General features: G+C 46.8%; 2 protein-coding genes across 4 annotated transcripts in view; both read left to right on the top strand.

The window, feature by feature from the left end:
• The window catches only part of LOC135898842 (cytosolic non-specific dipeptidase-like), a 31220-nt gene extending 5105 nt beyond the window's left edge, over positions 1 to 26115 (top strand). The window contains exons 4-13 of the mRNA XM_065428007.2: positions 570 to 740; positions 3268 to 3423; positions 6712 to 6869; positions 7885 to 7959; positions 15065 to 15209; positions 16910 to 17009; positions 20114 to 20285; positions 22223 to 22308; positions 23738 to 23904; positions 25907 to 26115. Coding sequence (XP_065284079.2) covers positions 570 to 740; positions 3268 to 3423; positions 6712 to 6869; positions 7885 to 7959; positions 15065 to 15209; positions 16910 to 17009; positions 20114 to 20285; positions 22223 to 22308; positions 23738 to 23904; positions 25907 to 25954 — 1278 coding nt within the window. The 3' untranslated portion in view covers positions 25955 to 26115. The remainder of the gene's footprint in view (positions 1 to 569; positions 741 to 3267; positions 3424 to 6711; positions 6870 to 7884; positions 7960 to 15064; positions 15210 to 16909; positions 17010 to 20113; positions 20286 to 22222; positions 22309 to 23737; positions 23905 to 25906) is intronic.
• Positions 26116 to 47630: 21515 nt separating this feature from the next.
• On the top strand, positions 47631 to 71365 carry LOC139046636 (phosphatidylinositol 4-phosphate 3-kinase C2 domain-containing subunit alpha-like). Of its 3 annotated transcripts, none has more exons than XM_070535728.1 (3): positions 47631 to 48808; positions 66139 to 66311; positions 67506 to 71365. In XM_070535728.1, the coding sequence occupies exons 2-3, from the start codon at positions 66180 to 66182 to the stop codon at positions 70890 to 70892; spliced, it is 3519 nt and encodes a 1172-aa protein (XP_070391829.1). In that variant the 5' UTR covers positions 47631 to 48808; positions 66139 to 66179; the 3' UTR covers positions 70893 to 71365. The 3 variants fall into 3 exon arrangements, with proteins under 3 accessions (XP_070391829.1, XP_070391828.1, XP_070391830.1); XM_070535727.1 differs by lacking the exon at positions 47631 to 48808 and adding an exon at positions 57619 to 57831; XM_070535729.1 differs by lacking the exon at positions 47631 to 48808 and adding an exon at positions 57619 to 57836.
• Positions 71366 to 72089: the final 724 nt, after the last annotated feature.

The following is a 72089-nucleotide window of genomic DNA, read 5'->3' as shown; positions in this document are numbered from 1 at the left end:
AGCCGACGTTCAAACAAAAGCCTGCGCGCTCGTAGCAGAGAAGCCGCTCGACCAGCCGTCGAGGTGACGTCACACATAGCGATTCCATGTCACACGCATGACACCTACAGCGCACAAATAGGCCGCAGCAGGGCGAGTAACATAGAGGGTTCCTGCGAAGCCCAAAACGCGCATAACCGCCGTTAGAAATGCGCCGCTATGTTTAATATATGACCTATAACACTAACAGTGCGGATGTGCCGGGCTGCGTGACAAACCGTTTCAAGGAAGTCACTACACAAGAGAGCTATCGATAACTCTTACCTAGTCGCTCTATATTATAAATGCAAATAGTTATTTTGTTTACTTTATCCTCTCTGCATTCCTTTTTCCCTGTCTTTTTATTCGAACGCGACCTTGGTGCCGCTTCATAACTCCTAGAGTTTATAGTCAAACTTTCCGAAGGGACTTATTGAGGGGCCCCTCAGCAGCTGCCCTTCAAATTGTATATTGCGTCCGCAAACAGTGTAAAGTTTGCCCTTCGTCATGTTGTCCTATGTAACGAAACCTTTCTCACGCGCCATCACCAGATGATGGAGGCCGAAGGCGTGCGCGTGGACATGCAGCCCCTGGGCGACCAGGCCCTCCCCGACGGCACGACGCTGCCCTTTCCTCCGTTGTTGCTGGGCAGCCACGGGGATGACGCCAACAAGAAGACGGTGTGCATGTACGCACACCTGGACGTGCAGCCCGCGAAAATGGTTCGTCCTGTTGGCTTGGAACGGTTGTGTCCACGTTGAGTGCTGCTTATAATCAGGCGTGGCACCACGCGGTACGCAGTCAGAGAGAGAGAGAGAGAGAGAGAGAGAGAGAGAAGGAAAACTGGCTGAAAGCGGCCCTTCTTTTTTGAATGTCTTGGCGAGTTCAGATCAATTTGGGGTTTCTGACATCGGGGTATCTAACCAATTTCACATAGTAAATTAAGCAATTTTGGACCTTGTAGTGCACGTAGGACCACGGAAAAGGCTTGAGGATTAAGCTTGGAACAAAGAACAATAAAGCGCCAAGCTGCGGTGGAGCTATGTACGGAACAGTAATGATACATAATCAGCAAAAAAAGAGGACGAAATGAGACCCAAATACGCTCGTTCAAACTGAGCGCGCCTAAAACCGGAACCGGAAGCGTGGATTTACTCACCGAAATATGCGGGCCTATCCAGGAGATAAGTGCAGCCTAGAAATGAGAGCAAAGGGCTCTATGTAAGAGTAAGAGTACTAAAGCAGGGAGAGGGGGTGCAGCTGAAGATAAGGCGACTCAACAGCGGTTGACATCGAATAAAGGCAAGGTCTGCTGGGGGAGTGCACTTTACTCCCGAATATCAAACATGGAAAAAACATGGAACATAAAAGCACATGGTATACGAATAATGGAAGACCTTGTCTTACTCCGATGTCGACCACTGTTGACTCGTCTTCTTCTATGTATAAACAACATATTAGCGATAATTTTTTTCTGTATCGGTTATTGGACGCCAGCGAACAGCGCTGTCAAGCTGGCCGCTTTGCTAGTTGAAGAATGAATTCGCATTTGAATAGTAAATTTGAAGATGTATCTGTAGGAAAGAAAGTGTTAGGTACGGAATAGTGCACAGTGTGCAACGAATGAGTTTTGATAATGCGTCAAATAGTATGCAAAATTTATGCGTCGTTTGCAAAAACCACAATATTTGGGCAACAAACTTGAGATTTACAAGAAAATCAGAAAGGAAGCCAGAGACTGTGGAACCGGTGATGCAAAGGCAAATAATAGGTCTCATGTGAAACGCGCGGGGCAATGAACGAAAATGAGTTAACGATACAAGAACCAAAATTAGTGCGCCTTATCAATAGACGCGATGCGCCGGACAAAGTACTGAGTAAAGTAATAGAGTAGATATCGAGAAAAGAGAAACCACAACTGCTAAATAGCCGGTATATATGACAGGTGCTGTCTGCTTATGCAGGATACAGGAATTCTTTGGGAACGTCCTTTGTATTTAAAACGAGATAACTATGATCGAGTTTCTAAGAATTTAAGGCATGAAAAGTTAGGCGTTGAAGGAGACGGACACGAGAGGAAGACGAGTTGAGCTGCACTTTTCTTTACCTTTGCTTCCTCGTCTTCCACGCCTGACCTTTCAAGACTCAAGTCATGAATCCACGTTTCTGCAGTATACTACCCAATTGCAATGTCGTGAGAAAGATGGTGCTCGTGTCGTGTACACCTCCCTAAATTATCTTTTGTTTAAGATAGCAATATTTAACTATGATACAATGCAGCAGTGTTATTTGGGCGATGTGACGAACGATAAAATGCTGAGCATATATTTCCGGTTCTTCCAGACTGTAGAGGTAATGGTGCTCTCAAAACAAACACTATGGAACACTTGCACTGTGCAAGTGTTCGCTGCACTGTGCAAGTGCAAGCGCTGTGTCTGTGTATCTGTTTCTTTCTACGTCCTCGTCCAGTCGCGCTTATACACTCTACCATGGATTCTAACCAACTAGCCCGCCAACGTGTTTTAACTTGCACTTACTCGCCATATTATAGTACACTGAGCTTGGCCGCATAGGGATATAATTGCAAGAGTCGTGCGAATTCGTCCATGTATTTTCTGCCGTGAGAGAAAAAAATACCAAAAGAAAGACATGAAGGTTAACCAGAAGATATATCCGGTTGGCTACCCTGTACCGGGGAAGGGGGAATAGGATGCGATATACGAGATAAAAAGAAGAAAAGAAATAAGAACAATACACAACTTTCCATGTAGGCGCTGTCACACAATCTGTAAAGGCACCCCATAGTTATACACAGTGTCAATGCCCCACTAATATAATGCATGCGACGTCACGTAATGCATCGCCACGACTTGTCACACAGTACCTTGTCATTCAAATAATACCGCAGCGCCTTCATAGTGGCTCGCGATGATGATCGTGTTGGCCGGTTTCCATGAATTTTATTCATCGAGAGCGGAAGCTTGTCCATTTGGTCCAGCGGGGCTAAGAAGGCTTCTTCTTTGCTGGTTGAAATGAGGGCACTCGCAAAGAAGGTGCCCGATCGCTTTGCTGCACTCGCACAAGTCACAAAGTGGGCTATTGACCCTTCCGATCGTAAAGGAGTACGCATTTCAGAATGCTACTCGAGCCCATAGACGGGCCTCTGTGGGACAGCCTGCAAGCTGTATTATACACATCATCGGACGTTTTTACAAGACAGTAATTTCTTTGTTTCGGCTCGGTGCACAGTCCGACGGCTGGGTGAGCGACCCATTCGTGCTTCAAGAGCGCGACGGCAAGCTGTACGGCCGTGGTAGCTCCGACGACAAGGGACCGGCGCTCGCCATGGTTTGGGCGCTGCACGCTTACAACAAGGCCGGAGTGCCTCTGCCGGTCAACCTCAAGGTACGCTCAATAAGACCCGCTGGGGGGAATGACGGTTCATTGTGCTTAAGGAAAGACGCAGTGCAGCACGGACTAGGGCAGGCAGAGGAACAGACACGAACTGACGCTGACTTAATTGCTCCAGCCACCGCGTTTGTTCCTTCGTTCGTCCTTGTCTATGTGTGTGTAGCTTCGTTTACATGAATCCGATAAAGTCGAGTCGAGTCGGCTTTTCAAGCGGAAATGCAGTCGTTGGATTCACCTAAACGCTAGCGGATCGAGCCGAGCGTCAAGACGATTCTTTCAGCCCGTCCGCATGGGTTGACAAAAACCAACCCGTCTGGCAAGATGCTTGTAAACGTTGTCGGGTAGGGTGGTGTCAGCTCGACTTCTGACTCGATTCGCTCACGTTGAGTTCGTGTAAACTAAGTTTATGGTGCGTTATATCTTTTCTTCAGCTTAAGGTGCGCGATAGGCCTGGGCTACTGTGCGCCAAGGTGACTCAGTGGGTGAGCGGCCACAACATTCTACTTACCTGCGGCGCGAGGTCGCTAGTTCGACGTCCAGTCATGGTTGCCGCTTTCCGATCAGGAGTAAAAAAAAACGCTTATGTTTTCAAGAAGAAGCGTTTGCGCGTGAAGTCAGCTTGGATTTATCTATGTAAATACACGTGAACCATAGGAAGGCTCTCTTACGGCAACCATTTAACCAAGATTTGATTGGAAATTGTTGCATTTGTGCATCTAAACAAAACTAGATTTTACCTATTGCTGGATGCGGAGCTTGAATTAAGATCCTCAACTTTGCGAGGACATAACATTGTCCCAAATTATTTCGTTATTGTCGCCTGAGTAACCAATTTGGGACATTGGGATAGTTAGCTCTGATGTAGCTTATATTCTCATGTTTCTACACCCAAATAAAAACAAATTAATAAACAATATAAAGGCTGAAGCACAAGAAGCATTTCTTTATGCGTATGAAGCGGACCAGTATAAAATATTAGCTCGCAGCTTACTTGAAATCATTGCACATTATTTACGGGAATTACGCGAAGGAGCTTTTCACCAACTGTTGGTGATTGTTAAGAGCGGGGCATAGCATATTAGCTTTATCCGCTATAGTAGCCCCGAAGTCATTATAGTCATCATCATTACTCTAAACATGTAGTTTAGAGAAGCGCCTTCTTTTTAATTGCTGATTTACCAAACTGTTTACGTTACACTCCTGAGCTCGTATTCATAAAAAAAAATCTTACGCTACATTTGTTCCTAAGAAAAAAATTCGCCCAATCCTGTTCCCGGGCATATCATTAGCGAAAACGGCCGAACAATGGCAAATAAAGGTTTGTAAATTCTGCCTCCATTTTTTTTATTTTCAGCAGTTTTTGTGTAAAATTTATGCCATATAAAGAAAATCTGCTACCTATAGTCCGTGACAACGTAACAATTAGAATCAAGCTCCGCCTAGAAAAACTTAGTGCATTTTATTTTAACCTCTGAAAGAGAGCCGAGCATGCTGGATTTCGCTTACAGCTTAATGACTTCGTTATGCCAATATATATGCTAGACTAATTGTAATATAAAAGCTAGTTGTTTCAAGCTAAAATGCTTGCTATGGCTGAGAGTGATACCAAGATCACCTATTAAATTTGTATCAGACTTTGAGGTTTCATCCTGAGACCAGAGACACAGAGAATGATCTGTACGAAAAAGAAAAGCAACAGTAGTTGTAAACACGCCAAACCACTTGACGTCAGGCAAATACGCGAACCTAATTGGCTGGCGCGTCTGCGCAAATTGTGCTCGAGTTGGTCAAGGCTCACATAATTGCAATTCTTAGGCTGTCACCGACTATACATTCAATAGGCATCCCTTGGCAGTTGACCTCATCGAGTTGGCTCAAGTGGATGCCGACCAAGGCGATTGTTGCGTTCACCTGTGTTTCGACAGGAACTACCAAGGTACGGCTTCCTCCTTAAAGCCGCAGGTGTGTGGAACATACTTCTGACGAACTTACAGCTCGACGTTGTCCGGCGCCGGAGCGTTCACATCGCACGGTTCGGTGAACGCACAGTTATTGCGGACGAAATGTGCATCACGTGGTTACTGATAAACGCGTATACCTCAAGGTACACTTCCAGGGCCGCGACCAGAGCCCGTGCGCAGCGACGCACCGACGGCAGGCGATGCCGCGGCGTGCTGCAAATACGCTACAAACGCGTCTCGCGCGGTTTACCGGTTTATGCGAACCTTAAACCACTTTCACCACCAAGCTCTCTCTGCAAAAAACGATCCAAATAAGGCGATTGTGTTTACTTGTTCAGAAAATATAAATGATAAGAAAAAGCGAAACCAAATACTACGAAAAACCTTAATTTCAGAGCAATACTCCTAAAATATTTTGAAAAAAGAAATAATAAACTGAAAGCTTGCTTAGCCCCAGTACGAGTAAAACACTGTGGAACTTCAAAACTACAAGGTTAGCTGAAAAGGTGTGTTCTTTGCACTATAATAGAGCGATACTACGGCTTTGATAAACGCCCGTGGCTTCGGTAGTTCTAAAAGCTGGCCCCTGTGTGGTATAATTCAAAACAAGAAGTAACTAGCGCCACGCAGCGTTCTTCCTACCAGGTCCTGGTTTCCTTCCGAGCGCTTCTCTTCCGATGACTTGACGATCCTTATGACCACACGGAGCAACTGCTTGATAGCTTTTGCCATTTAGCAGTTGGCGGAATGTACTTGGCGATGTGGCAAGCAACACGCCGTAACGTAAGAGCAGTTGAGGATTTGCATCTTTTTTTGTGAGAAAACTCAGAACCCCTACAAGACGATGTCAACATTTTAGAAAGCTAGTTGCCAGTACAAAAGCGTGCTGCTCTTTCGTGACACCTGTCGTGCAATATTGAAAAAAGAAACGTAGGTAGTGAAGCTTAAGCTTAGCGCGGTGAAGCTGGACCTGTGCTTGCACGTTTTAGTTCGAACGGGCCCAGCTCGGTCCTCGGCAGGAGCGATGCAAATTTAAATGATGACTATCGCTTATCCTTGGTAGGGATGGGGCTAAAGAACCCCTGTAGGTCGAAAATAATCATAGAGGTCAGGATCTCAAGAGAGTGAGAACCGTTTTGCTTCCAGACTTTCGAGCCCCGCATGGTTCACAGGGACACCACTTCGCGTTCTGGCGACAACGCTGTTCACGTGACCCATCACTTCGTAACTATATGCACTGACGAACGTTGCGCGAGTTTACTGTGCCGTGCTGCGTTTTCGAGATTCTCCGATGACGATTACTGTCCTCTTGCCCTCGAAGTTCCTGTACGAAGGCATGGAGGAGGTCGGTTCTCAGGGCATCGTGCCCTACCTACGGTCCGACGGCAAGAGCAAGTTCTTCGATGGCATCGACTTCGCCTGCATCTCGGACAACTTCTGGCTCGGCACCGAGAAGCCATGCCTCACGTACGGACTCAGGTCAGTGCTGCGTGTGGCAGGGCGCTTTGCTCGGGCGATCCTGTGGAAATATGCTATGGCGCGAACTGAAAGAAAAATAGAGTAATATACGACTACTACATCCTTCAGTCGAGCGTGCATGTGGGTTGGTGAGCTCACGCAAACGAATAGTAGCGAGGGCTTTACGAATCTGTAGGAACAGTTTGACCACTATATCTAAGTCAATCTCAAGCATGACATTCTTGTAAGTGGCATTTATCAGGTTTCAGCCAAAGCCTCATGGTCCTTATCGGATCCCACCTGTTTAACCTCGCCGGTCCCGCGTCATCTTACTCATCTGGTATACATTTGCGGTACGTCGCGGTTCACCATGTAATAAAGCGCTGTAATCTCTGCACCTACCGGTATGGAAACTATTACGCTTATTATGTGACCATGCAACAGAGCAAACCATAGAGCAAGAGCATAGAGAGACAGGCGGCTGTGTTAGAGATCAAAAGAAGGGGAAGGAATGAAAATGCTATACAGAAAAGAAGGGTATTAAATATAAGCATCCAATACCTACTTTTATTTGAGGTGCAAGATGAGCTCCTTATCTTTCGTGCTTTCTGTTTATAGGGAGGCCCATTACCAGACTAAAATCGAGTCGTTTTCCGATCGATTTTAGGGCTTAGTATAAGAGAGGGGGAAAGAGGGAAGTGGTATTCTATGGGAATTACGCGAATTTCAGCTCGAGGAAATCCACGTTGAATATGAGTTAATCACATAAGCCTTCCGGCAAAGTAACTTAAGATAATTAATTCATATTAGCTGAATTGAACAGTGATGAATAACTATGAAGTATACTCGACTGTAAGTAGGATGACTGGCTTGCAGTATCGGAAGTGGCGCGTCCATAATTAATACTTTGTTAAAATGGAGAAGTGCGCCAAAAAAAAAAAGAAAAAGAAAGAGAGAGAGAAGGTGCCGGTCGACTGAATTGTTTCGTTGTTAATCGACGCGGTTTGCTGAGTGCCTTGTGTCCATTTTCGTGCAGAGGGATAACATATTTCGACATCGAAGTGGTCGCCGGGACACACGATTTTCATTCCGGCCAACATGGCGGAATAACGTGAGTTACGAAATGCCTTTATTATTTCTGTTTCCAATTTTGCAGCGTGGCTGTTTGTGCGACTACATGTGGTGGGGGATCCTGCGCAAGAAGCCCGCTCCATATGTCGATGACTTTTTTTTAGAGAACCGTCAGAGCCAGCACAATAAAATTTGGAGACAATATTGGATATGTCAAGGGTTCTGATGTGCAGGGACAATTAAAAGTGCGTGGACGCGTTAGTAAGGTTCGTACGTGTACTGTGTTCTTTGAGAGGAACATGCTGCGGAAACTTAAAAGTTGTAATTGTTTTGGGAGAACCGTAGGAAATGATCGAATTCATGATAATTTGGTTTCTCTTCTAGGCATTTGCGAATATTCGAATATAGCACTATAGCACCACTAATATTCGAAAATAGCAATCTGATAGTATTGTCCTATAAATACGATCATTTTTCAAACATAGGTTTCGAATATTTCAAATCACCAAGTGTGCATGATCAAGCATAAAATTGGAGCAAAACTACAATAGATTTAATCCCAGCGTGGCCATAGTAGACTTAAAACACGAGGGTCTACATTGTGGAGCGCGCTAGATCGCAGAGGTAGCCAGTCTATTCCGGCTAAAGCGATGTCATCCGTAATCACCAATGATGGCTGATTGCAAAGTGATTTGCTTGTAATGCTACATTTGTGCTTTTAAGAAACAACGCGCTTCGTAGGGTGCAATGTAATGAGTGAGACTCGCCAACCGTTTTGAATATACTGGGATGTGAAAATCGTTTAATATTTAAACTGAGAATGCATGCTTATTCGAAAACTATTCGATATTCGATTGGAGTTGATTCCGGCATTGTTCTATTCCTAGTTGATTCGCTCTCGAAAATTGCTGTCCACGCACTCCTATAATTTTCAGTGCTTACTCGAGCTTTGAAGCGATTTCGGCTTGTGAGCTACTCATCACATTAAAATGAAACTTCTCAAGAATAAAGTATTAATTGAGATAAACGTACAGAAGAAACTTCAAAGTTGTGGGTGTATTACCGGCAGGGTAAATAATTTAGAAGTTACGCTCTTCAAAACACTCTTTCAAGCAGTGAGATAAATTGCATAGTTGTTCGCGTGAGCAAATTCGTCGACATTTCTGCCTAATGCTTAACACTTACATGGGAGACCCAGTGCGCTTAGAATTCAGCGTCAATCTGTAAGCGGTCTTGCCTGCAACGCTTCGGGCGCGGGCACTTTGTCGCCGGCGGTAAGTACTCCATGGCTTCGAAAAAGTTGCTCAGGAACTGGCAAAGCTCGTTGCTGGCAGTGGCGTACCAACTATTTCTCGGGTAGGGGGGGCCCGGGGCGGCAAACCGCAAACCATGTGACCGCACTCCCCCCCCCCCCCCCCTCTCTCTCTCTCTCTCTCTCTCTCTCTCTCTCTCTCTCTATATATATATATATATATATATATATATATATATATATATATATATATATATATATATATATATATATAGTTTTGTGACCTTCAACAGCGCGTGCTTGGAGCTCGAAAGATGTTGACTATCGGAGAGGGTTCGGCAGGGAAGATGAGTTATGTAAAAACAATTAACAGAAGTTTAATACATTATGACGGATGAGCGGTGCGCTCCAAGACAAAAAAATTGAAAATAAATAATAAATTATGGGGTTTTACGTGCCAAAACCACTTTCTGCTTATGAGGCACGCCGTAGTGGGGGACTCCGGAAATTTCGACCACCTGGGGTTCTTTAACGTGCACTTAAATCTAAGCACACGGGTGTTTTCGCATTTCGCCCCCATCGAAATGCGGCCGCCGTGGCCGGGATTCGATCCCGCGACCTCGTGCTCAGCAGCCCAACACCATAGCCACTGAACAACCACGGCGGGTACAAAAGAAAAAAAATAGAGGAACGTTCAGCGTGCGTGCGCCTGCACGCAAGGGCAGAGAAAATAAGACTACGTGGCGGCTCGCTCCACCATACGGCCAACCTCATTCTCTCTCTCTCTCTCTCTCTCTCTCTCTCTCTCTATATATATATATATATATATATATATATATATATATATATAGAGAGAGAGAGAGAGAGAGAGAGAGAGAGAGAGAGAGAGAGAGAGAGAGTAGCACGGAAGGAAACGGGAACGTAGGCCACGTCGGATCAAACCGTTCTTCTCTCTTTTTCAGAAGTTCAAAGCCCAGTTCAATTTCTTCCTCACTGGCCTGTTCGGAAATGATATGCAATAATTCCGATTTGAGCATTTCCTTGCGTACATCTAGGCCCAGTTCCTCACCAACAATCAACAACTCGTCTCTCAGCAGTGTCCTTAACTCCATGACTGCTGCTTTACTGCCTTGATTCTGCTCTCTAAATCTAGTTAGGAAAACACAACCTAGCTAACACACAACAATCTAGCTTCCCTACAGTTCTAAACAGAACAAACCCACGTGCGCGCTCTGCCAAAAGCACCATGTGCATGCATTCCTTGTGGTTTTGCAGAAAACAACGTCCGCGTCTACCAAAAGATGCATGTGCATGCTTAAAAAGTGATTTGGCACAAATCCCTGTACCTGTAAACTCTATATACCGACAGTTGGAGCGAAATAACGGAAAAGGAATAGGAGGAGGGCCGGGAACACCTTGGTCGCCATTTTGAAGCGATGCCTTGCGCTCGTTTTCATGTCACTCTACATCCACCGTTTACAACGGGCGAGAGAAAATCCTGTCTTTGGTCGCTAAATACATTCCCTCGAGAGTGATATCATCTAGACGTTGAATGGATAAACCTTGGATTAACAAAGCATGTCATAATGAAGCACAAAGAGGCAGATAGGACATCAGGAAGCGCGGAGTTGAGACGGTCGACAATCTATGTTGTACCGGGTCACTGCATTGTTCAGCAGCAAAGTTCAAGAGTTCGGAAACGCCAAGCACACAGGGCTGTAGTCGCTCGGTTCAGGCTCCATTTGGTGGACGGGGTACTGGTCAATATATAAATAAAATTGGCTGCATTTGACAAGGAATGCTCAGTTCCTCTCACTGTAAAAAGCTGAATTTTCATTCAAGCCATAGTTGTTTATATATTCTTCCCAAATATTTGTAAGTTTAAAGAAAAATAAAGCACGATGTTGATAAATGTGTACTTGCGCACCAACAACAGATATAGCAGTTCTGGGCTTCTTTTTAATTCAGGTACGACCAGAGGAAATTTTGTTTTGAAGAATGACTAAGGAACATTGCTGGATATAAATGACCGGCCGGCGCTTAGAGAGGACAGACGACGAGGGCTGCCTGTGAGCACGCCTTTTTCAATGTCTCGCTTATCGGAGAGGGTTTATCTGCCGCGCAACGCTGCTCTCTTGGGGAGACCGATCAGCTTACTGTCAGTTGCCTACAAACTAGTTACTAAGGTAATCGCAAATAGAATCAGGAACACCTTAGACTTCTGTCAACCAAAGGACCAGGAAGGATTCCGTAAAGGCTACTCAACAATCTGCCAAGTCAAATCCTAGCCACGATCCTCGCAAAGTGCCCGTGTTCGAACATGCGCAGGACTATTCATAGCGTTGTTCCTTTAATTTGCTCCCGAAAAACATTAACAGATGATTGCGATACTCGGAATTGCGAAATTTAAGCGTGCCTGATATAAATAAAATTGGCTGCATTTGACAAGGAAAGCTCAGTTACTCTCACTGTAAAAAGCTGAATTTTCATTCAAGCCATAGTTGTTTATATATTCTTCCCAAATATTTGCAAGTTTAAAGAAAAATAAAGCACGATGTTGATAAATGTGTACCTGCGCACCAACAACAGATATAGCAGTTCTGGGCTTCTTTTTAATTCAGGTACGACCAGAGGAAATTTCGTTTTGAAGAATGACTAAGGAACATTGCTGGATATAAATGACCGATATATATATATATATATATATATATATATATATATATATATATATATATATATATATATATAGAGAGAGAGAGAGAGAGAGAGAGAGAGAGAGAGAGAGAGAGAGAGAGAGTAGCGCGGAAGGAAACGTGAACGTAGGCCACGTCGGATCAAACCACACGGACGGCCATGGCAGGGAATCCACTCCTTACCGTAGAGGGAGTGAACACAGGACTGAGGGGAGTAGGATTTGCACATTACGCTCATAATCCCGTCGCACACACCCGACGGACAAATCTTTTTCATGTTGACGAGCGTGACAATTAGGCACAGCCGTGCTCCAGGCGCTTGGCATCTGTTCCATTCATTGCCGCACAAAGTGAACCGTAACCGTGTGCTACTCCAACTGTCGGCCCCCTTCTTGCTTTGAATTACATTAAGAGAAAGAGTCTGAAAATTCGTCGGTTAGTTGTCTTTATAATTAACAAACATAGGCTTTATTATCAATTATACATCGGGGACCACGGGAGATCGAAAGATTATTTGAATTTGATCTTTTAGGATATATAAAATCTGAAGATGATGCAAGGACAAAGGCAATCAGTGCGTTACATAGGTCCCTGACCCCGAAGTACCAGCAGTACAGCGCATACGAAAAATACATAATTGCTATAAACAATTTTAATAGTTGAACAAAGACTAGCACTTCAGGTTTACGTATACAGCACGAGCTCATCGCTAGTTAAATCAATGGTTTTGTCAATGTTATACATAACAAAATACAATCAATATGAAGGACTTGCAACATTCACAAGAAAAAAAAAGATACTGCATATGTGTGGAACCTCGCAGAATTACAGCCCAAATGCTAGCAAGGCTCTTTCTTTCAACCGGCTGCAATAAATATCTCAGTTTCCTTCTGTAATTATATCGGATACATTAAAAAGTTGCCCGCATATGACTGTTCTGTTTGAAGCATTGCCCGTGTGTAACACTTTCGAGCACTTCCTGTAGGGAATTTTTAAAAAAGCCAGTATTTCATCAACGCATATTACTTCCATAGAACAATAACCATAGTGTCCCCCCTTCTCTCCCCCAATTCTCGCTAGATTTAATCTCGATTGCGGTTCTCGCAAGAGAGCGGGATAAATTCAACTCTGTTCTTAAAGCAACTTTCATAAATCGCATGTATGCCTAATTTACAGCAAAAGTCATAGTTAGTCTCCTCACTTTGAACTTTACCTACAGATTACCCATAACACGCCCTTTATTTTCTCCAAATATAAACAAAGTGCCTTCTTTAGTTCAGGAGGACGTCAAAGAAATCAACTACAAATGTCTTATGACGCGTGAAAATAGAAGAAAAAAAAGCGACGGCTGAGTAATTATTGGCGAGGCTTCTAACAGGACCAAGACCGTAAAGGTTTTGTCACACACTGCACTTTTCATGACTCCCCCCACCCCAACCCCAACCTCCGCCTTTTTTCTGTATCCCTACCTTTCGTAAAGCCATGTAGGGACACTTGGGTAAATAATTGATAATGGCCATAACGGGATAACTCCGGATTAAATTTGACCACCAGTGGATCTTTAACTTGCCCCAATGCACGGGACACGGGCATTTTTGCATTTCGCCCTCATCGAAATGCGGCCTCCTTGCCGGGCTTTGATCCCGCGACCACGTGATAGCCTGTATGGATTCGCTGATAGCCTGATTCGCTATGATAGCCTGTATGGGCTCTCGATACTTTTCGAAAGCGACGTCCGGTTTACGAGTCTTGTCAGTGAAATATATAAGCGACGACATGTTGCGCGTTTAGAATTGGTGTCCGGATTCTTTTTTATTCTCTGCCCCACAACCATTTGATGAAGGGCGTAAAAAAGTCGCAATTAATTTGCCCGAACGGTGAAGAACGGATAGCGATAACAGAGTGTTACAAACTAAACCAAGCATGGTTCGTAGTTTACCGTACGCATAAATTGCAGTAAACATTCGGCAATTAAATAAAAAGCATGGCACGTGCAAACATGAACAGATCTCACTCGATGACCGCCAGCACTGGCTGTCAAATCTCTGGCGGGATCAGAATTGCCGGCAGCAGTGGCGAGCGAATCGCCCGCCGTGCTGCCTCTAGCTTCAACGCGAACTAGTCGCACACGAAGCCGCGCCTAATATTCGCACCCACCGCAGATTATCTATACAAGCGCGCGGCCACGCTCAGCTTCCGAACTAGAAGACGAGACGATGTGCTAATTGAGCACCAAGCGCGATGTCGTGTGTTTGAGCTTACAATCAGCATTGGATATCAATTGCGTATTTCTAAAAAAATTGTTTCACGAATGTGACCGTACTGCAACCTTCACATTGTAGTTTTGTCTGTGTTCGCAGCAATGAGTATTAAGAAACAAAAGCGAGAATCAAAACAGCGTGGGTATACCGTTCTGTTCTGTTCTGTGAGTTCTGTTGTTTACTCTGGCAAGCGTTGAAATTGTTATCTGTAGATACATTGCACGACTACCTCGTTTATTGGACGTTTGTTGTTCGCGAATGACGGTGACCAAATTGGACAATTGGCCAAGAGAAAACCAATATTTATTGTTTTTGTTCGGTCTTGTTCGTCCCGTCCTCTGCGACGCACTCACCGGTTTTGCGGAAATTGTGTCCTTACATATAGGAGCCGCATTTTTTTATGCGATCCCCTTTGTATATTACTGTTTTACAGGGGGTAAAAAAAGGCAATGCCGAAGCACAAAGCTTATGCATGTATCATGCTGGCTTACCATGCGCAGTGATCGCTGTGCTGAGCCACGCCGTCGGCCTAATACAGGATGCTGATGTAGGCATAGCATAGTGAGTTCATGTCTGCTAGACTAGAAATGCTTGACAACGATCGATATCTTCGACACATTGATACCAACGATCAATCGATATCAACGATCGATCGATATCTTCGAGATTTTTTTGTCATCATTCTTTCGGCCGGATGGATGGATGGATGGATGGATCATATGAGCGTCCCTTTTGGAACGGGGCGGTGGGTTGCGCCACCAAGCTCTTGCTATTATACTGCCAATGTCCTACCTAGGTTAAACAATAAAAAAAAGACACTATGAACTTCCACAACCAAATTTTCTGATCCCCTATTGCGAACTGTGCTTTTGTACGTCTCCGTTTTTTGTCGTTTGCCGGCTAGCACTCGTTAGCTGCCGGCGACCTCCTTCCTCTCAGGCACGAGGCCATGTCCGACCTCATGGACCTGTTCGACAGTCTATTGGACGCTACGGGGAAAATAGCGGTGCCTGGCATCTACGACGACGTGCGCCCCGTGACGGACCAAGAACGCGAGCTCTACCGCCGCATCGACTTCAATCTCGTAAGACGCAGGCCGTTGCATTCACGCACGCACCTCCGCGACGCGAATACCATTGTACATGTCGCAATACAAAAATGCTTGGCAGGTTCGTCAGAAGTTTGTGACGTTTATTAACGATACACGTTAATAAATGGCCCACATGAAAGAAAAAAAAAGTAACCTCAAGGCTCTTCGCATAGATGTGCGACCGAAAGGACAACGGACAGCAAGTCCTCTTTCGGACATGGTGCCGCTGACGTATACGAGGCCGTGCTCGACAATCGCCGCTTAAGTTGCGCGATGACGAACTTGCCCTGGGAAGGCGTAGATGCGGCTTGGCCATCCACCATGTGCTCGGAGAATGTCGCCTGCGGCATTTGTGATTTATGTGCATACGTACATTTGCGCCTTTTACCGCTTTTACCGATTTGTATCAGTGTGTGTCTCGGCGCCTGTGTGTGTGCATGCGTGTATTTGTGTGCGTGTGTTTGCGTGCGTGTGTTTGTGTCCATGCGTGTCTGTGTTTGTGTTTGCGTGCGTGTGTGTTTTGGGTGCGTGTGCACGTGCGTGTGTGTGTGTTTATCCGCGTTAATGTGCGCGTGTGTGCGTTTCAATGCGCGTGCGCGTATTTGCGTACGTGCGTGCATATGTGCATGCGTTTGCGAGCGTGTGTGTTTGTGCTTGTGTGCGCGCGTACGCGTGTCACCTTTGCGTGATTAGATATGTGACACATGAGGGACGTCAGACAAGGCGGCACGAACCAGTCTAAATACAGAGTACAACTTGCTATCCCGTTTCAAAGTTTGCGTGGTTACACACTTCGGAGTCACGTATCACAAGCAAAAGGCTCGCCACAAGAGGCTTAACGAGCCAGTCAAACACTAAGTATAAATTAATATTGCAAGTAAATGTAGTTCACATAGGTGCAATAATGCAGCGAAAGCTCGCCTCTTCTATATAGGCCCGGCGGAACGCTCACCGACGGAATCTGTTGCGGCATAAAAATTAACAGGAGGAGGTCATTTTTATGTTTCAAATGGCGTAACATATGCCGCATCAGGCTAGGTTTTGTTGAGCTGCGTTAGGTTGGATTATGTTAAGTTTATCTTATCTTAAGTTTTCGGTAGGTTAGGTTAAATTTGGTTGGGTTGGTGACTGCTTGAAGTCTCCCGAAAACTGCCATCATTTGCAGCGGTCCTTCTGAGTAAAACTGCATACCATATATTCAGTGCTACATTACTCTATGTACTCAATAAAATGTGGGCATTTGAATTTTCTGATTATAGAATTCTGCATTGAAAGCTGACTGAAATGACCAAAGACGCTAGAAACGCGTACAGTTTCTTTTTCTTTCTATTTGTACTTCTCTGTGTATGAACTTTCATAGGATGACACAGCAAGAATACGTGAACCCCAACTTGACTAAACATTTGTCTATAGTGAGCTTCTGCCTAGCTAAGAAAGAAAAGATAAACGAATATTTTCGTCTCAGATAATAAGTAGCGATATTTTATTTGCGGAGCCTTTAATCGGTGAGGTTATGTTCGGAGAGCTGTACGGGGGGAAGGGGGGGGGGGGGTGAACTGTCATAGGAGTGGTAAGCGTGTATGTCTTGGGTATTTTGCCCAAGAAACTCCACTTCCGTAACTTTTATCCTGGAGTCGCTTTTTTGAAGTTATTTCGCATTTGGTTACAGCGTCACTGCCTTCTCTCTCTAACAGAATGAGTACCGTTGGGAAATGGGTGCCTCGAGACTCGCCCACGAGGAGAAGGTCGAAACGCTGGTGAATCGTTGGCGTCAGCCGTGCCTCTCTCTGCACGGTAAGTGCCGAGGGGCGATGAGGACTCGACCGTCACTAGCGACGCAGTTGAGTTGTCTGCCTTTCGCGCACCCGCCGTCGCTTATACAATCAGACACTGCGAGAAGCTTTGACTTGGCATACGCCTGCTGTTCTTTACTTTGGGCCGAACAGGTTCGTTAACGATAACCTGTTGCAGATAGAGCGTTTAAACGATATGCAATACATGAAAGTACGCTTCTTCACATGCCTCCTTTTGCCTAACCAAGTTGGTGGACCTCGGGCTAGAATCGTGCTAGAAAGTGTCAACATGCCGGCTGCCGATATCCTTCCTGCCACCCTCCGTTCCGCGTGCTGTCAAGGCTTTCAAAACACGCTTCTTATCTATAGCGGCAGTGCGGCCATTTTGGTTATGACAAGTTATGTATGTGGGAAGGCATGCTTACGAAATTTTGCATATTGACCCGAAGAGGCGGGCGCTAGGTGCATACGAAAAATGGCAATATTAGTTTATCTAGTCAATAAGGTTTCATTAATAGCTTCCTAATTGTTCACTTTATCGCATAGGTTGTAATTTTTGTGTGATTGAATCCCGTCATCAGTAAAGGCATATACCTACCAAAGAAGGGGGCATGCGCTCTATCATGCTCTATCGCGCTTAGCATGATTCCCTTTTCAATAACGCATTTGCAGTACAAAAGAATATACCTTGCTTCCCAGTTAGCGTTAGCCAAGCTTGTCAGCTACAACACCAACTACAAAAGATTTGGAAGACATGGTACAACAAGTTACGACCTACGATGTTGCGTCGTCATACTTTTGACGATCAAATACCGTAGTTGTCATAGGGGTATAACTGCAGTTCTTGCGCGCGCACTAAGTCTTCTCTGGATCGCACCGCGCCAGTGGAGCGGCAGTCGCTCGCTAACACTTTCGCAGCAGCCCTAGCATGTCAGAGCTGTGATCCCCAACCCGCGGTTCACTTCGAGCATGGCGGGTTCATGCCAGGGGAATAGGGCGAGTCTTTAACTTAAGGTGTTTATTCACCGTGGGTTCGTGTACCAACAAAAGCAGCAACATACAATACAAACACAAACAAAACAGAACCACAGCGGTAGAGAGTTCCGCAGGGCTGAAGCGAAAAGACGCTCAATGGTAGAACTACGCAGGAAGGTAATAATTGTGCAGCTCGCCTTGCGGGATACGCGCTCGGGCCCTGGGGCAGTCAGTCGCTCGCGAAGGCCGGGTGCTGTAGGGGGACGGGGTGCGGCGATCTGCGCGGCTGGTTTGACTTGCGGCCAGTCGCACGCTCGTCAGCTCAAAGACAAAAGCGCATCGGGGGAATAGCGCTTCTTTTCGAGCGGCGGAGAGGGAGTCTCCCCGGTTCCATGAAAGGAGAAAGGAGGGAAGCCTTGACTGTGGCGTCGCGGCCAGGCTTGAAGAGCAGCGGCAGCGGCGAAACGTGCCCTCTTCCCTTCCAGGGAAGAGATCATCGCGTGATAACTGAGCGACCGCACCGAAGGTATCGGAATGCGAGTGCATTCGCACAATCTTAAGATCGTATCTTGCACCATATCTTAGAAATTTTATTTCGTTGAACAGCTCGGCTAACTTTATCTGAGACACCCTACATACGGTAAGACAATGCAAAGTGTTTATTTGATGTCATGGTTTCGGTCTAGAGAGTTGGTTTTTTATTCGAAATGGTTTATGACTGCACGTGAACGTATATATGCATACCTGCGCAACATATTCTTGGAATAGCTGTTATATGGACACGCCAGGCGCACTTTTGCCGTCGCCGTCGCCGTGATGTTCCGTGTAAAGTCCGTCGCCGCGCGCCGTGTGCTGTACGTGCGAGTGTAAGCGTGAAGCGATGATCACTCTCGCACCGGAGGGTGATCGAGGGCAATACCCCTCCGATGCTTACTCTCGTGGCTCAATCTCGCGTGCGCAGGGAAGCGGGGGCTAGGGGGGCGGCCGTTGTACTTCGGCAGCAATTGCGCATGACGTGGGCATTTATCTTCAAAGCGATCCGGTTCGGGGACAGAGTCTATAGGTGGGTCGACGGCTCGTAGCTTTGCGTGTGCTGTGTTCGCGCCGTTCTGTTTGCGGTGAAGCGATAGACAGCACGAAGGTCATTTCCCTCGCTGCTTCTGCCGGGTTTTCTCACACCAGCGTTTTGACAGCGAGTGTCCGCGGTCATCGAGAGTGATGTGCATGTTTGTCTGTGTGCGCCTGAAACCATGCTTGTTAATTTATTTACAAAAAAAATCGAGTGTTTACAAGTTTGTACGGCCGATCAAACTAGTCTTACAATATGGCTGTCTACTAATTTACTATCGCAATCGATGCTTCGCCTTTAGGGCGAAACTGCGACTTTTTTAGTTAGTCCAGCATACACGAGAGAACGATAGAAGCTGGTCTCCTTAATTGCACGTCGATCAGTACACTATCTGACGACCTTGTTTTATGTGCTTGGCCTAACGCACACAGCATAGCCTTGATTATAACGGCGGCTGTAGCCTATTTACAAGCCACTCCCGGAAAATCACATATGCCCTGTTCCAATATTCCCTGTTTATTCCTTTATAAATCATAGAGGAACAAGCAAAACTGTTCAGGGCATATAGGACTTTCCGATAGGTCTGGCCTTGACTCACGGTCACCTCCTTCTCTTCATCATCACCGCTATCCGCAGCTGGCTATACTATTGAGCTGCTGTTCTCGAGGTCGAGGGTTCGATCCTGGCCGCGACGGCCGCATTTTGAAACAAAATACAAGAACGCCACTCTGCTTAGATATAGGTGCATTTCAAACACTCTGAACAGGCCAAAATTATTACGGGAGCTCCCCCCAACACGACGTGCCTCATAATCAGAACGTGGTTTTTGCACACGAAACCATAGAATTGATTTTGTTTCCTAATCGTTCCCTTTCTTTCCCATCCATCTTTGCCAGTGCAGCCAACTCAGACCGGTCTCTCTGCTTATTTGCGAATATATTAATCTCCATTTTTCTCTCTATCCGAGATCTTAGGAACTCGGGAGTCACCCAAGCATTAACTTTGTCCGGAAGTGCTGATGTATTATATGAAGGTGTATTTCGTAAACGTGCCGCACGCAGGTATCTCGGGCGCTTACTCTGATCCCGGCGAGCCGCAGTTGGTACCGACCCACGTGCACGGCAAGTTCTCCATCCGCACGGTTCCCAACCAACAGCCGGACAAGGTGAAGGAGTGCGTCACGAAACACCTGGAGCAACGCTTCGCCCAACGAAACAGCCCGAACCGCCTCAAGTGAGAGAAATCTGAGCGCCTCACGCTGACCGTATCGTGATCACGACGCTATGTTGCCGTAGCTGGCCACACGCTCCACGCTCTTCCCTGTATGTACAATTTGTTCCACGTAACTTGCGCCGAAATTTAAATATATGGAAGTGCCTCTTAGCTGGACGGATCCGAGGTAATGTTGTTTGCCGTCGCACGGAGCAAGTCAGACCATTCTTTATATTTCGCGTAATTACATAATTAGTTATAGAGTGTGTGTGTGTGCGTGAGAGAGAGAAATTTATTAGAGAGCACTAACAGTTTCTTCGTAAGTTTTGTAAGGGTGGTCAACAATTTTCTCGTTGACACTTTTGCTATAGATACAATATTTGAAAAGTTGATCAATAAATAATGACTAATTATGTAATTAGGCGAAATACAAAAAAAACAGTGACTTTTTCCAAGGGACGGCAAACAACATTATCTTAGTTCTCACCTCCCACGTTGCACTTGCATATTTTCAAATATTAAGACAAGTGACCTGGAACACTTGATATATTATATATGGTAGTGGTATCATATAGTATATAAGGTAAGGCAACCTAATTAGGAAAGCCCGCTAAGCTTCAACAAAGCACTCCCTCACCAGAACAGGAATTAACCTCCCTGGTGCAATGTTTGACCACTAGCTCCCTCATGACTCCTGCAATTAACCCATGGCCCTCAGTCCTCAGATGCTGCGGAGCACCTGACCAAGACGGCAGTCAGGCCTGTAACTCCGTGTGTAACTAATTGACTCTAGGAAGGATCATCGACACTAGGAAGGCGCTAACATTAACATCCAGTCTTCTTGTGAAGTACAGAACTATGTTGTGAAATACAGAGCTGTTATCGCAGTGGCTACCCATAATCTATTTGTCTACTTTCGTAAGCGTATCGCCAGTAGCATGTTGCTCCCGAAGGCATGTTTAATGTTATTATTATTATTTGTTGGTTTTCCAGAGAGAACGATTTTCAAGCGCAAGTTAAATTGTTCTTCCCTTCTTCCCTTTCATGAAACGTATGGCTCGCGGACTTCTGCAGAAACGATTTGTCGTGCAAGTGTTAAAGCTTGGGCAAGTTGCTAACAGTTCCTTTCAATGACGTTCACACCGCACACAGACCTAAGGAAATAAGAGACCTGCAGAAAGTCTCATATTTTCATGGTATGCGTGCGCTATAAATACCATCGAAATTATTTGTCCTATTCAGTGCCCCCCGCTTCGAGTTGCTGGCTTCACCTTGTGACCTTGCTGGCCTTCTTGTTAGCATAGATTGACAGTGTGACCGCCCCGAAAATGTGTGGTCCCGGGTTTGGTTCTCTGCCCAGGACAAAATTTTCATGAGCTGTGGTGGGTTTCTTTTTTAATGGGTGATCCCTGTGGGTTTTTTCTGTGGCTTCGTGCTAATGTTGGATGCATTACATTCCTTTCTTTTTTAACTTTCATGAAACTTCCCCTACCTTGCATATTGCCACAGAACTGATTTGCCAAGCACGAGTATACACGTACCTTTAAATTTTAGCCCATTATGATTCATCATAGTGCCACGAGATTTCGCCACGAGGGCTGCTATCTTTTGGGGCGTGTTCCATTACTTGTGGCATAAGACAACGTCAGCATAAGTCTATTATAAATCATTCTATTAGAAGCACCAACTTCTTTGTTATTTGGTTCTCTAGCGTGAGAGCTTAGGGGAACATCTTGGTCGTCGTATATGTCGTCAGACGGCTGATGCCGTACCTGGAGTATACCACTTCAAGCCTTTAACTACTGGCTCACCCGTCCAGATAGTATTGAACCTTCTCCCTCGTCTAGCAGAAAATAATTCGAGCGAGTAATGGGCCCACCGTGCTCTCAAAAGTGTGACGTGCACAGGAGTAGTGGAGGGATAGATAGATGCTCGAACTGATGCGCGCACTCACGCAGGGTGACGATGACTCACAGTACTTCCACATGGTTCACGGACCCAAGGACGCCGCACTTCAAGGCTGCTGCGGCTGCAGTTAAACACGGTGAGACCGCACGACGATCCCAGAAGACTGGCACAAATATCGCCTGAATGGCCAGATTACATTGCGAGTAAGAGATTTAGAGTAACTCTCTATCACACTTGCTCAACCATTTGTTGCAACTTCGACTGCAACCCGGATGCTGGCGTTGTGGAGCGTTGCTTGCGGTTGCGTGTCGCTTTAGATGATGTTCACCTGTACTTTATCAATATGACAGATAGTGCAGCGTTTAACACTTACTGCTGCAACGAAACTATAAGGTGCATCCACTGATCCGCGAATGAACGTCCATCTACGCTGAAAGACTTTGTCTTTGTGATAGCTTGAAGCAGGTTAGAAGACCAACAGGTAAGAAGACAAATAATCTCGAGAAGTCGGTACCGGGCGGTATTTTTGCCCACTGCTTTAAGACAGCAGCTGCGATTTTTAGTGTCAACTGAACTGTTTGTAAATGCATGATATGTATCACGTGTGCGCATTCACGAACTTATTCTCGTTTTCTTTCCTAGTATCATCTTTGCAACGATGGTTTTACCCTCTCCGATCGCAGGGTGCCATGTCTATAGAAAGGTAGCAAACTGAGGGCAATCCTGGTGAACCTCTCTGACTTTTATTCTTTTTCTCTTTGTATTTTCTACATGGGCCTACGAACTGTTATCGCGCCTGCTCGTCAAATACACCGCATAAAAAGACAGCGCATGGAAGCTGCTATAATCATAGCCATGTTTGAGTACTTAGGTTGTGCGAGTGAAAATAATTTCACGAAGGGAGCCCCTGCAAAATCTTCCACGCGATCGCGTTGATGCGTCGAAATTTTTGATCACAGCGTGCCTTACACAAGCTGAAATCTTGTTGGTCATTCAGTTAATAAGAAAATCTCTACTTCCTCGCGACAAAGAAACTAGAGCAATTTATTTTCATTGTCAACCCTGCGCCATTAAAAAAAAACAGAAGGGATTAATTGTTATGCTAAATAAAATGTTGAAATAATAGCGTAAAGGAAGATTAAAGCGCACGAGAAGGTTATTTGCCTCAAGTGGGAACCGTGCACACAACTTAAGAACTACGCGCACGGTTGTTTATCAATTATGCCGCCGTCGCGCCCATTATATTGTTGCACATGAAACGTATATTTACAAATATTTACAAGTGGGGCGAGCAGCACAGGAGTCACAGCAGCCAATATGGCGAGGACCCACCTCTACGTCTTCTTCATCGATGCTGGCCTAATGCGACAGACTTCTGTCTCGCGGCAATACCGCCCAATTTCTCTGGACGTTTGCGCACGTGTACAAGATTAGCGCTAGGAGCGTTAGCTAGCGCCACTTACGGTCAAAGAAGCGAAAGCGAAACATCCTTTTTTAACCGTAGGCGTCACGTATAGTACATCTGACGCAGTAATCTTCAACTAGTGCGTTATCGCGACACGCAGTGCACGGTGTGGAGCCCGACCTGACCTGCGAAGGAGGCACCATCGGTACTGTTTCGGCGTTGCAGGACCACGTGTGCCGCAACACGCTGTTGATGCCCATCAACTGCTCGGGCAGCGCGGCGCATGCGCAGAACGAGAACACTCGTCTCCGGAACTACGTCAACGGAGTAAGTCCATCCTCTCTCCTGTAACTTGCGCAGGTTTTATCTTAGGGCTGCGTATGATAGAATTTTCGGCAAACGTTTTTCGACAAGAGAATCTATTGTGTGACCATGTCCCAGCGTGTAAAACAATAGGTCGCAAAAAGTGTGGAACAGGCATGTCACGTCCCTCGTTTCACGATGCGTTATTCGATGATCAAGAATAACCAACATGCCCGAATTTCCGTATAGTGTGGTGCTCACAAATTCAAGAGCGTGCAAAACAGTGACCTCTATTTTCGTGGCTTAAAGAAACGATTTGTACTGAGGCCCCAGTACGCGGCTCGTCATCAGGTTTGGTCGTGTGCAGGGGTTTTGAAACATTTGGCATGCATTATACTGGCGACACTCTCCAGAAGTTTCTCTCTTTGTGTGGCTCTTTGAAATTGCCTTCCGAATTTGGCTTCTCCGCAAGAAAAAACGTGGTGAGGAGAAGCCGCCTCCCTCTAACTTTTTTTTTTTTTTTTGCGGGCGATAGCGACGGACGAGTTAAGTGTGTGCGTGCCGAAGAACCTGTCTAAACGTCAAACGCGCTTATATATACATGTAACGAAATAAAGCAAGAAGCGTATGCTGAAGTAACTACACGTAGTATTTCTCCCTCTTGAGACCGCTGTACGATACAACACTACACGGAGGCATTAGTTTGGGTACATTCATGTGCTGAAGATTTTAAATGCTTCCCGGCTATGCATGTAGTGTTCCGTCGATGTTCTGCAGGCATCCACGCGATGACAGTCACTGGGGAATACATCAACGTTTTTTTTCTTTGGAAGAGACAGTGCGCACTTGTCAGGTTTACATATTAATGCTCGGAAGTCTGTTTAGAATAGCGTAGTTCTGACGATGAAATTATAGTTAACTTCCTGTTAGTAACGCTAGCAGTGTTCAGCGTGCGCTCAAGGTTAAATCGGATATATTTAGCACGTGACGCAATGGGGGAGAACAGTGACATAAGAAACTTATAGTCGACTGCGGCATTTCTTTGGGAGCCCCTTTCGCATTTGCAGCCTGTATACAGACACTGTAGACACTAGTATAGTGTGCGTGATTGATCTGGACTCATGTCTTGTCTATCTCTTTCACTCCCCCACGTGTAGGGTAGCAAACCAGACAAAGTCTAGTTAACTTCCCTGCCCTTCCTTTCATCTCTCTCGCTCTCTGCCTTTGGATTTTCTGTGTGGGAGACAATTTAACAACGACGAATGTTCCTTGCATAGTGTATAATTTATTCACTGCTGGTATAAGAGTCATAATTAAGATATCAATACACATTCACCCAGAACATTAACACTGCTTCCTAAAGTGCGTATGCATTCTGCGTAGCAAGCCTTAGTGACGCCAGCAACGTTCAGCGTGCGCTCGAAGCACTTAACCCATTAAAGAGACGCCAGAGCTAAGTCAGCCTCGAGTGGTGCATACTTTCGGGAACGATCTTTGCGTCTATTGCGTGGGAGAGAATTAACAGCAACGGAAGTGTCTTATAGCCTGCACAATTTATGCGCTGCTGGCAAGAGTCCTTGTTAAGAAACATCCACATATTTGTGGGCGTTGCTAAGAATTCCTTTTTGTTAAAGCACAGTACATGAATCAGAACAAGGCTACAGTGAGCTGCGGAACCAGATGACGCGTGTCACCTGTGCCGTCTAGCTATTATTTTTTGTTCGCAATGTGACACATTCGCCAAGCCTCTGCATATTCAGAATGTCTCCATGGAAAGCGAAAAGTATGCACTGAAAGACATCGAACTTGTACATGTGCGGAGCACAATTCTAGCGCGGGCGTTGAGTGAGAAGCAGACGAGGCTTATATCTTACGGACTTATTTCACCGTGTCGAGGCTGATGACGGAGCTGATGAAAGCCATGTCGGTTATTGACAGGGCCTTCGCGTTAAACTTGGCTATGTAAGTAAATATAATTTCACAAGCACTCGTTTATTCGTTTTCGTTTTCGCTCCCTTTGTTGCAGGCAAAGCAATTCGCTGCTTATTGGTACGAGGTCGCAAAGCTCCATTGACCGGACCGGACGACATGGCCCAGAAATCCGCCGTATCTCCAAGGGTTTTATTGCCGACAAAATGTTTCTGCGCCTGCGGGCCGGTAGCACACTTTAAACACTCACCTCACACTTCCAGCGTTCAATAAAACAGCGCAATCGGAATAAATTTACAGGTAATACTTTTCTTGTTGTTTTCTGATTAAATATATTGCTAAGTGTCAGGAAAGTCTGAAGCTACATAACCACATGGAGTTGTGCAAAAGGTAACGCATTTTTTTTTAAATATATAACTAGTGAAGTGTAGGAGTGATGAAGTTGAAATGGGAAATGCTAATTAGCAACTATTATGTTTCTTCGCCACAGCGTCCGCATTTCGATGGAGGCGAAATGCGAAAGCACCCGCGTATTTAGACTTAGGTGCACGTTGAAGAAATCCATGTGGTACAAATTTCCGGAGTCCCCCGCTACGCCGCGCCTCATAATCAAATCGCGGTTTTGGCACGTAAAGCTCCAAAATTTAATTTTAATTCAATAAGTTTCTTCACAAGAAAATAAATTGTCCAACGATCAAAGTAGGATAACGTGAGGTGATATGAAATAGACTTCCAGGTAGTAAAGCACATTTCGTTTTTTTCTTATTGAAATGAATATTAGGAGAGGTTGGCGCTTTCATGATGACACCGGCTACTCCTTGTCACTTGGCAAAGGAAAGAAATTTGCGTAAAAAGGGAGAATAACGACACAAAATATGGCACTATGTAGAACACTGGACGAACAAAAAAATATACAGTCCAACAGTACATGAATCGCAAAGTTTTGTGCATGAGTTCAGTACACGCACGCATATATAAAGCCAGATATTTCGAACAGCCATAACACACAACACATGTAATACAGTGCACATACAGAACAGAATTATACATAATGCGTAAAAGTTGCGATCACCACATAAACCAGCCATGAACCACGAACAACATTTATGTTACTCATTTAGCGTATTCGGATCATCTGAAACTTAATATTTTCGCAGAATGTTGGTGTCCTCTAAAAACTTTTTCAGAGCAAGAAGTGCTCTCTTCTGAAGGCCTGCAGTTGGCCATGGGCCAAGTACCTTTCTTAGAGTTAATGGTCTTCTGTCTAATATAAACAAATTCGCTTGCAGAACCCGTCTTTGTGGATCGTATTTCGAGCACTCGAGGAGAATATGATGCACATCTTCGTCTGGATGGCCACAAGAACGCTGCGGACTAGAGACACGTTTTATCCTGTACAAGAAGTGTTTCGTAAATGCAGTACCAAGACGCAAGCGGTGTACCAATGTTTCAAATTTTCCGTCTCTTAGATTTTCCGGCATTGATAAGTTTAATACATGTGTCTATAAAGTAAAACTCCGATTTTTTCGTTTTCTGATCAAACCAGGTAGTTTTGCTGAGGCGACAGGAAATCTGTCTCAGGATCAGACGGACTTCACTACGCAATAGGGGAAGATTGCTTGTCTCCGCGTTATTGTGCGCCCGATTCGCAGCTGCGTCCGCTGCAGTATTGCCAGGAATATTGCAATGCCAAATGCTATTACGTGGTTCATTGCGCTTGCTTTTGTAAGTTCTTTGAGCGTCTCATACAATAGCAAAGTGTTCAAAGAATTTTTATTATTGCTCTGTAGTAACGTGAGAGCGGCTTGCGAATCGCTAAAGATAACCCATTTTTCCGAACTCTTTTCTGATGTTATGAAACGCAAAGCACACAGGATTGCAAACAATTCTGCCATGGTGGAAAATGTCTCTCGGGATAATTTAAATGTTTGCTCTAGCACCAAATGTGGAATGACGAATGCTGAAGTCGAGAAATTTTTATGACACGAACCGTCATTATACACGTGGATGTACTGGAGATATAATGAGTAAATTTGGAAGAGCGCCCAGTTGCTGTGCGGCTACCATGAACATGTATCTCTCAGATATTATCCCGTCAACCAATAATTATATTTTAGGAATTTTTAACATCCAAGGAGGGTAACTAACATCTACTTTGCATAATTCAAATCTTGGTAATAATGCTTTGTGTTCTTGAACAACATCATGAATTTTGCTTTTGTTTCTTTCGGTAAGCCCGAGGTTTAATGGATGCTTCTCGTGTTGGGTTAAGATGCGATAAATATGTCGGCATGTTTCAACAGTTCGTATGACTGGAAATGGTGGGTGACGAGCTTCAGCAATTACTAAAGAACTCGAGGTAGCCTGCAGAACCCCAAGACACAATCGTAGCCCCCTTGCTAGTAAACGTTGAAGACGTTCCTCAGAAGTTTGCAATAAACCATGGAGAATAGGTGCCGAGTAAGCAATTTTTTGTTTCGTAGGATAGGAATAACTTTAATAAAGTGCCGGCAAACGACGATTTAACGAGTCGTGACGCTGGCCAAGCGTCGACCCGGGGTTATACTCTACTCTGCACTAGCCCCGTTGGGCCCGTTTGTAGGGGGTCACGAGGCTTGTGCTTTTCGAGCGCACCCTGGGCCTGCTGGACGGCCCATAGTAGTGAGTCCTTGTCTGTAGACTGCAGCGCACTTTGAAGTTCTGGCATGAGTGCGTTATGAACTTGTAGTACCGAAGAGACTGATCCCCCCTACGTTGTGCCTGCGAGTCGCCGAAGTACGTTTATTACTGCATTGGTCTGCTTTTCAATTGCGCAGATGTGTGATGCCCATGTTAGCTGGCGGTCAAGAATAACTCCAAGAAATTTATGCTCTTTCACAAACATCAATGTTTGCCCATTAAGCATAACTTGGAAATTATTCAGGTGTCGTCTAGTGAAAGGAAGTACGGCTGTCTTTGCGTATGAAAGACTCATGCCTCTTTCTTTTAAAAGGTATCGATACTATCAAGGCCCTCTTGCAGCGTTGTTCTAAAGTCTTGTATATGAGATCCAGAGGCCCATATGCAGATGTCATCTGCGTACAGAGTATACTGTAGACCAGACGGGAGTTTTTGTGGCAAGGCTGCCATGACACAGTTGAATAAGAACGGACTGAGAACACTGCCCTGCGGAACGCCCTGCGTGATGCTGTGATAATTACTCACTCCTTCGATTGTTTCCATAAATGTTTTTCTTTCTTTCAAGAAATTCGACACCCATCGCAACGCTCGACCATGTAGGCCAAGCTCTAACATACCAGCAAGGACTTGTATGTGACTTACAGTGTCGAATGCTCTTTGAATGTCTAAGAATACAGCTACGGTCACATTTCCACAAATTCGTTCATGCTCGACGCATGTGGCAATGTCTAATACTGCATCAATTGTACACTGATATTGTCGAAAACCGGTCATGTAGTTGGAAAACACATTTGTGTGTTCACACTACCATTGCATTCGACTGTCTATCATCTTCTCCATTAGTTTGGAAAAACATCTTGTGAGTCTGATGGTTCGGTAGAAGTCAAGACAAAGGGGAGTTTTTTCTGGTTTTAGTACTGGAATTATCCGAGCTAATTTCCATGAATCTGGAAGAATCTTTCTTATTCAGATATCATGAAACATCTCCAAAAGAGCCATTCTTCCTACTGGACCTAGGTTCTTTAACATCACATACGTAACATCATCTGGACCTGCGGTTGTTCTTGTACGGCATGACGAAAGAGCACATTTCAATTCATTTAAACTAAACTCACAGTCAAGTTGAGGATGTTGTGAAATAAAGCACGCACGAACCTTCTGTTCTGCTAGTGTTGCCGAACTTGCAAATTGTAGGCAAGTAAACGGAATTCCTGGTCTGGATATAAGTTGACAGAATTCGTCAGCAAAAGATGTTTCCGGAGTGCTTCGAGCTACAGCAAGGGCTCGGAAGGGATGGCTCTGGGTAACTGGACCACTAAAAGATCGGGCAACTGACCATATTCTGAGAACTGGAGTAAACGGAGACAACGATGCGCATTATTCTCGCCATCTTCTCGTACCTAATTTTTGTAAGCGTCTGCGCGAATTTGACTTAACTTTCTGTGCCATCTTGTAGTCATCTAGCTTTCCACTGCGGTGGTAAGCCCGTTCTGCGCGTCTTCTAATTGATCTTAGACATTCATATTCCCCGTGGACTGCAGCGTATTCATTTGGAACAATAACTTGCTTTGTGCAGATCTTGTAAGTCTCAGACTCACACAATATATTTGCAAAATTTGAAAGTTCGGATTTTCGCCCAATGTGTTACTTAAATTGTGACAAAAACTTTGTCAGTTAGTATATTTTGATTAGCATCGGGTCCCTTCACTCCGTACGAGACGATGTTTTACCAGGATCGGAAAATGATCACCACCGTACGTTTCTATGTCCGCTGACCATTCAACGCCATCAACAAGGTCTTGTGAACAGAGCGTAAAATCTATACAGCTTGAGTAACGAAGCCCCCGCAAGAACGTTGGAGAGCTGTCATTTAACACAATCAGATTACTTTTTTCTGCAGCAGACTCTAGAATGCTTCCGCGGGAATCGTTATATTCATTGCCCCAGATGACGTTATGTGCGTTGAAGTCCCCACAAAGCAGCACATGTGAGTTTGCGATACCATACACATTCACCAAGCTGTCTACGTATATTTTGCTAGAACATTGCAGATAAAGACTGATTACTGTGACGCTTGTATTTCTTAAAGATATCTTGCAATCTGTGGTTGGTAAAATGGATCCTGGCCTATGTATTGCATGTGGCAAATGCCGCACTCGAGCAACTACACTACGTGACATGAATCACAGTTAAAACTGCCTTTAAATTTGAACATGAATTGGCTGGCTGTGCTCGTGGCAGTATATGAGGGCAGACTTTGCAACGTGGTTTATCGCAGCGGCATCAACGGGTTAGAAGTGGCGATTTTTGAAGACGTTAGTATGTCACCTATGCTTTCGGAACGCCTATGCACGATACGAGGTGACACACACACACACACACAAACACACACACACACACACACACACACACACACACACACACACACACACACACACACACACACACACACACACACACACACACACACACACACACACACACGCGCACGCACGCGCACGCACGCGCACACACGCGCACACACGCGCACACACGCGCACACACGCACACACACGCACACACACACACACACACACACACACACACACACACATGGGCGTGGCGCCGCTCAGGTAACTGACCAATCGCGAAACGCGAATGATTTCGATTTAAGTCACGCCATAGGCATAGGCGCGTACTTGTGCGCGTACTGTAAGGAAATATAGTCGTTGCTTGAATCAAGGACTGTTTTGTAGTGTCTTATGCGGTAACGACTTGCGAAGACATATTTCCACACGTAGACAGAAGCAGTCTGATTTGCAACGATGGACAAACCCATGATATATAGGCGGCGATAATTGGCTTCAGTTTCTGCAAGGACAGGAAATGTTTGAAGTTCAAGGATTCGCGCTTGGCGTTGCCGTAATATAAAGAGCGTGAATGCATGCCTTTGTGATCTTCCAAGAGCCAGCGCACTGCGAAGTGCAAAAAACTCGACAAGCATAAAACTGCCTGCAGTCAGTTATTACTGCAGCATCAGGTAGACGATAGTGCTTGTATGCAGTGAACACTTCGTGGGTCCCACCTATAGAGCACTGGCGTGAGGGGCACTACGGAATGTGTTTACAGAACTTATCTTCTACCGGACTAGGGGCGCTATAACGTAAAACTATTCCAATTCTGCAATCAGCCCTCCGCGATTGGCCAGAAACTTTTTGGACCCCTCCTCCCCCCCCCCCCCTTCACCTGTCTCTGTGAAGCGACGTCACGAAAACCATGATAGCTGCTCATCTGATATGACGTGTGCACACTGATTATGCATGCTTTGACCGAACAAAAGAAAAATAGTTATTTTTGATACGACGCCTTTTCGCCATTAGCCCTCGGATATTGGTCAAGAGCTTTCGGGCTGCACCCACTTTACCTGCCTGTCATGCGACGTCACAAAACCGCAAAAACTCACCGCGTCAAAGACGCATTAATATGCCGAACAAAACTGAATTTTCTTCTGAATAGCCGCAGGCTGCCCCACTCCGAAAGGAATAAAAGATGGCTGCCGCCGATCGCTCAGGCACTGGCTACTCGCACGTGCCGGAGAGCATGGTTTATTTGCGTGTAATACAACTTTCTGCGTGGCAGCGTAACGTTTTCGAGCACTTTCGGCACGTTCATGACCTCGTTATGTCAACTCTTCCTCGCTGAAGATCCGTTTTAGCGTCATTATGAAGCTTCCGTTGCGTACCCCCGCGATTGTCGACGAGCCACCGCAAGCTAGGTAAGAGAAAGCGGACCAATCGCAGACGCCGGCACCACCCTCTTCATCCGGTTATCGAGTTTCAGTGCAGTAGCTCGGCCCCATCAAATCCCTCTCCACTTGAGCGTGTTCCTCGCCTCTTGTGCGCCAATTAGGTAAGAGAAGCTGCTCAGTGTAGGCAACGTTATTCGTTTTTCAAGCTACGAAAAGTGACCTCCTATGAACGAGGAGAGCGTTTGATTGGTCTGTTGAGACAACCCTGCGGGTGACCGCCCGATGCTTGCGTCGGTTGTTCCGCAAATTTGACGTCAGACGATTGGAATAAAAACATATTGGAATAGTTTTACGTTATAGGGCCCTAGGCTCGTTAATGACAACTTGCTTCAGTACTTGCGTTACCAAACAAGCAGCGCGCTACTGCTTGTGCATATTGTTTTACAGCGATCCAGAATGGCTTATATTTATTATTGCGATAGCAATTATACGGACGTTAGAGGCGCATTAAAGCTGAATTCTGAGTTTTACGTGTCACAACCACGATCCGATTACGAGGCACGCCGTAGTGGGGCACTCTGGATTAATTTTGACCCCGTGTGGTTCTTTAATGTGCACACAATGCACGGTACACGGGCGTTTTCTTTTCCTTTGTTTTATTTCGCCTGCATCGAAATGTGCTTAGCGCGCAGCTAAAGCCGAATCCCTTTAGGATGCGCTTTCCCGCCGCCGCCACCATTATCATGTTGTCCCCGTTATCGACGGCGCATGCGCGGCTCCCGCGCGGTAGGCTGTAGGGTTTTCAGATACGCGGAGTTTTGCTCGACTGCAAAAAAAAAAAGAAAAAGGAAAAAGGAAAGAAAACGACGAAACGAAGTGGACCGCCACCACATCCGGCGCTCCCGCTCATTCGGCTCGGTGGCGGGGCCAGGGCAGTGTTGTGCCTCCCGCAGCTGGCTTGAGCACTAGTAGTAGTAGTAGTAGTAGTAGTAGTAGTAGTAGTAGTAGTAGTAGTAGTAGTAGTAGTAGTAGTAGTGGCTTTGGCGTTGCGCTGGTAAGTCCGAGGGTGCGGGATCAAAACCCGGTCATGGCGGACGCATACCGGTAGGGGCTAAATACGAAAACGCTCGTGTACCTGGCAATAGGTGCACGTTAAAGAAAATCCCAGGTGGTCAAAATTAATCCAGAAGCCCCTACTACGGCGTGCGTCATAATTATATCGTGGTTGTGAGACGTAAAACATCACATAATTTTCTGGATTTAGTATTAGTGGAAGGAGCAGTAGGAGCACCCATCCTAAAGGCACTTGTGCCGTTGGTCAAGTATCGCGCGGCGCCATGTGAAATGCGTCATTGGTATGAAATTAAAAAGAAAAGCAAGAAAAGAAATGTGATTGAACAGTCAGACGCGAATCAAATAATATGTGTGTACGAAATAAAAGGGATGAAGTGAAGTGAGATAGAGAAAGAAACTAATAAAATATCAATAAGTAGAACAGGATCGGTGAGGAGACAATAATTATACCAACGGAAGTTTGATCAATTACCAAGCGATGATCTGAACTCCAGCGAGTACCCCTACCCAACCGTCTTCCAGGCAGGTGATAGCCACAAATAAATCTTTTGCATAGCAATCATACATTCATCTGGGTATTCCGAAAGGAAAGCGGGACAGCAACGTTCAAAGGTAGGCCAAGCTTACCTCCCAGAGGGATTTACAAAACCTTTCTCCACAGGAGGAAGCGACGACGACAAGCGAGTAAAAAAAAATCGATTCATCTTCATCGCACTACAAACGTAGTGGAGAGAGTGCCCCACTGGATCTGTGAGCGTCAAAGGTTAGAGATCGGGCACGACAGCGCAATCTCGCGAACGCCACTACAAGCTGACGCATTTCACAGATTTTTCTGCTGCAAGGAAATGGCAACTATGAGTGCCTAGGGGAAGATGTCACGTCCGGATTATTCCGTTGAAAGATTGTACCCTACGCGACCTGGCCGCGGTAATAGAAGCCTGTGGTAGGATGAACAGAAAACTCGGGGCCGACAAGGGAGAGGGCTCAAGTGGGGAAAGAGCCATTCCATTTAGAAATAGAACCTTGTGCGTAATGAACAGAACAGTCGTAAAAAATGCAGATGAAGGAGAGCCATAGTGAGTAGAAAGTCATTAAGACGCGTGATTCAGCGAGCATAATCAGCCAGAAGCGCTAAAATAATGAATATTTTACGGTTACTGCCGTCAATAGGGTGGTGCAAATTTTGCGCGGAGATAAAACTACCGCTGAGATTTTCGCCATAAATATCGCGGTGAAGTTGAGCATTCCACAGAGAAATTTCTTCCATGCCAGTCACTCATAACACCAGACACCGCATTTGAAGCAGCAAAATCATTTCTAGGATACCCACTAGAGTATTCCACGCCAGAAAGTAACAAGTATATTGAAGCCTACAGATTGTACCAAGTTCTATGCGCGGTTAATACTTTGTTTGATAACCGATTTCTATTGGAAACGCACAGCAATGTTACATACGTGAGCCCAACGCAGAAGCCGCGTTTCTTGTATATGAACACATCAAGCACGCGTACCTGTAGTCAATCAAGGATGATAATTCCTTTCCTTTTTTGCGTAAATCGGGATTCCAAGAAAGATCCTTCGCAGATTTACGCTAGTGATTTATGCTAGATTTATGCTATTTGAGCAAGTGATACATCAAAGACAGCGAAGCTGCATAAATAGGTGACTTCTCACAACCTTCGGCGGAAGTACTAAGCTTTTGTTTGTTTACGGTTCCTATGGCGATTCATCAACGACGCCCTGATCATACGGCATCAACGCAGGCGGCGTTGCTGAACAGCGGCCTCAGCCTTAACCAGCGCGACAAGGACCTATATAGCTGGCCTCCAACATAGAGGCGGTAAAATGCCACTTGAGAAGCATCAGTTACCAATTACTGATTAACAAAGAAAAAAGCTGGCGGAGAGACTGTATACTTTACGAAGGTATACGCAAGCCGAGCTTCGTTTCATAATCATTAATTACAATCTCCCTGCGGGCCTCCATACTGGAGCTGGTATAACGCAAGATGAGAAATAAAAGTAACGAATTACTGGTTAAAAAAAAAGAAGTAACGCGCATATAAGTGGCTGTCTATTCGAATGAGACATACGCAAGTATAACTCTTATATTATTATTATTATTTAATATTAGATATCAAAGCAAATTCAGGGCTCCGCCGCGCAGGTCGCGATGAGCATTTACATTCAATATCGACTGTTCCGTTAGGACGCTGCGTTCTTCACCGCCACGTGAAAAAAATTACAGCAGACTTTTGCGAACTTACAAAATTACAACCCTATTTCCAGCTAAGCTGTTTCTTTCGAGCAGTTGCAATACGAAGTTCAGTTGCCCGTGTAATCTCATACTTTAAAACATTGCCCGTACCTGAATAGTAGCTTGAAACCTTCCCCGCATGTAACGCTTTCTAGCAGTTGTTAACAGGATTTTTACAGATGGCAGTAATTCATCCACACAAATTTTACTTTACCAGAACATTGGCCCTTGAATTCGGCGCACTCTCAAAGCACTCATAACGTTCCCGTATGCTTGAATGCGTAGCTTATTTAAAAGGCTGCCATTAACCCACGGACCTTATGCTTTGACTACACATTACTTTTTATCTGAGCTTTCTTTCACCTAGCATTAAGAAGGCGCCTCGTTTAGTTCACTAAGGCCACCGGGAGAATCACCTATAGCGCACGAAAAAAAAAAGGAAAGGAGGGCTGGAGGCCAATAATTACTTGTAACGCTCCTAATTAAGTGAGAAACCTTAAATTCGTGTGACACAGAGCCCATAAGATTGCTCTCACTTCTACTAAATATCAAATTTGAGTAACGGAATGTTATGTCGGGGCAGTGGGAAACATAGCTGGCAGCGTGACGTACACTTTCAGACACTTGCTTAAACAATGTTTTCTAAAAAGCTGTATTTGCTCCGCAGGTATATAACTTCGCGCACAGATTTGTCATAGTGGTCCGCCCATTTCTTCAAAAGAGCATCTTGGTGCCGTCTGCACTGATTTGAGATTGCGTACTAAATTTTGCGCCGCCGATAAAGTTCAATCACGCGCTCTGAAGTGCTTGAATACGTAAGTTAATGCGCAGGCTATAAATAACACAAACAATTTGAATCTTGCCTACACATAACCAATAACGCGCACCTTCTTTTCACCAAAATAAAAATTTTCATTGATGTACAGGGCTCTCTCTCTCTCTCTCTCTCTCTCTCTCTCTCTCTCTCTCTCTCTCAGAACACTGGGAAACATAGCGCATGAACTGGCCACATAACGCCTTTCGCGCACTTGTCAAATTCTTTTTTTTTTTCTTTCGGAAAGGCTGTATTCAATCCACACGCATTTACCTCCGCAGGCGAACTTGTCGTACCATTTCACCCATGTTCGCTAAATTTCATTTTGGTGGCGTTTGTAGTTATGCTATAGGAAACGTGGCTAACGTTTGTGCCGCTCGCAAATCGCATTCATAACTTTCCTGATCACTTCCATGCGGAACTTTCTGCGCAAGCAGGAATTAACCCAAACAATTTGAATTATTTCTTACACAGTAAATAACGTGCTCCTCATTTTCGCTGAATATAAGACTGTGTAACGTATACAGCCCCCTCGGGACACTGCTAATCATGACGTGAAATGTCCCTATAATGCATCTTCTTCAAGAACACAAAGCATTATTACCAAAACTTGAATTATGCAAAGTAGATGTTAGTTATCCTCCTTGGATGCTAAAAAGTCTTAAAATAGAATTATCTGTCAACGGTATAATATCTGAGAGATACATGTTCACGGTAGCCGCACAGCAACTGGGTGCTCTTCCAAATGTACTCATTACATCCCCAGTACATCCACGTGTATACAGACTGCCCGTGTCATAAAAATTTCTCGACTTCAGCATTCGTCGTTCCACATTTGGTGATAGTGCAAACATTTAAATTATTCCGAGAGACATTTTCGACCGTGGCAGAACTGTTTGCAATCCTGTGTGCTTTGCGTTTCATAACAAAAAGAATTCGCAAAGATGGGTTATTTTTAGCGATTCACAAGCCGCTCTCACATTGCTACAAAGCAATAAGAAAAATTCTTTTAACACTTTGCTATTGTATGAGACGCTCAAAGAACATACAAAATCAAGCGCAATGAATCACGTAATTGCATTTCAGTGGATACCCGGGCACAGCAATATTCCTGGTATTACTGCAGCGGACGCAGCTGCGAATCGGGCGCCCAATAACGCAGAAACAATCAATCTTCCCCTTTTGCGTATGAAGTCTGTCTACTCCTGAGATAGATTTCCTGCCGTCTCAGCAAAACTACCTGGTTTGATCAGCAATCTAAGAACTCGGAGTTGTATTTTACAGACCCATGTATAGACCTATCAATTACGGTAAATCTAAGAGGAAACAGAAAATTTCAAACATTGGTGCATCGTCTGCCGCTTTGCACTGCCTTTACGAGACACCTTTTATGCAGGTTTACGATGAAGGTGCCAAATAATACGACGGACGAAGAAATATGACACGGAACACCCACGTAGGCGCTCCCGTGTCGTCTTCCTTCGTCCGTCGTTTTATTCGGCACCTTCGTCGTACACATGTATAACCGACTAGCCCACCAGCACGTGCTCTTATAACAGGATAAAACGGGCCTGTAGTCCGCAGTGTTCTTGTGGCCATCCAGACGAAGATGTGTATCATCTCCTTCTCGAGTGCACTAAATACAATTCACAACGAAGGGTGTTGCAAGCAAATTTGTTGCTTTTAGACAGAAGACCATTCACTCTAAATAAGGTGCTTGGTCCATTGCCATCTGTGGGCCTTCAGAAAAGAGACCTTCTTGCTTTGAAGAAGTTTTTTGAGGACACCAACATTCTTGGGAAATATTAAGGTTCAGTTGATCCTAATAAGCTAAATGAGGGATATATATGTTGTTCTGGGTTATAATTTTATTTATGTGGTGATCGTAATTTTTACGTTATGTGTAGTTGTGTTCATTGCTTGCAGTGTAAATACATGTGTTGTGTTTGGCTATTCAAAATATCCCTTTATATATGCGAATGTGTACTGAACTCGAGGCGTAATATTAGTAATATAGTAATATTACTATTACTAACCGTAATATGTTATGTAATGTTAGGCACATATGTAATGCCTGTAAAAGGGCCTTAAGTGTACATGAAGAAAAAATATTAAAGGAATTGAAAGTGGATGACAAAACAACTTGCCGAAGGTGGGGAAAGATCCCACGTCTTCGCATTATGCATGCGATGCTCTACCATTTGAGATACCACGGTTCCGTTTTCCCATCCACTTTCTGTTTATATATATATATATATATATATATATATATATATATATATATATATGGTCGTCCGAACACTAGCTTTAATCTTTCTCTTCCTTGCCTTCCTTCCACTGTCTAACTGTCCACCTTTATATATACATCCATCCGCAACCTTCTGCTCGCCTCACACAAGCCGACAAGATATAGACCTGGCAGCCACCTCATCGACCTCACATCATCATGCAAGTGCTCAACACCACGTTGTGAATGAAGCCCAACGCACAGATCCACTACCTATACAGCGACCAGCGTCATGACCACGTCATCGAAAGCCTTGCAGTTATCCAAGTACACCGGATCAGCGGAATATAGACCCGTGGAAGAATGGTTCCCCCTCTTCGAGTTCCACGCATCCGCTGCGTCATGGTCGGAAAGGGTTATGGTCGCCAATTTCAATGCATACGTCAGCGGTGTGGCATTTCGTTTCTACCCCACGCACACCTTTGAAAACGGCGAATCGTGGGAGAAAATCAAGGAAGTGCTGATCAGTTGATTTAATGTATACGGGGGTATGCGCTGACGTCATCAAGGTCGAAATATTGTAGTACAGCGAGCACGGTGAAAGCGCGGGCGTTATCTAAATCCGCCTGTTTCCAGTAGCACAGTGGAAGCTGCGTGGTTAGGACTACAAAATTCTCTCGTGCTGACATATCTTCGCGCGAGTTTTAAGCCCCAGGGGGCCAAAGTTAGTGCCCAGCCTTTCGACACCGTGTACGCGAGGCTTTCATGCATGCGCCGCAAGCACTGCTAACTTTAAACAAAGAAAAAAAAAAGAAGAAGCAGTTCGAGCGATTCTCCGAATTTTGTCGCAGGGACGTTCGGAGTTTGTTTTTTTGTGTGATGTAACAACGTTCTCGTGATTTTTCTGGCTCCGTTACAGCTCCAAAAGTTTCTGGAAACGTTACATATACAAAGACAGCAGCATAAGCCAAGCGTCGACCGCGTGGAGAACGCCACACGTTTCTCGTCGCCAGGATGACGCACCGCTAGCTGCGCCAGACCGAAAAAATAAATAAGCAAAAAAACAGAGAAACAGAAAATGATGAGTCGACGCGCGATAGCGGCGGCTGAACTTAGCTCTCAGCTCATCGGCGGTAAATAAACAGCGCGTGCGCGCGGACACCCGAAACGAGAGCGAGGCGCTGCGCGAGCCTTCGGCGCCACATACGCCGGCCCCTGGAGTCCGCGGTCTTTATATATACGCGCACGCTTGAAGCGGAGACGGCTCGCGGCCTTGGGAAGAGCAATTTGGTTTCGTCGCCAGGCTGTCCTCATTACGCCCTGGCCGATACACACATGCTCGAGGCCAAGAGCATTTGCAAGGCGCGGGAGGCCAAATCGTTCGTTGGGGCGGCTTAACAAAGTGAAATTTCGCTCAGTTAACCGCCTTTTCTTTTATTTTCAGGACAAGAGCTGATCGTTCTGCAGACTTCGTTCCGATTGGACGGATGAGAGGACAATAAAGACGCAGTGGAGAGACGGTTGGTCACTCCAGTATGTAGAGGGCTTCTACGACGTTCGCCGCGAAACTGCTCTGCCTGTGTCGTTAAATTTGCTGTGATCTGGCACTTTTACCTTACGTGATGCTTTCTTGTCAAGCCTTACCGGACTTTGCTGACCGCGGCTGCTGCTGGATGCTGCTATGCTGTCGGATAGCTCATACGCAGGACATCACTCGTATGAGGAATCGGCTTATGTGTGTAGCCCTATCCCTACTAAATGGCCCAACATGTACGCCGGTGACCGGTTCTGTTCTCTATGCAATTACGAAGTGAAACAAAAAACGGTACCCAAATATGCCCAGCGCAGTGTGCGCCTTTAAGCGGATAATTCCTTTGTTACAGCGAAGCTTTCTGTGCCTTCTACCACGGAGTTCGGCGCGTTGGCTCGGTCTGTTTCGCTCTGAATAAAGTGGGCCGATCTTGGAGGCAGCGGAATAGTGAAGTGTGCCGATCCCCGAAAAAGGGTGTAATTAAAACTCGATCGATCCGGTGTAATGCGCGGTCACGTGGGTTTTATGGTGGGGATCTGCGCGTTTTTCGGTCTTTTCGTGTAGAGGCACGTGATCGCTATAAGCTGCAAAAATGCGTCGCAGAAGATCAAGAGTTTTATAGCTATAAATTGAACCACGTCATTAAGGTTTCCCGTCCCATAGTTTCCAACACGTGCTCTGGATCTGCATAAATTTTAAGATTGAATATACCCTTCTTATTGTGGTTCACTTTCAATTCTCATTTGGTTTTGAGTAGACGTCATGACTCACCAGTGTATGTATGTTGCTCTTGTCTACAAAACGAGTTAACATGGAAAGGCTTGTCTTCTGTCGTATTCGTAATTTCCATAATGATTTTGGAACGACTGCATTTATCGTGAGCTCTCAACAACGCTGCCGCCACGTTTCACTAACTTTACCCTAGTTTTTCAGGCTCGCTCATTGAGGAGTGATTAGGAACCGAGACATGCTGTCTCTTTTCGAATCACATGGGCACCAGCAGCTCTCAAGGAAATCGACAAATTAAACTTCACTTTGTAGGCAAACGCCTCTTTCAAAACAGCTTCAGCTAAGCGATAGTTAATTGCGTTTAACCGAACTGTCTATTGAAAACGCTATTTCTTATGGGATGGAAATTTATGTGCATAGTCGCCTGAACTAATGATGTTATCTCAAGATGCCGAAAGCATTAAATTTATTTTACTTTTATTGTCCTTCTCGCGACATGCTAAAATGAACGCGCAAGCTGGCTGGAAGGCAAGTCTGATGCTCACAATAAAGCAAAGACGCACCACATTGTTTGTAAATAAAGGGGGCAGGGTGTTGCCCCCTGCATGTGTTTCATTCCCCCCCCCCCAAAAAAAAATAAAAACGGCAGGCGATCTCGGTAACACTCCGCTTGGCTTTCTTTACGTTCGCGGACAACTTTATGCGGAAGTGAAGAAAAGGCTACGGAGGCAAATCTCGCAGAAGCGAGATCACTTCTGAAAAAAGTCTTGCATTTTCATCCGCATTAGTTTAGGCTGGAGAAGAGAGACCATCAGCTCCTAACTCAAAAGAACAAACTTAGACAAGATACACCCCCGAGCTTTAAATGTGACCGTTATTTTCCTGATTTTTGATGCCACCTTTGTGCAAATGAGCCTTTGGCCGAATCAGCCTTTGGCCAAAGGAGTCCAGGACGTTTACGTCGGCACAACGACTCAAACAAGGGAAAATTAACTGAAATCCATGACCTCACATTGACGTACAGGCGTGGAGGTTTCAGCGCGAAATTCAAAGATTTGAAGTTTGGCCTTTATTCTGCTTAACAACAACAACAAAAAAAAAGATCTCACCGTGAAATTGACGTACGTATATAGGGTTTTTGAAGAACTCTGCCTTATATATTGAAACAGATTTGTCACCTTTCTTTGGTGTCCCTTTAATAAAGGCAGAGACAGAAGCCAATGAAATGCAGAGAGGCGATGGCTTGAGGTGACGAACAGTTACCCTCCTCGCCAGCACCACGAGTGACATTCTTCCTGTTCCTCCCCAGCTTTCTGTTCGTCCCCAGGACACGTGCAGAAAGGATGCTCCGCCTACTTGCACGCCAATGCACTACGTCAGAGTGCAACCACATTTTATGCACGCCCATTTATACACCCTGGCCCTAACCTTTAAGCCCTCAATTTCCACCAAGTCTTCCCCGAAGAGAAGCGACGCTTTTGTGTAAGCTATGGTTGGGCGTCGCATCTGCCAATGCCTACGCGTTGCGCATAGGGATGGGCGACACCGCAGCATGTGGTGACTGCGGCGACGCAGAAAGAATTCAGCATGTTCTTTGCAAGTTCCCACATGTACAGTGCGCATAAACAATCACTTTCCGTAGTACTGAACCAGTTGGACGACCAGCCTCTGTCGGAAGAAAGATATTTACAACATCGACGTGACTTAACATCGCATCAGAAGGTTGTGCAAGCGCTATACCGCACTTCTTGAAACCGACCGGCCTGTGTTAACGCCTGTGATTGGAACCTTTATTGTATTACGTGTTCACGGTTTTTCTTTCTCTCTCTCTTTGCCCTCTTTTCAGCCCCTATACCCCCCCAGTGCAGAGTCGCAAACCAGAAAACCGCCTCTGGTTAACCACCCTGCCTTTCCTCTCTTTCTCTCGCTTTCTCTCTATCAAAATTCACTTATTTGGCATTGCAGTCCACTTTGAAATTTATAATTTTCATGTTACACTCAGCTTTACATTTCAGTAAAAATACAATGTCTATTTTTATGGGAATCCCATATGAAATCAACGCAAGAACGGGTAAATGAAATTGCAATGGTTTCTCGGTAGCCACTGTTCAATAACGATAAATGAGTGTTCAATGATATTTCAACTAAGGTTTTGTCGATTGAGTGACAAGACGTCAACTGAATGTCTACTAGAATTCGACAACCACTTTCTTAAAGCGCACTCGTTCTTTAAAAACAGTGAGAATTCAATTTAAGCGAAGCATTCGTTCATTTACGTTCGCAAATAACGCGGCTATTGAATTTGCTTAGCGATTACTTGCAAGCGTAGAGCGCACGACCAAGTTGGACACATTTTTCACCGGGGAACGCTTTGCTCAATGTGAACTTGTGTCGCTCGATCATGCGCATCCCATGCATGACAGCGATGGGTTGAACGACCTCGGCGGCAAGTTGTCGTCGGTATTACGACGAAGGAATGACGAACGACGGCAAGACGATAACGGGATGACGATGGCATGACTACAATGAGACGACGACGCTAGAATGACGAAGGCCGTATGACGGCGACGCCACGTCGATCACGAAACGACTCCGACAGAGTATGACGACGATGGCTTAAGGATGACGACATCATGCTGCGGCTGGCGATGATGATGATGCAACGACGACTGTGGTGTTGACCGAAGGTGGAAGTCAGACTCCAGCCGTCCCGAAGTAAAAAAAGCCGTTTATTTAGCATATACAACCAATATATATAATGAAGAACAGAATCGCCCCCTGGGGAATAAGGAACTGAAATGAATAACGAAACTGAATATAACAACAACCTCATAATTGCAACGGCGTGATGACCATAGAACACGGAGGAAGGAAACTAAGGAGAGGCCCTGACGTCACTCTTTGTGAAGCAAAGGTGAAGCCGGAATTTGGCGTTGCTCATGGCGATGCTCCGCCTTTTGGGCCACCTTCCTCTCTTGTGTACATCTTTCGCGAAACCACGCTGCGCTGCACGTGGTTTCGCGCGCTCGCGCAACATCCGGCAAAGCACGGTGCAGGTAACACAGCGCAACAAGACACGGTGACTAACGCAAACCGGCCCACACAGCGCCTTTGCCACGGCACGAAACCCTACCAGAGCAACACGTGTAAGCGCTCAAAACCATAACAACGCCGCCATTGTGGCCCAAAAAGCGTGGCCATACAACAAAAAAATAAAAAAGCAGCAAAAAAATGAGAACCTTCTACGTCATTTCCGCTACAGTTTTCTCCTAGTGCGCGGAGGGGGTAGGGCCTCTCCTTAGTTTCCTTCCTCCGTGCCATAGAATGACGACGACGGTGCGATGGCGACGAACTGACAACGCAGTGACGACGACAGAGTGAAGACGGGAAACGATGACTACGACATACTACGATGTAGCTACGACGTGTTTTAGACAACATGGCAACGAAGGAAGATCACGATGGAATCAAGGCAATAAAACGACGACGAATGAATGATTGAAGACGAAGGTTTTGTGTTGAAGCTCGTGTCCGGTCTCACGTACATCAATGGCCGCCCCGGCCGGCTCGGTTTGAAATATAGCCAGTGCTTGTGTGCACTATGACCGATACCGGCGATTCGTGCAAGACAGCGGCCAGCAAATAGGTAGCATCTAGCACCAGAAAAGTGGGGGAAGAGATTAAAGAAGGTTCGCTTTAAAATTGTTACAAGTTTACATTGCATTGACATTTTATGTGCATCACGTGGAGGCGAATCCAAGTGCGCGCTTCGCACACACGCGTCATCGTTGGGAAAGGGATTTCGGAGAGGAGAAACTCCGAAGAGCCCCGCTCTGCTCCGCACATGGCCAGGGCGGCACACGCGCCTTGCGCCCCGATTAGTCCGAGAGTGGCCTCGGTTTGAGAAACGACTCGTAAATAAGTTTCAAAAGTAGCCCAATCAAAAATACACGACGCGGCACGCGCGCGCGGAGCGCGCCCCCGACCGCAAACAAGGGCTCCCTCGCGTCCCATCTATAGCTAACAAAATGCATAAGCGCAGCAACTGACGAGGACCAGGCTGGCGAAGAAATAAAAGAAAACAAACACAAGGAGGAAGGAAATATAAAGAAAGAAGAGCGAGAAGGAAGGCTGCGATGAGTCTCCATAAACATCATTCGAGCCACGGCCGCGCCACACAACGAGCGGATCTTCTTTCAAGCGGCTCCAATCGCCGCGGCAGCAGCAACAGCAGCAGCGGCATTGTGGCGGGCATCCAGACAGCTCGTAGAATGAAGTATACACGGGGTGGTGGTGGCAGCGGGCGGCGATGCGGTGCGGTGGCGGCGGGCGGCGGTCGAGGAGCGGCGGGGCACGGTGGATGCCGCGCGGCCGTCTCGAATGCCTCCGAATGAATGCAATTTCCTGTGCCCAGTGGCGCAACAAGTCAAGCGCGAAGGCGCCCTGTCCGCCGTGCCTCCTCCTCAGGAGTGCGTGGAAGGAAAGCGTTTGCAGCCACCGGACCTCGGCGTTAGCATCGCGAGCATCGGTTCGCTTGGCCGAGGTTGGCGTCCGGCTTGGCTGAGTCCGCGGCAGCCGGACGCGCGGGTTCCGTCACTCTTGCACGTGCGAGCGCGCGCGGCGCCGAGCGTGCAACTTTGAGAGCCAACTTTTTTAGGGTGCCGAGCGTCGTCGCGGTCGCCTCCGGTGTACAGTATACCGCGGTCCCCGCACCACGCAGCGTCTCTGTCGACCGGTGCGTAACCGTCCAGTGCGGAAGCACGCTGTCCGCGCAGGGACAACAGCATCGTCGACCTGCGACGAAGAACTGCGTGGAAGGAGGAGCAGTTCCGGTGAATGGCGGTCTGTTGCTGCCAGCCGTTCGTGACGACTGGCTTCCCTTCCTCGCTTGGCTGTCGTGGGCCCGTTTAGCCGAAAGCACGAAGTTGTCGAGACAAGGAGCTCACGCTCCCCTTTGGCAGAGAGGTGCCAGTGCAAAGACAGCCAAGGGTGTCTTTCCTGCGCGCGGAACTGGTAAATACGGATCGGAACTAAACCTTGCCAACCGTGGTTCACAGCGCATTTGCGCTAACTGGAAATTGAAGAAATAACATTTTTTTTTTTTTGCTAGAGAACCTGAGGCCGAATTTACAAAGCTTTTCGTTAGTAAACGCTGTTTGCCATTGGCCGACCGCCTTCGTTGATTTGGCTCTATATTGGCTTGCGTCTGCTCTTACGAACTCTGTTCTAGTGTAAAATCTTTGTGTGTGTATACTCCTTTCTTGTGTCAGATGACTGCTTGCCATAGGTACAGGCATCTAGCTAATTTCATCACACTAACCAGTTCTCTGCCGTCCTGGACTGCTCTTCCCTTCTCTTGGCATCCTTTCTGTAACATTAATAGACCATCGGCTACTTTCTCTGCGCATTACATGACCTATCCAACTGCATTTCTTCGTTTTAATCCCAATTAGAGCATCGGTAACCTTCGTTCGGCTCCCTAATAAACACCACTGCCTTCCTGTCTTTTAACGTCATTCCTATCATTTTTCGTTTTATCGTTCGTTGAGAGGTCCTTATTTTGTTCTCAAGCCTCTTTGTTGACCTCCATGTTTCTGCCCCATGTGTTACTACCGGTAGAATGCGTTTGCACTAAAAGCTATTAAAATATTTAAGGACTGGTTTCACACACGCTCTATATTTCGCAAGCGCGTGGCCTTTTTCCTCGTTGTGATGAACGAATGAATTTTAATGTTAGAGGAAGGCGTATTGAGGGAAAACAAAAGAGCCCCACTTACCACCAGGCATGCGACCTCCCAATAGAGATGTAAAATTTAATGAAGTTATGAGGGGCGTGAAAAAAACTGATATATTTCATGTTTTTTTTAGAAAAATACGAAAAATAGAAAAAAAAGACGATAGTGCTCAGGGCTATCAAAAGCCCGACACATTTATTTCTCTAACACAGAAAATAGTATATTTCTTACATTACTGCATCACAGAAGTCCTAGCAGAGCTTCCGGGTTCGAAAACCTAGGCACGACTTCACGTCAAGGCATTTACTTCACATCAAAGCGTCAAGACCGACATTTGTTTCAATCTGTGACCGATTCAATCGTGCTTGACGCGTCACCACTTCGCTGTGCAGCAGACGGAGCCTTCCAGACATTAAGGTTCGAGTACACGCACACAAGTTTTAGCCTGCAATCCCCTGTGAGCCTGTTGCGTAGCTTGGTGTGCACATTTCCAAACTCGGACCAGTTTCTTTCACATGCCACAGAAAATAAAGGGGGAATCTGCAGTGCGCAACAGGCGTGGCCGGAGGCTCAAGGGCGTGTTGAACCAAAGTCCTTGCCACCACGTGGATAGACCCATATGTTTCGCAGACCTCCAAACTCCTTCTTTTGACCAAACATTTACATACGTCGGAACGAGTCCCATGGCAACAGAAAAGTTATGCGGGGAAGCTGTTTCCTTTTTTTTTGCAATTTTATCTCAGTTAGAAAAAAAACAGAAAGAAAGGTTTTTTTTTTCAGAATTTTCGACGTTTTTTTTCAACCGCCTACATCTCTACATCCCAACCCCTGTTTCCTTCTGTCTCAGGCAGGCACACAGACGTTCAGCGGCCTATCTGCGAAGACGTCGCTTTCGCTCCACATATGGGCCCCTTACCGTTGCTTGCTCCTCTCCACCGCTCACCTCTCCCTGTTTTCTTGGTGTGCCCGCCCTCCGAGTCTCCGCGTCGCTGCTTCCGTTTCCGTTTCCTCCGATTCGCGCTGGAGGAGCGGGCGCGCGCGTGACGGCGTGCGTGGCCGCCGCTCAGACGCGGATAAGCTCCGGGGCCGTGCGGGGCGCCGTCGTGTGGCCCGCTGTTGCAAGTCGGCGTGTTTACCTTGCGCGCGGCCTGCGCCCACCGCGTTGTGCTCCGCAAGAGCGCGCTTTCCGGCGCCGCTGCACCACGTTACGCAAATTCGGTGCCGGCTGTGCGCTTCCAGGAGAAGTTTGCATCACTCCCGGGAAACCGAGTGCGTCCGTTGCGCGTTGGATGACAGAAGAGCTCTTGGACGCGGACTGACCGCATGCACTGGATGTGATACGGGCGCCGCAGGTGGAGGTCTGTCGTGTTGGTTGCCGCAATTTTGATTGCCAAGATACGGGATATACCAACGGATATATATACAGATATACCAGGATATAGGTACGTCGCTCCTCTTAACGTCGACGACCGGAGATCTCGACTGCCGGATCGGTGTCTCGTCTGCATGAATGAACCAGCCGTTCGAGGAGATATGTAGGATAGACGTACTATATTTGGATTGCCAGAGTGTCGACGCAGCCATTCTCGACGAGATAATTTTGAACGTGTAAATGTGCGGCCGACGTCTTCGACATCAACTTTTCTAAAGAGCGCGACGTCTTAGCTGCCGGATAGCTTTGTCGACGACGGATTGAGTGCGCACGGTTGCACGCACCTGCACGGTATTTCTCCTGTTTTTCTTAGTCACCCTTGACGAAGCGCTTGTGTTTATCCTCGCCTGGTGTTTACCCACTGTTTAGCCCACTGCGAGCTTCTGGATACGTGCTACCAAGAACGTATACGGCCCTACCGCCGGCTTTCAGCCACGCCATCCGATACACAAACATTGCGCTCCGGAGGAAACATCAGCCGCAAAGTTCCGTTATAAACGTTCTTTCTTTCTATTTTTTTTTTTTGGGGGGGGGGGTAGATACTGTTTGCTGCGCACGTGACCATGACGTTCACTCGCTCCGAGAGAACTTCAATGGGCTGCATCTCCGTTACGCGCCTTCCGAGATAGGATTACGCTGACGTGCCATTCCTCTGCAAGCACGTTGCCCGCACTGACCGCAAGGCCTCCCAGCGTGGTGGTGACCGCAATGTGAGAGGACGAAAGGCGCGACCATTCCTGTACACGGCTTCACGCTCTGCCCCACCGGAAACGGCGGCGAGACACCCTGAGCGAGGTAAGCATCTTTTCCCCGCTGATAGCGCTCATCGCGCTCTCCGCGTGTGGCAGTTAGCGGCAGGCCGCCGACGCAGGAAGAGGGCCATAAATGAGCGCCAAGGAAAAATAATGTGCCCAACTGGAGGCTACGACAAAGACCGGCGGCTTCCTTTCAAAATCCGCTTCACTCTGTCTTGTAGCGCTTTCGAAAGAAATCCGTCACCGGTATAACGCAGCGATTCCTTTCGCTTGATCCTATTCCATGCTGATCATCCGCCGCTCACGGTAGGCGGAGCGCCGCTAAAACCACTGACGAAGCGTGGAAAGGAAAATAATTGCAACAGAATCAATACATTATCTCGATTCATATATGTGGTTGCCTTATTTATTATTATCTTCATGATATTTGGCGTTTTACTTTTGGTCAAGAGAGCGCTGTTTCGCATTCTACGGTAGGGAGGAGGCGCTTGGGTGGTCAATTTTCTTGCGTTGTTATGTCTTGCATCTTTGCCGTGCGAAAGTATATGGTTGACATCTTTAGCATGTGTGCTAATCAACGTGCATTTCTCTAGCGCTTTCGCCTACGACAGGTCCATTAGGGGTCTACTCTGAGCGCAGCTCCTGCGCACTTAAATATTATGGAAGACCACATTCGTCTGCGGTTCGCGGTGGGTGCCTGCGCTAAAGTCGGAAACGTACACGCTGTTCGATTCGAAACGGCTCCGTCCACATCGCCAGCGGCACCCTTCACGGGCCGTGCAATTTCTCCAGCGTCGTCGACAGCGCTGTCTGCATGAGGCTTCGACACCCGAAGGCCCATGTACGAAGAGTCTTTAGGTCACCATTCACCTGACGCATTCATATAAAGTGAAACAGGTAATTTTGCAGGCTTTAGGTGGGGATTATAGATATCGATTTCACGCTTTGTGCCATAAGATGCTCTAGTAAATCATTGCACCCCCGTACGCCCGCGTATATCCAGCAAGCCCGCACGAACAAAACCGCGTGCAGCGATTTACCCATTGTATATGCCGCAGTTGTAAACGCTTTCGCTATAGACTATAAGTTGCACTTACCCTCAAAACAACGTTTGAGAGCGTCGACAAGGAGTACGATCAGCGGTATCTTCCCCCTTTTTCGAAATCAGGTAATGGGGTCTATTTAGTTATTTCGGCTTCTCAACTATGGCTATGGCAACAACGTTCGCCGAGGTGTTCCTATGTGCGCTGTGCGTTGTCCCACACGGAGAACATGCGGAGGCGAATAAGAGTCACACTTTTTCGCCGCAGACTTTGCTCCGTTACGCGTTTAACTTATCGCTTGCTTCATATCACGGTTGCCTTTGACAGCCTATAGAGCTGGTGGCAGTACAGAATCTCTGCACGCAGTTTGCACAACGCAGGATGACCGGCCACACAAGGTTTCAACTTTGAAACAGGGTCAATCATTCCTTCTCCTCCGCTACCCTCCGCAAACTAATGAATGTGCAAACCCTCAGAACTTTCACTGCGCCTTCTTGATATGCGCGTCGTGCAGTGGTTAATCCGCTCCAAAAGCCGCGATTTATTTGTATCGAACTGCCCCGGCAGGCTGAGGGTTGTAAGCGGATGGCCCTCCGAGGACTTGTTGCAAAATGTACTAAATCAGGAAAAAAAAAATGTACGTAATAGGCGCGATTTCGTTTCAAGCGGGCTTGTTATAATCTGGCTAAAGAGAACGAGAGGAAGAGAGAGAGAGGGAGACACGAGTGACAAGGAAAAGCCAAGGAGGTTAAACAGGCTAAGCCCGGTTGGCCATTCTGTATTGGGGAAGGGGGAAAGGGGACGGCAAAATTAGAAGGGGGATACACGTTCACGGCATACACTCAGATACATGCAGAAAGGTTCATTTTTCAATTTGTCACAGACGATCGTATAAGTTGGTGGACCTCTGAAAGCGAAGCAGCGCAAGCTGTACACAAGAGGCAGAGTGAGCGAAGCGCATCGTGGTTTACGTGAGCACCGCGCTGAAACATTAAGCGTGAAACTATCGATAACGAGACGGCGGCGTGGCATTACACGTAACTCTGCCTGTTCACACGTTACGTTCGCGGGAAACGGAATCACGTTTCGCGCATACACCCTCAACGCGTAGAGCGCGGTACAGAAGCGAGGCAGGATGCAAAGTTGTTTGCGTGCGCAGCTTGGCGAGGCAAACGAAAACGGACACGGCCGTCGTCTCTAAAGGGTGTGTCGTTCTGCGCGTCACATATATATACATGGAAGCAACAGACGGCACGTACGTAGTGCTTACAAACAAAAGGAAAAACACACAGTCACATCTGTGCGACCTAGAAAACAGTAACTCACGCACAAGTCGAGGCATACGCGCGGTAAATCTATCTAAATGCAAATTTTTAAAGGCACGTCACATGCTCGTTCAGAAATATTTTTTTTTCCTATTGAAAACCTTATTGAAATAGCGGCCGGGTACTCGGAGCCCGCAGACAAATCGCAGAAAGAAAATTGAATACACGCGCTTCGTTTTAAACACTCGGCATCCATAAATAAGTGCTAGCTCCTTTCTCAAAGCACCGCCGAGACTCCCTGACGTTAAACTCGCAAGACGAAAGCCTGTTTACAAACGCAGCAGAGGAACTGTCGACACCGTGCCAACAAGCCGTGTATTTCTGACGGCGCAGTTTCTTGCGCGTGAGCGAGGGGCTCTTAATTTATGCGCCCCTCTCCTACTGTCCGTCCCGTTCAACTTTGCTTGTTCGCTTGTCTTTTCGCGCAACTCCGCATGTGTGTGACGGTGTATTCCCCATTGTATGCTACTTCCTCGACAGCGCCGGGCACAACACAGTTCGCGCAGATTAAACTGATGCGCGCTACCGACGTCTCGGGCGACCCAACGGCAGTCTTGAAGCTTTATGATTCTCAAAAGGGGGCTCAACTTTCCTCAGGCGAGCTTTCGCAGATTTGCTTGTGTTCTTTGATGTCTCAAGAGAGAAAGAGGGAAAAAGAGAGAGAGAGAAGGGAAAGAAGGAAAGGCACGGAGGTTAACCAGACTGAGCCCAGTTGTCTCAAACTTGTATGCGCGGCTATAAGCCCTGTTTTACTTATACTTCTTACCGGCCCTCCCGCTCTGCTCCCCCCTTCTCTGCTATTTGTCTCATTCCCCAATCCCCCGTGCAGTGCCATTAAGGTCATCGCCCAGTGAAGGGGCAGTAACTGCGCTGCGCTTATATCTTCAAACTTCTCCCCTTTTAAAGGTCACCTGGTGATAGAATTTGGTGAATCTTTTCGTGATCTTCGTATACGAGGGACGTTACAGGTTTAACATGTCGCGACTACCTCTGACGGCCGAGAGCTGGTGGGCGTACGTTAACTCCGCATGCTACAGCATATTTTAATGCTACAGCACTAAAATCAACCTCGACGACGCCATACACTCTTCTCCTTATAGGCTGACCTTTCCAATTTCAACATTAAACTTTACTACCTTTTCGCCCATGCAGCGTGCTCGTCATTTGTTACGGCGTGGCCGAAGTACATAACAGACTTCCCTCCTGTATAAAGGTCTGATATCGTTCAAGGTGGCACATAAATCTCATTTTAATATGTTTGAAATGAAATTCGATTTAGCTTTTTCTAGAACGTAAAAATGGGTCTCCTATGTCTCCTGGCAACCTGTTAAAAGCAACGAAACAGGAACTAAATGAGGTAGAAGTTAGTACCCTTCCAGTGGTGACGTTTACTATATTAAATAGTCACGTGGCAATTAAAAAAAAGATATTAAGGAAACGATTAGAACAAATGTCACAAGGTGGCTAAATCATGCCATAGGAGAGCTTTGTACGACCGAAGACCGCAGGTCTTATAATCATACCTGACACCGTACTTTATCTTGTTTTTTTCTTTCTCAACAGCTTGGCTAACGTTAGCTGGGACACATGGTATGTGCTACATATAGAGTTCTTTGTGGTCAGTGAAGTCCAGCAAGGATCTATGGTATATATGTACCATAGATACACAGGTATACTACTTCGCAAGTTTCAGTATACCATATCGACGCTGATACATGACCACGGCATTAATTGAGCTGCTCACTTGGAATTGAAGCTGCATAAGGGTCCACATTTCGTACGTTTTAAAAAAAAAGGAATTATGGGGTTTTACGTGTCCAAACCACTTTCTGATTTATGAGGCACGCCGTAGTGGGGGACTCCGGAAATTTCGACAACCTGGGGTTCCTTTAACGTGCACCTATATCTAAATACACGGATGTTTTCGTTCGCACGTTTTTCACCTGTATGCCGTTTGTGCGCTTCATATACCTAAAGCTACTTTTAGTCATTCTCGTTGCGCTCACTGATAGCAGGAGTTGCCTATGTTATTCGTTGATCTTTTTATGTCTTGATTCTCTTTTCTGTACGCACTCCTGCAACATCTAAAGTTTGAAGCCGCAGTATTTATAAAAAGGGAAAAGAAACTAGGGTACTTCAGGGGTGAAATCGTGACCACTACTTGCTTCCTTCTTTCTGTTCCGTGCGTGGACTTCCTGCAAGCCTCCTTCTGCTTCTTCTATACGGAGTCACAGTCCGCGTGTTGAGCGCCAACGGGGCTCCGGGCAGCTATTCACGCAGCACAACTCGTGAATCATCAGAACTGTCCGTATACCCCAATGAAGAGTTTGTGTGGTGTACAGTGCACTTGGTAGTTCGGTTCTGAGCTGTCCTTAATTGTAACTGGTCGAGAAAGCGACGGAAAAACGAATTTCACGTATGACTCTATACTGCACGTTATTGTCCATCAAGCCGTAGTACATATACATTATATTGACCCGTGGACTTGTTCATATTCTGCGGGTGAGCGCTTTTGACCGCCTAACAAATGTTATCGCTCAGCGCGGGACGCGCACGCATGTCATCTAGAATGTTATCGATGGTTCTGTTGTCACCGAAGCTTGCGGAATCTGATTGCATATATAATCTGATTGCATATGCGACGCGAATCGCGTAGAACTTTCTGGAAGACACGCGGGCATCAGCGATTACTCTGGAACCTTCGATGACTGACGTATAAAAGCCGACGCGCTTGACCGGCTGATCAGATTTCGACGATCGCCTACCGTGTTCACCGCTATTGCTGTGCTTTGAGTGCAACTGGCTTTTGTGGGCACAAGTTCGCCCAACAAAAAGTGAGCTTTGTCATTCACAGTTTTACAGCTGTATTATTCACCGTCACTACTACGTGACATAAGGTATCACCTCTTCTCATCGATTGATTGACTGGCTGGCTGGCTGATTGAATCACAGACCTATTGATTAATTAATAGGTTGATTTACTGATATTGCGTTTGCAATTCTGCCTTGGGTTCCGACTGGCGCCTTGACTTTCATTAGAAAAAAAGAGGGGGAAATGCAACAGATGCAACGAGTTGGAATCTATATAAAGAGAAGCTTTGTGTGAGTGCATGAGGAGTCGAAACACAAGTTTGTGTTTATTGAATCGCCGCACAGAATGACACGGAAGGCTTTATTCAAGCATTGTAGAGAGGCTAATGCAATGCCGCCGCAGCTGCCGCGGATGCACGAAGGCGAGCTTTCTGGTTCTTTTTTTCCCTAGCCGCGCACGGCCGGCGCCACCGCTGCCGCGAATGATGATGATGATGATGATATATTGGACCTTTGAAACGGGGCGCTGACAAATATTCACCTAGCGTGTTTGATTTACTCAGGTGTGCGGTACATGTTTTTCATGCTACCACTTTTGTACACATCCCCATGATCTTTTTTCCCCTGAAATCTTGTCTATCCACCTTGTATACCTATGCCTATAACGCATATGACCTTATCAACCTCTTCCCTGATTTTTCCCACTATTACTATAAGCGTCCCTGGATTAATTGTCTCGGCTGCTGACCGCTTGCTGCTTTCGTGTACCTTAAATCCAAGCGCTTCAGGAAGTTGTGCGTTCCTACGCTTCTCACTGGGTGGCTCACTTCGCATTCCACTAGGCTGTTCTCTGTGGTCTCCGGATTTTTGGTGCAGTATACACATGCTTCATCTTGTTGCGAGTATTTGCTCCAGTATGTTTTGTCCTAAGGCAACCAGCTCGAATCTCAAATAGCAAGGCACTGCCCTTTGTGTTATCGTACAGATTTCCCCTTCTATAGCTTCTTTCTTCCTATTCTTGTAGATATCCTTGGTCTTTGTTTCCATCCTTTGCGTCCATTTCGCTGTCTCTGTTTCACTATCCTTCTGATCATTCCTGGTTACTTGTACTTGGTTGCCAACTTCTACGGCGAATCTGTTTATGGATAGGTTCTGGTGGATCTAGTCTCCGTGGACATAGACCAACAATTTTTCATACGCGTGGGCCGATCCCGAAGATGGTGCGATGCCAGGCTGACCCGCGGTGGAGGTGAAACAGTCGTTAAGCACTCGCCATACAAACGTGGGCCGATCTCGAAGGTAGTGCAATACCGAGCCGACCCGCGGCGGAGATGCAGTTCGCCATTAAGGGGCCCACATTCACAGCTTCGATGGTCACCCTTCCTTACATAGTGGAAGGGCACTGAATTTTTGACCTCTTCCTCCATTCTGTGTCCACCTTTCCAAGTACTGATACTTGCGCACTTGAGCCGCCCACTTATTTTGATCCAAAACTAATTTTGCTCAGCGCTTTTCTGACTTGGAAAGAGACCCAACCCATCTCACCTACCACAGCCTCATTTGTGAGTGTCTCAATTCGCAAATTGATTGATTGTCGCAATTGTCTGTAAATCCCTTGCATTTCCCGCTAGTAGCACTATGACGTCCGCATACATCAGTACGGGGACCTTCTTTTGCACCATTTGTCCATTACACATGTAGGATAAACCAAACCCTAATTCACTGTTTTCCTGTCGTCTTTCTATGCTCTAAACATAAAGTGGGAACAGCAATGGAGACAAAGGACATCCTTGGTGAATTTCCCCGCCACTGCATTACATTTTCATATTTCCCATACAATTTGTACTCGGTCAGTTGTCTCTCTCTCTCTTCATATATATATATATATATATATATATATATATATATATATATATATATATATATATATATATATATATATATATATATATATATATATATATATATATATATATATATATATATCAAGGCGTAAAATTAGAACTGTTTGTACTAACTCAGTGCATAGAGATTTTAATAGTTCAGAACATGCATTTATCGATAGCATTTCTAGATATTAAAGGAACCTACGATAACGTAGCCAGGGAATTGTTATGAGATATTCTCAAGCATGAATGCGTAGGTGGCGATTCCGTGGAGCTGCTGCTGATATATATATATATATATATATATATATATATATATATATATATATATATATATATATATATATATATATATATATATATATATATATATATATATATATATATATATATATATATATATATATAATATAAATGCATATTCTGAACTATTAAAATCTCTATGCACTGAGTTAGTACAAACAATTCTAATTTTACGCCTTGCATTGTCATTATATGTATATGTCGCCGACGTTACTGTAATTGGCCTGTGTGCGCTCGTTTTATCCTTATCACCTTTGCCTTTGTAGATGAGGCTCACCTGGCTTTCACGCCATCCAACCAGAATTTTCTTTGTTCTAATCACTATGTTATGCTATGTTATTAGTCAGCAGTGCCTCGCTCTGTGGACCGAGGTTCTTGATTAACTGTATTGGGATTTCATCGGCTCCTGCGGCCGTGTTATTAGGGAGATTTTCTTCTGCCTTTCTCCAGCAAAAGCCTTCTATGCTCAATTTTCATCTCTCATGCTGCTCTGTTGTCGCTAGATCTTTGATCTGGATGTTTGAGTCTGAACTACGCTTTCTTTTGTGCCGAAGTTACCACTAACAACGTCTCTTATGTACCGCAGCGCATCGTCTTCTTCAACATGTTACGGTCTTCATCCCTTATAGCCGTTTGCGAATATTTAGTTGGAGCTCCGAGTGTCCCTACATGGTTGCGGGGATGCGTGGAGACGAGCGCCATGTGGTGGTGGTGCGCGCGCGACGGCGCGTCCTCCGCTGTGATTGGCTGGCCTATTCGGCTAGAGAACAGCCACGCAGCCCCCACGGTCACGAAAACCCGCTGATGTTCGCAAAGAGTCGCTTTTAAAAGTCTCGTGGCACCCACACTGAATGACACCTCCACTACTGTTGGGCCATTCTGTCCACTTGTCGAAGGTGTGAGCGAGAAGCGGGAAAACGCATATGCTACACTTTAGTGAAGTAGAAACCACATAAAGCCAACACACCGCAACGAAGGAAAGCAATGAGAAAACGAACTTTTTTTTAATTGAAATGGTAATTAATTTGAGTAACGCGGTATCTGCGTTTACCTGCACACATTTCCTATGAATGGCAGCGAAGCGAAAGCGGAACAAAAGACAACTTCTGCGGCCGTCAGGGATGATTCATCTAAGGCGACTGATACACTCTGACGACCGCTCTCGAACCTTCAGGCGCCTCTGTACCGCGTCACGCAATGAGGAACTAGCAGCGGACGCCGACAGTGGGTGTTTACGCAGTATACGGTGGTTCGGTATCGTCGCTCATGAAATACCACTTCAACCCCTTCACCCCGCCCCCTTGTCGGCTCCCCGGCCTCCCTGTTCTTCCACAGCCGAGTCTACCAGTTACGCGGCGGCGCAGCTTTATCACCGAGAAGGGTAAGAAAAGCTGGACCCGCGATAAGGGCAACCGCTTCCTTATCAGCGCGCATTGTCTGTCATCGGCTCGCGGCACCTCGATCGGCGCGGCCGTTCTGCCGGCGGCTGCAGGCGGCGAAGCGGTGACCACCACGACTGCGTATAGGGCATCCGTACGTGCGCGCACTGCGAAGGTGAATGGTTTGCCACTGGACGCATGAAATAGCGACAGAGTGTTAAGTGCTGCTAAACGCATTGGGAGAAGTGTTGGACCGTTCGACAGCGAAGCACGCGTCAATTCAAGACGGCGACGGCAAGCATGACGCGACGCAACGGTAAGGTGCGCGCGCTTTCGTTTCAGGTGGGCCGGGTTATTTGCCCCCACCCCCCCCCCCCCCACCCGCACCCCCATTAGCTGCGGGATATCGCTGAGCTGCCTGCGCGGAGCGCACTTGAACAGCTGATCCGACGGCGTCCTCCATGCATGTATCGCATGTGCTAAATCAACTAACTCGGAGCGGCCAGCAAAAGCGCCATGACGAGTATGGAAGGGCGAGTGTTCGCTGAGCACTCGCGTATCTCTTCAGCGCAATCCTCTGGCGTGGTCGGTGATCTCGCTGCATGTGTATACTGCGGACCCTTCAGCACCGACAAGAGCGTTTAGCGACTCCGATGGGCCCCTTCCTGTGTATACGGAGCGCGCGCGATTCCTGAATACTGCGCACGTCTGCAGGACGCGTCGTTACAACAGGAGACCAATTCTATACGAGCGGCGACGTTTGTCCGTAGAAAAAAAAAGTATGCACGAATAAAGAAATACAGACCTTACGGATTGCCTTCCGAGATACCTGCACGTCCGTATTCACGAAAAAAAAAATGTTCCTGCGCTAAAATTGTTCGCAAGAGCAGATGGTGGCCCATCGTGATGTCGGATACAACATTAGCGAAGGCAGCTGGACAATATGCAAAGAGCAATTTACGAACGGAACGCTTTGTGAATTCGGTTCCCAAGTACTCAGCGAGACGCGCGCTCTTTGGCGATGTAACGCTGTGTGAAGTCAACCACGAAATTATACGTCTCAGAAGGACGGAAAGCTGGGCGCAATTGTTTTTTTTTTCCTTATTATGCAATTTATGCGCATGAGTTAAGCGGGGTGTTAACAGAGTGTGAGTATTTAAAAAAAAAAAAAACATCAGCCCAAGCTGATAGATCGTTACAGGTGGTTAACAAATGGCTAACAGAGAATTACAGATGGTTAACCAGAGATATTGAAACGTGCTGCTCCAGTGTTTATCACTGGATAAATCTCGACACTTCATTAAAGTCTTTCTCAATTATTGGTTACGTCTTTGTGTTTCTTAATAAGGTTACGCACTCGTTCGGCCGTGACGGAGGGCACGACGTCAGTGACGCTATGCCCACAGTCCGCCATTGTCCCTTGCGTTAGATGTCTCAGGTTTGCTGGGTGGCGTGGTTAGCAGCATCCGCCCGGCACTGAGGCTTGCGATTCTTCAATATTGGATTGCTTCAAAATTAAATTTGTCCGTCACGTAAGACAATTAATGGCTCATACCCCCTTAAGCAATGGCTCATACCTCAGTAAACGTGGCCTCCCCATTACGACGACAGAAGAGAAGTGTTGCCGCTTTACTGCGGCAAGAAAAAAATTGTCGGAAACACCTTTTCGAAGAATTGGCCTGAACTTAACAGAACCTGCTATTCTTTCGTTCGGGGCGTCCACTTTGGGATCCAGCCACAGGGATGCTTGCTTCGCTGTCCGAACATTTCTTAGAGAATCAAAACGAATTCCCTGCTAAATTCAATTTTCTTGTACTTTTAAATTAATTATTACTCATTCGATATGACTTTCCTAATTTTATTTTAACAGCTAATTCTACGCTATACAATGCTAATTCCATAGATATTCGCAAGTTTATGCTCCATATTAATTTGGAATAATCCTCCCATATCTTGGCCAATCCCCCATCGTGGGCAGGAGCCACACGTGATAGGCAACAACAACAACAACAACAACAACAACAACAACAACAATCGAGCGGCAGCGGAGACAGCTGTGGAAGACGACGGCGAACGCGGCAGCAGGGGCACGAGCGCGTTCGCGCGGTATTGCCTAGGGGCGCCGACGAGCCGGCTGTGGAAGACACTCGGACCATTGCTGATGATGATAGTTTCTTTCTACACCTGGACACGATAGTGTGGAAACTAGCCCTTAACAGCTTCGCTGTAAAAAAAAAGGACGAACATACAGAAAATACCATGCAGCGCAGCTGTTCATTCGCGGGGAACGGGTTCTCTTATTTCCGAAGTCTATCAAGAGCCCTGATGCCGGGGCGCAACTATAGGCTGTCCAGAGGGCCCACGATGCGGCGGTCGGGCAAGGCCTGACTGTCCCAACGTGGGAGATTCTTTAACGTGCACCTAAATCTAAGTGTTTCCGCATTTCGCCCCCATTGAAATGCGGCCGCAATGGCCGGCATTCGATCCCGCGACCTCGTGCTAATAAGCCCAACACCACAACCACTAAGCAACCACGGCAGGTGCATGCACGAGCCTTCTTTGTGCTCTTCAGGTCGTACGCAGCGCAGAGGGAATGAACACAAAAAGGACAGGACGACACACAAAGCGCAAACTACCAACAAAATATACCAGGCAGACGAGCCTTAATGATAGACTCAGAGAACACAGTGACAATATCAAAAACTGCACGTGATCGGTGGCTCGCAATTCACTGTAAATCCTGTGGATGGGAACCGACGTTCAGCGCGAGCACCGTTGTATGCTTCATGCAAGACAAGCTCACAAGACATAAATCATCGAGGTTTAAAGCATGTTGAGATTAGGTCCTGAGCGCAGAAGCACATCTTCTCTTAACCTTTCCTATAGGAACTTGTTTATCTTAGGAGGCAATCATTAGCGCGTGCGTGGTGGCTTTGCGCGAGCTTATAAAATTGTGCTCTGGAAAAAAATAAACCTTTGTTGGTGCAGTTTGCGCTTTATATGTGTCGTTCTGTCCTTCTTTTCGTGGTCGTTCCCTATGCGCTACTCAACTCTAAGATCGTGAACCAACAAGTCCAAATTTCCACTGCCTTCTTCGGGCATTTCAAGCGACCACCCAATCAACGGAGCTTTGTGATTAACAGAAAAATAAATGTACATGTGATGAAACGTGCATCAAAAAGAGGGCATCCTAGGGTCCTTGCAGAGTCAAAGACCGATTGGCTGACCTTCTGTTCAGCGCTTGACATCAGCACTAAACACACATTGCAGCATTTAGGTCAAGTGCGAGAAAAAAAAGTAATATTATCAAAGCGTGGATTCGCCTTATCCGTGAAACACTGGCTCTCTTATACTCACAACAGGTACGCGGCGTGGCAAGGGCGCTTGTGGTTGAAACAGGCATGCTCGCCGCCACGCCCGCCACAACAATTTCGATAAGACGGCGCGCAGATCAGGGATCTTAGGTGGTACACAAGGTACGCGTGTGCGTGTGTGTGTGTGCATGTACTACGTATAGAGCCGTTTGTAAGATCAATCGCGAAACACAATCTGCAATGTAACAGCGACCGCGGAGAGAGCGCGAAGTGATTCACGATGTGTATGTCCCCTACGACCTCACCGGGTAGGCATTGTGCAGAAGAGACCGTCTGCGCCCACGACACATTATTGCGAAACAGGCCACTGACAGCACACGGAAATTGGGGAATATAGGTTCAGGTCGAATGCACCCCATTCAGAACGTACTGATAGTATATCTATGAAACGGACGGGGGCAACGTGCAGGGCAAGTTCTGGATACTTGCTGCAAACGGCAATGAGCAATATCGTTTCTAGTAACCAGAATATGCCCTGATGGAGTTAACTGGAAGTGAAATGATGACATTTCGCCGACGATACGTTCTTTTATTGAAGGCGTTCTCAGGACAAATTGTATTGAAGCAGAAACCAGCAGCCATACCTCGAAGAGCTGCTTTCATAGCATCTACAGGTTGCTGTTATAGGGTCCCTGGAACACCTTTCGTTCAAGCGTTACAGTACACAGTGCGATATTCTGCAATGAATACATTCGCGAAGAAAATTTTGGAAATGACCACATGATCACAAATATATAAAGAACGCATTGTCTGCTTTTGTCATGCCTTCTTATCTGAACGTTTCGTCTCATCTGGGGCGGCGCCAATAACAATAACAATATATATATATATATTTGTAAACCCTGACGAAGATCGGTCCACCGATCGAAACTGTCGAAATTAAATACTTGTTCTGTTTACCTTGTAGCACCACTCAAGTTCTTTACGTTTGAAAGGTAGCCTGAAGAATCCCTCTTTGCCTACTATATATATATATATATATATATATATATATATATATATATATATATATATATATATATATATATATATATATATATATATATATATATATATATATATATATATATATGCAGAATAGGGTTGCGAAGTCGATCCTTTTCAAGGATAAGGTAGCTTGAAAAGAAGCTGGTGACCGACCAACAAGTAACTGCAAGGGATTTGATAATCGGAATTTTAGTAGGCAGAAAGACAACAGTGCATGGTGTTTACAGTATATTGAACAGCAAACATGGGTCCCTGACTTATTCGTTGAGAGTAAGCGAAAGCAGTGGGCTAGGGTGGGCCATGTAAGGAGTAGGTTAGATAACTATTTCTCAGTTGTACCAATAGAATGGCCGCCAGTGAAAGAAAAACGCAGTTGAGGGCGGCTGAGGATTTAAAGTATATAGGATTAAGCACGAGACTAGGAAGTATTCAGCATGCAGGATTGATTGGACTTGCGAAAGACAAGGGTTATTGGAGATCTGGAATTTGGACGAACTTTCCGTACGATTGCATGCTTGCCTTAAACGCGCAAGGAAGACGACAGCACACGAGGAAACGACAGGACAAGCGCTTGTCCTGTCGTTCTTTCGTGTGTCGTTATCCTGCTTGCGCTATTGAGAAAAACACGCAGTTGTAAATATCTTGGAGTGACGTTCGCCCTATGGACGAACACGGTAGTGATAATGAAGCCGCCTGAGCAAATAGTGTGTTCTCTGCTCTACGTCCAGTCAAAGATCAGCGAAGATCTTTACAGACCGCACTAAACCGACTGGACTCTAGCCAAACGTTTTCTGAAACAAAAATTATTGAGGTCTGGCCGCATCCGTCAGTGACACAGAAAGCCGTTCCGGCGCTACTGCAGTTGTTTAAGGAGCACCAGCCTCGGTGACCGAATGAAGTGCTGCTGTGTGTCCTGCTGTGTGCGCGCAGAGCTCACTCTCTCTTTCCCTCTTTCTATTACCCCCTTTCCCTTACACCCAGTGCAGCGTGGCAAACCTGACGCTCGTCTCATTGACCTCCCTGCCTCTCGTCTCTTTGCTTTTCCTCTCTCTATATACATAAGCCTTGTAGTTCGTGAAGATGTCAGAGTTGGGGCATGAGGACAACGTTGAATAATGTTGGTGATATCACGGAGCCTCGAGGTGCACCCGTGACGAGCGGATGTCGCCCAAATCGTTCGTGTGCTTGAATGAGGCGGCCCGTGTTTAAAGCTGGACCAGAGTTGTACATCTGAACAGCAACACGACATCGTGGAACCGCAGAGCAAGGACTAAAACAAAACAATACAGCCTGTTTTGAGGGATCAACAACAACGATGACAACGCTGTGGTTTAGCGATGAAGTTCGATCTACTCGCCCAACTCACCACATTGCTGCAGCTAACCAGGACGATGTGAGTGAATATATAATGTGAACCCACTGCCTTAGCATAGTGGCTGCTGAGCTCGAAACAGCGGGTTTGGTCCCGGTCGCAGCAGTGGCATTCCAATGAGGTCGGAATGCTAAAAGGCTCGTGTACCGTGCATGGGATGCCCGTTAAAGAACCTCGGGTGGTTAAAATTAGTTCGGTCCTTCATTATAGCGTGTCTCACTACTGCAGATCGTGATTTTGGCACGTTAACCGCCAAAATATAAAAAAATAAAGCTTTTATGCTTCGAAACTTGAAATGTTGAAAATTTAGAGTATACACCGCGCTTCTTTAGAGCCGACTACCCAAATACACCGCTAAGGCAAAAAAACAACAAAGACATAAAAGACATATAGAAGAATACATCAACACGCACTGCACACACGAACACAAGTCACAAGTACACAAGTATAGTGTCACATATGCGGACAGGTGTCAGTGTCTGTGGGAGGCTCTCTCAGGTTGACGAATGTCAAAAGTTTTGATTAGACACCTTAAACAGGCTCAAGTTGCGTTCCGCAGTACTTGCGCATTTGAAAATTTGAAATAGTACGATATTTCTTTTCCGTGCTTAATCTTATCACTGACGTCGGCACATCACGTGTGTATCCCGTGTATCTCCTCTGACCCACTCCGGAGCAACCATCTCTGCTTTTTCGCTGTCGTGACACGTATTTCGGTCATTCACGCGTGTCGACACTAACTGCATGCTGGGGCAATAAACTCGTTTTATGGCCTTCTGCAAAGCACTCGGAACGTCGGCCCGCGCGCACGCCAAGATACCGCACGTCACGTGCTCAAGATATACGGTTGAAAGCTACGAACGGAAACGCACGTGTCCCCTGTTATGGGATGTAGTGTCGTTCATGCCTTACGGTCCAGTTCCAAGCAGCAGATCTGAAGAGGCTTACGGAAGTGGCAAATCAGTTCTGCGGAACTCCACACGGAGGAGGAAGTTTCATCAATCAACCTTGCGAATTTCCGCATATCTGATTTGCCAAATTGCGTATCCCTGTGCTTTGAGTTGTCCATTGATTCGACCTGGCTCTGGTGATCTGCTGTCCTCCTGCAGGTTTAGCTCAGACAATGGAGCGGCCACCTCGGGAAGGCGTTGGCCCAGCGTTGGAACGCCGGAGCGGGACGATATTTTTTTTTTCAACTGTTAATCTTTCGGAGATTAAGATTAACAGAACGATCATTCTTCCTTTGGTTCTTGTAACCTTTCGCAGTGCCGCAAAGTTCAAAGCATGTATCACAGTTGCACAACCGGTCGTCGGCAAACGTTGTTACCAGTGCCACTGAATGTGCCGGGATCGCTTTGAAATAACACGGGTGGTCGAAGTCGGCGAAATAGTCTTAACTCTGATCGTTGGACATTGGAAGATTGCGGAGTGTCAGGGTCGACCAAATCGCAGCAATCCCTCCAGTCCCGCTATAGAAACACTAGCTAATGCATAGATTACGACTTGCCACAAGCCTATGCACCAATGACTTCTCATGAAGGATAGTAAAATAGCCCGATATGCTCTTGTAAAGAATCCGATGAATCCGAGTATGCTCATTGTCTGTTCTTTATTATAGTGTATAGCATATTGTGGTGGTCTTTATGCTAACCTTTTTTTACCCTTCTTTTATTTTTCACGCGCACTGCATTAGATTTGTGTTTTAGCTTGTGAACTTGAATTGTGAACTTGTGGAACATGTGTCACGACTTCTGAACCACTCGCAAGATGCCGCTCTTGGGTGCTTTTTGTAATGCCATGACTTTGTTCTTCTCAGTATGTTCTTCTCATGATTGCACGTCAGAATAGAGTAGACGACGCCTCCGCGAGGAGCCAACACCTTCCATACGCTTTACGAAAACAGAAACAAAGTTTGGCGAAGGAGTAGCTGACTGACGGGGCGAAGTGTAATAAACAAATACCTAAAACCAACTGCGCAACAGAAAGATATAATACGGTGGTTTGAAAAGGAGGGATAACAGCGACGAGATCACGGGTTCTGGCTGTTCTCACGCCGCGACACTTGTAGGATTCTCGAAGACTTTCATGACAAAGGCTGGGCCTCCTTGACACTTCGCTTTTACAGCGAAGTTGTTGCGTACGTCGCTTGTGGTGGTGGTGCTTGTCTAATAAACGTAGCAGCTTCGTTGTGCTTTCACATGGTAGAATAGAGACAATTTTTTTTTCATCGTCTCACCTCGGTTTAGAAACGCGAACCGTAAATTTCGCAATAATGCCAAGAACCGTCTGCTGCCGAGGAGGGCAAATTGTGGGAAAAGTATACAGTCTAGCGCCCCTATGCAACGAACGCCTCTATACAACGAAATTACATGTACAACAAAGGAATAATTCTGCCCCGGTTTTATTGTGAGCGGTGCGGTGCGCGACCTTTACAACGAAGTGACCTGTATAACGAATGATTTCAGAGGCCTTAAGCACTTCGTTATAAAGGTGTTCGACTGTGTGTCGCTCGAGCGGACGGGAAACCGACAAAGATGGCGGCCACAAATGACAGTAGGACAGTAGTACAGCCATGTCTTAGCATCTATTGTGTCGCGCTGCTAAGCACGAGGTCGCGGGATTGAATCCCGGCCCGGGCGGCTGCATATCGATAGGGGCGAAATGCAAAAACGCCCGTGGTCTCGTGCACTGGGGGCACGTTAAAGATCCCTTGGTTTCCAAAATTGATCCGGAGTCCCCTACTACGGCGTGCCTCATAATAAAACAGTGGTAAATAGTAAAACCTTATAATTCATTCACATGAAACATTGGGTGTCGCAGCTTTTCTGTCGCGTAAGAGTAAGTATTGCGGCATTGTGGAACCTTTCTTGTGCTCGTGTCTACCGCGCAGCTCGCCGGAGGTTCAAGGTGGTGCCCAGGGTTCGCGCCAGCATGAGCCTACACCAGGAAGTGACGACCACTCCTTCGCATCGGTTCCGGTTCATTTCGGGCCGGCTCGTCCGGAAACGACCGAACCACCACAGCCGGAAGCTGCTCGAAAAGCTCGAGAAGCTCGTTTCGCAGGTGAGCTCACACGAAGAATGCTGTTACGGATGGCGCAAGGTTTGGAACTACGGTGTTGCTGGCACTGAATCAACGGTGGTAGCATCTTTCGAGCTATGAATTACGATCGCTCCGTGGTTGCGATACGCAAGGAGGTCGCGCAAAATGCTGCGGAGGGTCGCGATGCGGCTCGGGAATATGAGCAATGCGGTAATGAAAGCGACGAAACCGAAGTAATAATGATAAATCAAAAATACTAATTTGCGTTTCATGACCACAGTTCACTGAGACTGTGAGGGACCAGCTAGGTGGAAAGTGTCGTCCTTTAACGTGTACTCGTAACGCTGAGAAAAGCTTAAGGTTCCATGCCTTGCACTCCCAGGCGGGATCAGGCTATGAGCTTTTTTTTTTTTTGTCTTGGCAATAATGGCTTGTTTGACAAGCTAAGAAAATTTAGGCGCGGTCACGCGCACGGCGTGACGAATCTCCGCATTTCAAAAAATAAAGTGTTCTATCTTCCCTGGACCTGACATGGGAGCTTTTGTGCTCAAGCTTTCCTTGAGAATATTAGTTCTTATAAAGAAGCTCCATCGTATCATTGGGAACGGTACTACTCACTGGCGTGCATTCTGTCTGCCCGTCTTTATTTTCTCTCTATATATGTATACTTTCAGTTTGTTTCTGCCTAGCTGACTTACTGTAAGTAATCTAAAGGCCATACAATCCAATAATATTTGTGAAATGCTGGTAGAAGGGAGCAGAAGTCGGGACGTTATATATTTGTACAGCACATTTCGTTGCTCGCAGGTTAGTCGATTCTGTGCAGAACTGCGCAATATGGTAAGGTCGTGAGTTATTAGACATTTGTTTGTCAGAATTTCTTGGTATATACACTAGCACGTGTACATCACCTTCCCGCTTGGAGCGCGGCGGCCGCGACGAGAAGGGAAAACGGCGTTCCATTTGAAATAGATTTATCCGCGGCGCGTAGCGATATGATACTTTGCAGACACGGTCGTTATCACGCATTGCATGCTATGCGCGTGTCAGCTCAAAATGGCCAGACCTGGTGAGAGGCCCTTTAAGGCGTTACAATGTCAACCTAGCATTTAAGAATTAAATTGTATTAAAAATATCGCACGCATTTCACGTCATATGTTCATGGTATTAAAATACATGGCTTGTCATTAAACCGTTCTTGTGTCTTACACCCAGGTGGAGCCAGACGACAGCCCGTACACCGGCCTGCTCATCAGCCCGACGTTGCAGAATAACTCTGATGAAACGTTTGACGTGAAGCTCAAGATATTTGCGGAGGATCTTCACAAGCCGGTGTCGTTCACGTGTCCCGCCGCTACTCGGGTCGGCTACCTGGTGGATAGCCTTAAACCTTTCCTGGGAGACTCGAAGGGCTCGTTCGTCTTTAAGGTGACAGGCCTGGACGAGTACCTCTCCAACGAAACTGTTCTTAGTGACTACGAATACATCTGCGCCTGCCGTCGCCTAGGAAAAACAGCATGGCTGACGTTGATAAGCCTGGACTCCGTGCAACGACCATGGACACTGGTGACTTGCGAAGAGTGCGACTTGGACGTCGGCGGCGGCGGCGGCGAGTCGTCTTCCGGCATCTGCATCGGCTATGAAGACGTCAGGGAACGAGTTATCAATTTCGAGAACGCGGCAGAACGCTTGATCGCCGGCGCCGAGAAATCGCCGACGTCCGCGTCGGGGAATGGGGGCGTGGACCTCCTGGCTTCTGCTGACGAGGTCAGGAGGGCGGTGGTGGATCTGTGCGTGCTGGTGGGAGAGACGGAAACCGCAGACGTGCACAGGTCGACGTTGAACCTAATAAACTTCTTGCGTGAGATCGTGTTCGATAACAGAGACGCGGTGGACGCAACGAGAAAGACGTTCCTCGTCAGCCGCTTCGTCGAGGACATCGAAATGGCGCTGGCGAGGTTCCTAGACATGCACTCGGAAAGACGTCTCGTCGAGTTCGCGGTAGATTTCCTCGACGATAGGTTGTACCGCAGGACTTACGACTACGCGGTCGACAGCAACGAGCTGTTCGGACCCCGCATAGAAATGGCGACGCAGCTCCAAAATTGGTGGCTCAACGAGTTCGACACGTTCACAGTAGACTGTGCGCTCACGTACGGCGAACGCCTGCTCAGTCACCAGACGACGCGCAAGGTGTGCGTGACCCAAAAGTTATTCCAGTGCGTAAACTTCGACGAGCTGGTGGTGTTTAAGACCGCGACAATCCGATCGCTGCCCCGCGAGACGAAACTGTACATGACTCTAATAGGCCACCGAGAAGGCGTGGGCCAGGTGCTCGGATGGACCGCACTGAACGTCTTCGCTGACAGGGAACACTTCAACGGCGGCGAGTTTCTCCTGGGCCTGTGGTCGTCCGAGACGGTGTCACCGCGCGGACCAGCCTGCGCTAGCGAGCGGGACAAAGGTTACCTGCACGTCACTTTGCCCTACGTCAGAAACCCGGCTGCGCTTTCAAAATCCATATCGCGCGAACCTCAAGAAGCAATAAAGAAACCCTTCCACAGTCTCAGTGCGGACATACAAAGGACTCTACTCGACCTTACGGTGAACGACGTCTCTCAGCCGCTGCCCCAAAGCGTTCGCGACATGGTATGGCACTACCGCCATTACCTCTGTGACTTTCCGAGCCTGTTGCCGCACTTACTGCGACACCCTGCCTGTTGGAACGCAGCAAACATCGACGAGACGTACATGCTGGTGCGAGCTTGGTGTCCGCTCAGCCCCGAGGAGGCGCTCACGCTTCTCTCCGCAACGTTCCCCGACAGCCTGGTGCGCAAGTACGCCGTACGCTCCCTGCAAAGTGTCGGCAGCGACGAACTGTCTCTGTACTTGGCTCAGCTGGTCGAGTCCCTGAGGTTCCAAACGTGGGACGATTCCTTCTTGGCTGTCTTCCTGCTGCAAAGGGCGCGACAGAGTGTCCGGCTCGCCCACCAGCTATTCTGGTGGCTCACGGGAATGATAAACGAGCCACTTATGCGGAACAGGGCGCTAGTCATGCGAAAGGCGCTATTTTTCATCGCCGGGGAGAAGGTCTCGGCCAGCTTACTCACGCAGGTCATAATCGACGACATGCTAGCGGAGACGGCACGTAATATCAAGGACGCCAGCGACAGCCAGAAGGAGGAAGCCATGCGCCGAGACTTGTCCAAACTGAACGAATCCTTAAAGACTCTCAAGTTGCGGTTACCTCTGGATCCCGCGATAAGCGTCGAGTCAATCGATATCGACACGTGTTGCATATTTCCCTCAAAGACCCTGCCTTTCAAGCTCGTCTTCAGGTCATCTGAAGAGGCAGCAGAGAAGATCGAGGTCATCTACAAGGCGGGCGACGACCTACGTCAGGACATGCTCATGCTTAGCGTCATCCGACTGATGGACAAGCTGTGGCTGGAAAGCGGCATGGATATGAAGATGCTGACTTTTAAATGCATCGCGACGGGAGAAAATCGTGGCTTTGTGGAGGCCGTCCGCGACGTTTCCACGCTCCGAGCCATACAGACGGCACACTCCGGTGTTACAGGGGCCTTCAACAACCGCACCATCACCGACTGGTTCTGGAAGCACAACCCGTCTCGCGCTCAGTACCAGGCGGCAGTAGACAACTTCATCAAGTCTTGCGCTGGCTGCTGCGTGGCCACGTACGTGCTCGGTGTGGGCGACCGGCACAACGACAACATCCTCCTCGCGACATCTGGCCACATGCTGCATATTGACTTCTCCAAGGTGCTGGGACGCGCCGAGACGCTGGGAGGAATCAAGAGGGACCGAGCTCCGGTCGCGCTCACGCCGGACATGGTGTACGTCATACGCCGGAGCGCCGGCGAGGCCCACTTTGTGCGTCTCTGTTGCGAGGCCTACAACGTGATTCGTCGAAACTCCAACCTCCTGCTGGCGCTCTTCAGCATCATGAAGTACTCGGGCATGGTCGACGTCGACCGTGACGCGCTCGCCTACCTGCACCGGTCCATGTCGCTCGACGCGACCGACGAACAGGCGGCGAGGCACTTCGAGAAGCGCATCCGCGAGAGCGTCATGACCCTGGCGACCAGCTTCAACTTCTTCATCCACAACCTCGCCGTGCTCGGTGCGGCCACGCGAGGCGAGTGTGCACTGAAACTGTCCTTCAACCCGCGCGACTTCAGCGTCGCCGCTGAAGGGCGCATCGTGCAGCTGCGCGTCGAAGGGATCCGACTGCGCTACCACCCTGAGCGTTACTACGTGTACGTGGTCGCGGTGACGCGCGAGTTCCCGCCGACCCAGTCGGTGGTGCGCACCTACAAGCAGTTCCTCGAGCTGTACAGCAAGATGAGCAAAAAGTTTCCGGATTACGCCTTCTGCCCGCTCTCCCGGGGCACGGTGTTTAGCTCCGAGAGCGACGAGTCACTGGCGCTCCGGCGCAAGCGCTACATCCAGGAATTTCTCGACTCAGTCATGGCGCTGCCGGACGAAGTGGCCCACTACAGGCTCATGTACAGCTTCTTCCACCCACTACCGCGCGACCTGGAACTCAGAGACAAGGTGCCCATCACAATAGCTACGTGAGCGAGGTGCGCGCGTGCTTGTGTAAAACGCTATGTAGTGAATACCGTGAGGAGAAGTGAGGGGTATAGGCCGCAGCTCCCTGCGCCTAACACCACAACGCAGAGTGTGTGGCTGCGCAAACACAAGGTTGGTGCATACGTGTGTGCGGGAATGTGTACGTCCGTTGTGAACTTGTAGAGTACAGTCAAAAGGGTAAGTATAGTGTAAAGTAGCGGCAAGTGAACGCTGGAGTCAAGAGACTATTCAGATGTGCACGGCGCAAGCCAGAAATGACCAACGGTAATCTACGCTGCAAACGAGACCGGTTAAACGGCGGTCTCGTTCTTGGTTTTCACGCCGGTGCTAAATGAGAGAATTCAGCAATGGAAGAAAAAACATAAGACTGTGTATAGTTGTTTGCTCTAGTCAGGTCTTACAGTTGTGCGGGAAAAAAAAGAAGAATGTCGCAGTAAAAGAAAGTTTTGTTTACGCCATGTCAGCATTACACGGACTCATCGTACACATTACCGTGAGGCACTGCTACCTTTGCTTGAAGTGTTCCAAATGTACATATGACGATGTTAACAGGATGTTAACAGCATTAGATGCTGTTGGTTGACACAAGACGAGTAATTGGAGATACGTGGGCAAGGCCTTCGTCCTTCAGCGGACGTGAGCTCACAATGATCATCACATATATACGCGTGAACACAAAGACATTTAGATTGACCGCTGCCATAAGTGAAGATAATTCACCTGGTGAAATAGAACATGGTGGGAATATGATACACTGTGCATGCATGTACAGCGATGCAAAAAGAGTTATCTCGCCCATGACTGCTGGCTTTGTATGACGTTACGCCATCATCAGCGATTTTGTTGATAATGGCTGATAGATTATTATGATGGATGAAGTTACGCCATCATCTGCGAAAAAGTGTTGACTGCCTGAACGAGCCATTTCTATCATGGAACGCTATGTCGACTATGATCGAGACAGTGCTGTTGCGACACCAGTGTTGTGAGCAACAGAGGGAGAGAGAGAGAGAAAGAGAGAGAGTGTGAGGGTGTGTAGGGACCATAAACGGAGAAAGATATCATCCTTGGCACCGCCCAGCGACACGGCGTGTTTTAAAACGTAGTATTAAGGTCACCAGGGCTCAAATACTCACAATTGGACGTCTGTACTAACCACGCCAGCAAGCCTTGCACAAAGCG

Source organism: Dermacentor albipictus, chromosome 3 (genome assembly GCF_038994185.2).
Source record: "Dermacentor albipictus isolate Rhodes 1998 colony chromosome 3, USDA_Dalb.pri_finalv2, whole genome shotgun sequence".
In the NCBI taxonomy this organism is placed as follows: Eukaryota; Metazoa; Arthropoda; class Arachnida; order Ixodida; family Ixodidae; genus Dermacentor; species Dermacentor albipictus.
The sequence above is the reverse complement of the archived record's forward strand: the minus strand, read 5'-3'. Positions and strand labels throughout refer to the sequence as shown.

Bases quoted from the DNA above. Each gene is read 5' to 3' on its own strand.
- LOC139046636 (XM_070535727.1), top strand. The intron at 66,312-67,505 runs GTGAGCTCACAC...TCTTACACCCAG, and splicing joins TCGAGAAGCTCGTTTCGCAG to GTGGAGCCAGACGACAGCCC.